The sequence below is a fragment of the Juglans regia genome, chromosome 11 (genome assembly GCF_001411555.2).
Source record: "Juglans regia cultivar Chandler chromosome 11, Walnut 2.0, whole genome shotgun sequence".
Classification (NCBI taxonomy): domain Eukaryota; kingdom Viridiplantae; phylum Streptophyta; class Magnoliopsida; order Fagales; family Juglandaceae; genus Juglans; species Juglans regia.
The window spans coordinates 5,944,729-6,015,856 of NC_049911.1; the positions used below are offsets into that span (position 1 = coordinate 5,944,729).

Here is a 71,128-nt window from a genome sequence, read left to right on the forward strand (position 1 = left end):
TGCTCAACCAATACATGAGATCTCCTCGAGTCCCTCATCTTCAAGCTGCACACAAAATCCTACGCTATGTGAAGAAGTCAGCTGGCCAAGGGTTATTTTTCCCATCATCTTCAATCTACCAGCTCACCTCATACTGTGATTCTGATTGGGCTTCATGTCCTGATACAAGGAGGTCAACCACATGTTATTGTGTGTTCCTTGGTAAGTCCCTCGTCTCATGGAAATGCAAGAAACAATCAATTGTATCTCGCAGTTCCGCTGAAGCAGAATATCGTTCCATGGCTGCTGCATCGTGTGAGCTTGTTTGGTTAAGATTTTTACTTGCTGACCTCATGATTTCTCATACTCATCCAGCCATTCTTCACTGTGACAGTAAGTCTGCCCTCTATATTGCCTCAAATCCTATTTTTCATGAGAGGACCAAACATATTGAATTAGATTGTCATCATTGTGGGGGGATGTACTAACTAAAGCTCTTCATTCTCCATCCTTTTATTCTCTTTTGCTCAAGATGGGAGTAATTGACATACACTGTCATTTTATTCTCTTATGCCCTCATTGTCACTGCATACACACCATCTACATAACAGTGGGCGGACATACTTACTAAAGCTCTTCATTCTCCATCTTTTTATTCTCTTTTGCTCAAGATGGGCGTAATTGACATACACTCTCCATCTTGTGGGGGGATGTTAGAGACCACCCGACAGTCATCACAATATTTTCCTCAAGCCAGCTCAGATCACTACTCAACAATGCACAGCTAGAAGAACAAAGAAGATTCTAGAATAAAAAAATTGTAATTCTGTTACGGATTGTCTGTACAAATTAGTTAGAAAAGATTCTTTTGTAGTTACTATAAATAGAAGGCTATGTACACTGCAATACGCATGATGAATATACAGAATTCTTTCCCAACTCTCTGCCTTGCTTGCCTTACTACATTCTGATTCTACCATAACTGTTACTAAGAAGTAAGAATGGGATTTTGTGGCCGAAGGCCAGCCATATATGGGGAACATGGCTATGTGAAGCTTCTTATGCTGATCAGCCATGGCAGCATTCAATATTGTAGTCACGATATTCTGAGTTTGTGCGATCTTATATTCTCTCTCTTCTCCTCTAGTCCAAAATTTTTTGACATTAATTGTTTTTCTAATCGTCAACTTTATGTCGGAAGACAGAAAGCACGCGCGTGTATACATCACCAGAAATTGATGATCATGATCTTCTACCACACGACATGATTCGATTAATTAAACGAATTATGAGACTCGATCTCCCGACAATGATAGGATCGAGCAGTACTTATTAGCTTTTTAGTTTGGACAATTAATTAATGTTTCAAACATTCAATTAAAATCTTACAAAGAAAATTAGGATACTCCCCATTATAAAGAACCTCAAAACTTTCACTTGCACGAGTAGAAAACATTATGGGATATTGTCTTCGAATATTGTTTTTTTTTGAAACAAATCAATGTTTCAATGAACAATATTCTTGAACAATCAATGAACAATCAATCATTTACAGTACAGTACGTAAATCAACAATATTCTTCGATCAATTGTAAAATAATAATAATAATAATAATTTTCTTACAAATGAGAATAAAGTAAAATAATATTATTTTTAATTGTTTCATAAAACAACATGGATATAATTGTTATATATTGGAATGATCTTACTCTATTACTCAAGATGATGAATTGGTTAGCCAATATTATAATAAAATCAACAGTTTCTGGGATGAATTGGAAATATATGAATCCATGCCTTCTTGTAAGTGTGGAGCAATGACGACCCTGATGGATCACACTCACCGAAGTAAGGTTATGCAGTTCCTCATGGGACTGCATGAATCATTTGACGCCGTTAGAGCACAGATCTTACTCTATGACCCTCTCCTAACGTTAAATTGAGTTTTATCTCTTATACAACAAGAGGAAAGGCGTAGATAACTTAATTCCCTTCCAGCACCGATTGCAATGGCAGTAAAAGGACCTGATCAAAGCAATCAATCCTCATCGCGTAACGATTGATTGTTTTGCACTCACTGCAACATACAGGGGCACTCATTGGAACAATGCTTCAAAGCAAATCCTAATCTCCCTGTGTGTTCCGATTGTTGCATACCAGGACATACCAGAGACAAGTGATACAAGCTAAATGGATTTCCTCCAGGTCACAGAAATAATTCCAAATTTAAATCATATGCTAATCAGTCTTCACTTGAATAGGAACAAATCGACAATGGCTCACCTATTACTCAAGAACAGTACGCCCGCCTCCTTGCCTTACTCCAAACTCCTCAAATTCCTACCATTACATCTGCTGTAAATTATGCTTGTTCAAATTCATCAGCCTTTGCAATTTTTCCTGTTTCTGGTACTCTTTGTTACAATTCTACAAACACATCACACACCATCACAAAATCCACTCACTCGTGGATAATAGACACTAGAGCTACAGATCACATGATCTGCAACCCTAATCTTTTCACCCATAATGTAACCCTCATCTCACACACGATCAAACTTCCAAATGGCACCACAACAACCGCCACACACGTTGGTGATATACATCTTTCTGACCAACTCATTCTCAAACATGTGCTTTGTGTACCTGCTTTCTCATTCAATTTACTCTCTGCCAAATCTTTGTCCACTCATTCAAATTGTTGTCTCATTTTTTCTTCTAACTCTTGTCATATTTAGGACCTTTCATCTTGGAAGACGACTGGCATGTGGACAGTGCATAATGGACTCAATCACCTCCACAATACCAGAGCAGATCCCACGACTTTACAATCTTTTTTTTCTACTTTCTGTTCCAGCTATGTTAACACTTCACATGTTTCAAAATTTGATGAATTCAGACTATGACATTACAGACTTGGACATTGTTCCATGACACAACAAGTATTGAATGATATTCACAAGTCAAGTTCAAAGTCCACTCGCAAAGCAGTACAAACTCTCATTTCCTCAATCAAATACCACAACTTCCAAACCATTCGACTTAATTTCTGTTGACATTTAGGGCCCTAATCCGATCCAAGCTCACAATGATGTCAAATACTTCCTTACAATTGTGGACCAATTCACTATATGCCCCTGGATATATTTACTCCGAAATAAATCTGAAGCTCACACATCCATTCAAAATTTCTTTACCCTTGTTGCTACTCAATTCAACACACAAATGAAAACAATCAGATCTGATAATGGTGTCGAGTTTAATATGCCCTCATTCTATGATTCCAAAGAAACATTGCATCAACTTACTTGTGTCACCACTCCCCAACAAAATGCCTTCGCTGAGCGTAAACATCGGCACATATTAAACATTGCCAAAGCATTGAAATTTCAATCAAGCCTACCTATAAAATACTGGATGGAATTCATCAACACTGCCGTCTACTTAATCAACCAAACCCCATCTCCAAACCATCAAGGCAAGTCTCCATTTGAAATGCTCTATATCAAAAAACCATTATATTCCCACCTCAAAACATTCGGATGGCTCTGTTTTGCCTCCACATTAATCTATGGCTGTTCCAAATTTGATGCTCGTGCCCAAAAGTGCTTGTTTATCAGCTATCCTTATGGAGTTAAGATATACAAACTCCTAGACACCACCACAAACCAAATATTCCTTTCCCTTGACGTTATATTTCATGAAAATATTTTCCCTCTCAAACAAGCCAACATCGAACCCCAAGACTTGCATATCTCCCCTCCGCTTAACTCACCCATGCCACTTATTGACACCTCCTATCAAACACCTCATGTGCACCTCGATTCTACACCTCTCATCGAACCCCAAGATTTCCATACCTCATGTGCACCTTGATTACTCAAATGTAGACCTGTCTGTGATCATATATATATATATATATATATATATATTTTTAGAAAAAAAAGAAGAAAAAAATAGAGATCAAAGATTTCTTAAGCTCCATGATCTCTGACGATCCATAGTTGATTGGATGACTCATGCTAATTAATTTGCTCTCATGATGATGGTTGTGCTTATGGCATACGCACATCAATGGCATACGAAATTATAATGATCTTTGTAGTGCAGAAAATCGAGGCCAGAGACAGTACTGTTTGCGAAGAGTGTTTATACAGACTCTCAACATTCATATTTTTCCTCATCTGTTACCTCGTACGAGGAAGAAGGAGAAGATACGTACAGCTCGTCCAGTCCTAAGAGTCGAATCAGGCCTCCTTGACTGATCTTGAAACTTTTTCCCTTTTGTTTGCCTATCTTCTCGTGCCTCAATGCCAGTTCTCTTTTTCTACAGCATACTTATGATTTTCTTTTGTTCTCTAGTTTACAAAGTAAATTAATATCGTACATGCTATTAATTTATCTTTCCGTTTTTCAACCCATTTTACATTGTTTTTTTTTTCCATAAAGGAAGTCTATTTATTACCGGAGAAACACGTACAAATTGTAACGGTAACGGGCACTGCCTTATGTCCTTCTTTATTTTAAACTTAAAACGAACAGAAGAAGCATCTTCAACACAGAATTCCAGAAAAACAAACAGACAAAAAAAGAAAGAGGGGGGGTTTGTTGGTGAAGTTCATGCAAACTTATTTAACTGAAACTTAAGAGGAAACTTTTACTGTACTTTGCCCACTTTCTAACCCTTGGTAGCGAACATCACGTGCCTGTGGTTCACAAGAAATTCAACGAATTTGTCAACATATCGGTACTGGAGTTGCTTGTCTCCAAAGTTGGTCATCATCTCCTTAGCTTTATCCCTATAAATCTGTCCCTCTGCATCCTTCATCACCAACCTTAGTGTCTTGGCCACAGACTCCCTGCTAAATGACCCGTCCTGCTCATTTCTAGGTACCTCCACTCCTGTCTGCATCTCCTCCAAAAGCTTGCCATTCAGTACTTGGTCCCCAAACATGGGCAACATAATAAGAGGACGTCCAAACTGGAATGCCTCTGTCACAGAACTCCAACCGCAATGTGTAAAGTAACCCCCAACTGACTCGTGACCTAATATCTTAACCTAAGGCGCCCAACCCCGCCAAACAATCCCACGACCTTTGATTCGCTCCTCAAATCCTTCAGGTATATGATCATCCGAGTCTTCTCCACCTTCCGGGAGGTTTTGCTTTCTTAGAACAAGAAAGAAGGGCAAACCCGATTGCTCTAGCCCTAGAGCCAACTCTTTGAAGTCTTCTTGACTTGGTTTGGTCTCACTTCCAAATGCTACGTAAACCACTGACCCTTTCTCTTGCTTGTCTAACCACTTGACAATGGTTCCCCAAGTGTTATCGTTGTGATCGTCATGTACAACTTGATCTTCCGCCGACGGTGGCAATAAGCCGACCGGAATAACAGGACAATTAAAAAGCTTTCCGATAAGTTTCAACCACTCACCTTCGACCTCCATGCAAGCTTTAACAGCCATGACTTCGGTTCCTAACGCCATTTTACTGAAACGAAACCAGTCGGAAATACCAGAAGCATTTTCTTCATAGAAGCCATGAATTACTTCCTTTGCCACAAAGAGCGGAAACGCTACTTTTGTTGGAAAGGTAATCCATTTGGGAGGTACGGTTAAACGCTCAAGCTCCATCCTCGTGCCCTTTGGATATATAGCATCTTCCATCACACTCGACTCTACTGGTGGTCCAAAGAAACCTAGACACGATGCACTGAAAACACTGAAGAACGCCCGTGAGATGCATAACTTAATAGCAATTGGTGGTAACCAATGGGGGGCAAAGTCATATACAATCCAATCGGGAGTGGAGGTTTCCAAAAAACGAGACAAAGGTTCCTGGAGACTGTCGAAAGCGATCTTAAGGTATGGAACTATGTGGCGCGGTACATCCATGGTGGCCTCTGCATTTTCTGGGAGGTTCTCCACGTGGGGCAAGGGCAACTTCACAAAAGTTATGAAAGCTGCTAGATCTAGTGGGATCTTTGGGAGGCGTTCAATGTTTCTAGGAGTAGAAATGAAAGAAATATGATGACCCTTTCGAGCTATGTGCTTGCTGAGCTCTAAGAACGGGATTATGTGACCGAAGGCCAGCCATGGGAACATGGCTATGTGAAGCTTCTTAGGCTGATCATCAACCATGGGGTCCAGTTTGGTGGTATTGATCTCTGAGCTCATGTTCTTATCTGTCTCTCTTTAAATACAGTCCGAAGTGTTACGGTTAATGTATTTATATTTTTTTTTAACATTTAATATTTAGATCATTCTTTACAAAAAAATATTAGATAAAAGATTATTTTTTTTCAATTCCTCTGAGTGAATTATTGCATGTGCGGGAAGCTAAATCCTCGTACCTTAGTAGGTCAGAAAAATAAAAGAGGTAGCAGAGGTAGACGTGATGTAATTGTGAGCGACAAAAAATGGTGGGGTATAATGGGCGGAGTACCTTAGGTCAGATTGGATGGAGATAATAACTGCCGTTGAGAGACGTAATATAATTAAATGACAGACCCTTTTTTTTTTTTTTTTTAAATGCTAGATTCACGGGATGTTTGGTTACCATAATTTTTTATTTATTTAATAATTAAAGAAGAATTATTTAGTGATTTTATGATTTTTTTAAATAATATTTAAGGGTATAAATATATATATATATATATATATATATATATATATCCCTTTATAAAAAATTTGTTCGTGCCAGTGAGCCGGCCAGATATCGGTTTGATTTGCCAGATATCTCATCTGGTCTATACGAATGATATAGTTCGGTTAATTTCACATTTTTATTTTACCTCTGAAGTTTTCAAACTCATATCTTTACTTTTTGACATAAATAATAAAAAGAATTTCACAGAATAAAAAAAAAATTATTTGTGATTAAAATAAAATAATCAATAAATCATTATTATAATAATATATTTATTGAATAGAAGTGCATTTTGAGGTTTTATTAGAAAATTCGAAATTAATAAATTATTTAAAACAAATCTACAACATAATTCATATAGTTATTCATCGACATCCATATATCACTATTATCTCTAAATTATAGGGAATAATTTAGAGAAAAGCTCAAAAACCCCATCCGGCCATCCTATTCCCTATTTTAAGATTTTGGTTTAGTGGATAAACAGTGGTTCCCTAAATATAGAGAACTACTATTCATCTCCTAAATCATCTTTTATTAATATTTTATTCTAATAAATAAAATACATTCATCTTCTAATCAATTATATTTTCTCTTATACTCATATTTATTATAGTTTTAAATAATTACTAAAATATAAAAATAATAATTTTAAAAATATTATCAAACCCGTAAAATAATAATTTAAATTTTTGTTTAAAATATTCATTATAGTAATAGTTTAAAACATAAGAAAAAATATTAAGTAGTTAAATTTGTAAATGGAAGTGAGAAAAAAAAAGTAATAAAGAAAGAATAGAAAAATATTATTTTAATAGAAATGAGAAAGGATAAGAATTGAGATATAGAAAATTTTTAAAAGATGGGTAAAATTTAGAAAAAAATTATAGGAAGTATCATTTTTAACTAAATTATAAGAAATTTTATAGGGAACCCAATGTGAATGCTCTAAATTCACATCCCAAAGAGCATCCTCATCCGCATCCCTATATCACTATTGCCTCTAAATTATATGGAATAATTTAGGGAAAAGCTCAAAAACCTCATCTCATCCTATTCCCTATTTTAAGATTTTGGTTTAGGGGATGAACACTGGTCCCTAAATATAGAGAACCACTATTCATCCTCTATATCATCTTTTATTAATATTTTATTCTAATAAATAAAATATATTCTTCTTCTAATCAATTATATTTTCTCTTATACTCATAATTATTATAGTTTTAAATAATAATTTTAAAAATAATTTAAATAATTACTAAAATATAAAATAATAATTTTAAAAATATTATCAAACTCGTAAAAAAATAATTTAAATTTTTGTTTAAAATATTCATTATAGTAATAGTTTAAAACATAAAAAAAATATTAAGTAATTAAATTTGTAAATGGAAGTGAGAAAAAAAAGTAATAAAGAAAGAATAGAAAAATAATATTTTAATAGAATTGAGAAAGGATAAGGATTGAGATATAGAAGATTTTTGAAAGATGGATAAATTTAGAAAAAAAATTATAGGAAGTGGCATTTTTAGCTAAATTATAGGGAATTTTATAGGGAACCCAATGTGAATGCTCTAAAGAGCATCCTCATCCGCATCCCTATATCACTATTATCTCTAAATTATAGGGAATAGTATAGGGAAAAGTTCAAAAACCCCATCTCATCCTATTCCCTATTTTAGGATTTTGGTTTAGGGGATGAACAGTAGTTCCCTAAATATAGAGAACTACTATTCATCCCCTAAATCATCTTTTATTAATATTTTATTCTAATAAATAAAATACATTCATCTTCTAATCAATTATATTTTCTCTTATACTCATATTTATTATAGTTTTAAATAATTACTAAAATATAAAAATAATAATTTTAAAAATATTATCAAACCCGTAAAATAATAATTTAAATTTTTGTTTAAAATATTTATTATAGTAATAGTTTAAAACATAAGAAAAAATATTAAGTAGTTAAATTTGTAAATGGAAGTGAGAAAAAAAAGTAATAAAGAAAGAATAAAAAAATATTATTTTAATATAATTGAGAAATGATAAAGATTGAGATATAGAATATTTTTAAAAGATGGATAAAAATTAGAAAAACATTATAGAAAGTATCATTTTTAATTAAATTATAAGAAATTTTATAAGAAAGTGAATGCTCGAACTTGTAGAATAGGACGCGACGTTGCGCACGTACGCGTACGTTAATAGATCGAAAACTAAAAAGGTAGCATGTGAAGGATTGAATGAGCTTAATTACATTATCAGTGGTACGTACGCGCGTGGTCTAGTTATCAATATTGTGTAGCCTGCAGGATGCATGCATGTCATCTCCAAGTAAGAGCATCTTTATTGGCTTGGTCAAATGAGAAGATTAGTTAAAATTTAGATAATTTGTATCAAAAAGACTCTATATTAGATTGGTCATCTCTAAAATAATTTAAATTTTTACTATACTGATTAGTCAAATATAGAGAACCACAATTGGTTCACCAAACATTAAAATAATAATTTCTCACTCTAATTAAGTTTAATCTTAATTTTTTTTATTAGCATTAAATGATATTTGAAAATATGATTTTTTAAATATTAATTTAATTAAAATATAATTATTATTAATATTAAATTAGTAGAATTATAAAATGTGATATAAATAAATTAAATAAAAAAATTATTAATTTAATAATATTTTATTATTATATAGAGAGTGAATGGTTAATTTAATATAGAGATTAAATTTAAATAAAATAGATAAATGTAAAAAAGTGTGATATTAATTAAATTTTAGAGATAAATTTAACTAATCTAATGAGAATGTTATAAGTGGAGAGAAGTAGTAATTCCGGTCATGTACGTAATATTGGCATTTCCAAATTAACCAGATTACTCGAATGTATACCGGTCTGTGATCATATTTAAAAAAATAAAATAAAATAAAATAAAAATATATATATTAAAAAAATAATAAAAAAAGAGGAAAAAAAGAGACATCAGAGTCTTCTTGAGCTCCATGACGGTTGTGCTTATGGCGTACATCAATGGCATACTAAATTATAATGAGCAGAAAATCGAGGCCAGAGACTGTTATAATGAGCAGAAAATTGAGGCCAGATACTGTTAAAATTAAAGGATGCAATTAGACAAACGATGCCCACGGTTCCACCTAATAAAGATACACGAGGCTATCCCGTCATGCATTATGTGCTGTCAATTATTCTTTGTTCATTTATTATTATTTCATTCTATTTTTGTAAGAAAAAAGCTACTTTACCTCTTAAGATGTACCATTCTACTTGACCGTTAGGTAAAAAAAAATTTAATTTTTTATTTTTAATTAGTGATTAAGGAAGTGATTTTAAGTATATTGGTATTATGGGTGATTAACGGTCCGGTCGGACCGAACGGACCGACCGTTTCGGTCCGGACCGGACCGGACCGAGACTTAGACCGGTCCGGTCCGGTCCATATTTTAGACCGGACCGAGACTTAGACCGTTTCGGTCCATCGCCGGACCGGACCGGCCCGTTTGCAGCCCTAATTGGTATATTTTTTTATTTTTTAAAAATATTTAAATATATTAAAAAAATGTAAATAGAAAAATGAAAAAAAAATTAAAAGCAAACTAGTGGTCAAGTAGAGCGGGCTACTCTGAGCGGCAAAGTAGCCCGACTCTTTTCGTCATCTATAAATAGCAGCACATAGCTTGTGTAGACACAAAATATTTGAATATAATTCAGTTATTTCAATTTCAGCTTTATATTGTCTTCATCTTCTTCGTGCTCTGTTCTTCCATTTTCATTCTTCGCACCACTATTAATATGGTATCATGAGCCACGACAGAAACCCCTCCAACCAACGATAAAATAAGTCCTCCAATCCTGAGACCAACCCTCACCACCCAACTAGTCCCTATTACATCCATCCCGGGGAAGGAGCTTCTTCTCCACTAGTTCCAGACCTTCAAACCACAGAAATATTTCTAACTTGGGCAAGGATCATGCGCCAAGCCTTGAATATCAAAAACAAATTGGGATTCATTGATGCCAAAATTCTCAAACCATCAGATGCTTCATATCCTCTCTATGCTGCTTGGGAACGTTGCAATGATATGGTGATTGCTTGGATTCAACACTATGTTGGGTTTGAACATAGAGCAAGCATCACTCATGCAACCACTGCCGCAGCTATTTGGAATTATCTCCGCAAGCGATTTTCAATCAAAACGCTCCACGAATTTTTCAACTCACTAAATCGATCTCAGCACTTACTCAAGATGATGAATTGGTTATCCAATATTATAATAAACTCAAAAGTTTCCGGAATGAATTGGAAATATATGAATTCATGCCTTCCTCTAAGTGTGGAGCAATGAAGACCCTGATGGATTACACTCACCGAAGTAAGGTTATGCAGTTCCACATGGGACTGCATGAATCATTTGACGTCGTTCGAGCACAAATCTTACTCTATGATCCTCTTCTAGCGTTAAATCGAGTTTTATCTCTTATACAACAAGAGGAAAGGCGTAGACAACTTAATTACCCTCCAGCACCGATTGCAATGGTAGCAAGAGGACCTGATCAACGCAATCAATCCTCCTCACGTAAACATCGATTGTTTTGTACTCACTGCAACATCCAGGGACACTCATTGCAACGATACTTCAAAGCAAATCCTAATCTCCATGTGTGTTCCCATTGTCGCATACCAGAACATACCAGAGACAAGTGCTACAAACTAAATGGATTTCCTCTAGGTCACATAAATAATTCCAAATTTAAATCATATGCTAATCAATCTTCACTTGAATAGGAACAAACCGGCAATGGCTCACGTAATACTCAAGAACAGTACGCCCGCATCCTTGCCTTACTCCAATCTCCTCAACTTCCAGCCGCTACATCTGCTACAAATCATGCTTGTTCAAATTCATCAACCTCTGCAATTTCCCCTGTTTCTGGTATTCTTTGTTACAATTCTACAAACACATGACACACCATCACAAAATCCACACACTCCTGGATAATAGACACTGGAGCTACAGATCATGCTTGATCTGTAGCCCCACTCTTTTCAATCATAATGTAACCCTCATCTCACACACGATCAAACTTCCGAATGGCACCACAATACCCGCCATACACGTTGGTGATATCAATCTTTCTGACCAACTCATTCTCAAACATGTGCTTTGTGTACCTGCTTTCTCATTCAATTTACTCTCTGCCAAATCTTTGTCCACTCATTCAAATTGTTGTCTTATTTTTTCTTCTAACTCGTCATATTCAGGACCTTTCATGCTGGAAGACGACTGGCACAAGGACAATGCATAATGGATTCTATCACCTCCACAATACCAGACCAGATCCCACGGCTTTACAATCTTTTTTTTCTACTTTCTGTTCCAGCTATGTTAACACTACACATGTTTCAAAATTTGATGAGTTCACACTATGGCATTACAGACTTGGACATAGTTCCATAACAAAACATGTATTGAATGATATTCAGAAGTCAAGTTCAAAGCCCACTCCCAAAGCAGCACAAATTCTCATTTCCTCAATCAAATACCACAACTTCCAAACCATTCGACTTAATTTCTGTTGACAATTGGGGCCCTAATCCGATCCAAGCTCACAATGATGTCAAATACTTCCTTACAATTGTGGACCAATTCACCATATACACCTAGATATATTTACTCTGAAATGAATCTGAAGGTCACACATCCATTCAAAATTTCTTTTCCCTTATGGCTGCTCAATTCAACACACAAATCAAAACAATCAGATCTGATAATGGTGCCGAGTTTAATATGCCCTCATTCTATGATTCCAAAGGAAAATTGCATCAACTTACATGTGTCGCCACTCCCAAAAAAAATGCCTTCACTGATTATAAATATCTGCACATATTAAACATTGCCAAATCATTGAAATTTCAATCAGACCTACCTATAAAATACTGGATGGAATTCATCAACATTGTCGTCTACTTAATCAACCAAAACCCTTCTCCAAACCTTCAAGGCAAGTCTCCATTTGAAATGCTCTATATCAAAAAACCATCATATTCCCACCTCAAAACATTCGGATGCCTTTGTTTTGCCTTCACATTAACCCATGGCCGTTCCAAATTTGATGGCCGCGCCAGAAAGTGCTTGTTTATCAACTATCCTTATGGAGTTAAGGGATACAAACTCCTCACCACCACAAACCAAATATTCCTTTCTCGTGACGTTATATTTCATGAAAATATTTTCCCTCTCAAACAATCCAACCTCGAACCCCAAGACTTGAATATCTCCCCTCCGCTTAACTCACTCACGCATCTTATTGACACCTCCCATCAAACACCTCATGTGCACCTCGATTCTACACTTCCCATCGAACCCCAAGACTTCCATACCTCCCTCCGCTTAACTCTCCCACGCCACTTATTGACACCTCCCATCAAACACCTCCTGTGCACCTCGATTCTACACCGCTCGTTGACAATCCCAACATTACACCAACTAAATTACCCTCCCTCACAAATACCTTTCCATCATTACCCTCACGACGATCCACCAAAACTTGAACCGCCCTTGCCTACCTCAAAGAATTCCATTATAATGCACTGTCTCCATCTCCGTCCTATTCCGAGTTGGAAGCTACTAGGTCCACCAACAGCATGGGTTCAAACATTCTTTTTCCTCTATCTTCTGTGTTGTCTTACAATTTTTTATCACCATCATTCAAAGCATTTACAGCTTCCATCTCTGTCCACACCGAACCAACATCACACATTCAAGCCCTCAAAAATCTCATCTGGTGTAAGGCAATGGAGTAGAAACTCACTACTCTAGAGCTCAATGAGACATGGTCCATCGTCGATTTACCTCCTGGCAAGAAGCCGATTGATTACAAATGGGTATACCAGTACAAATTCAAAGTAGACGGCTCCATTGAACGTGCTAAAGCGAGATTGGCTGGAAGGGCTTCACTCAACGTGAAAGTATTGATTTCCATGATACGTTCTCACTGGTTGCTAAGATGGTCTCTATCTGCACTCTCCTTGTTGTGGCTACCATAAAGGGGTGGGACTTACAGCAATTGGACGTAAATAATGCGTTCTTATATGCAGAACTTGACGTAGAACTATATGCGGCTTCCTCCTGGCCTTGCTTCCACACATGCAAACAAAGTATGCAAACTACACAAAAGTATTTATGGTCTCCGACAGGCATCCTGCCAATGGAACCTAAAGCTTTCATCTTCCCTTGCTGAATTTGGCTTCGTGCAGTCCAAGTCAGACTACAGTATGTTCATCAAACACACGGCATCATCATTTATAGCTTTGTTGGTCTACATTGACGACGTTATTTTGATGAGTTCAAACCATAAATCAGTCGATGAAGTCAAGCACTTCCTATCCACCAAATTCAAGATAAAAAATATGGGTTCACTCAAATATTTCCTGGTATGGAAATCGCTCGATCAAAGGCAGGAATTCAAATTTGTCAACGTAAATACACCTTGGATATCATATCCGAGACTGGCATGCTCGCCACCAAGCCCTCACCCATACCAATGGAATCGAATATCAAACTCCAAAAGGAGGAAGGAGCCTTATTTCATGATCCTACTCTGTATAGGAAATTGGTTGGTAAGTTACTTTATCTAACAAACACATGGCTTGACATCAATTATAGCTGAATCTTCTAAGTCAGTTCATGGAAGCCCCATGAATACCTCACTATGATGCTCTCATTAAGGTCATTTGGTATCTCAAAATTAAACCATGCCAAGGAATCATCTTTCCCGCCAATTCACTATTAAAAATCACAACCTACACAAATGCTAATTGGGCCAATTGCCCCGACACACGACGATCAACAATTGGCTTTTGCATGTTCATTGGTCAATCTCTCGTTGCCTAGAAATCGAAGAAGCAGAACACTATCTCGCGATACTCGGCTGAATCATAATACAGAGCTATGGCTGCCGTAGTTTGTGAACTTACATGGCTCCGATATTTTCTCAATGACCTCTGCATTACGATTGATGCTCCAGCAACCTTGTATTGTGACAACTTAGCCGCATTGCATATAGTTGCCAACCCCGTGTTCCATGAGTGAACCAAGCACATCGAACTAGATTGTCATCTAGTTTGTGACAAAATTTCAACTGGCCAAGTAGCTGTTGCACACGTCCCTTCCTCTGATCAGTTAGTTGATCTTCTCACCAAGCCCGTGCATTCTCCAACGCTCACTACATATGCTTGTCCAAGATGGGAATCTTAAACATCTACTCTCCATCTTGCGGGGGACTGTTGAGATTATAGGATGCAATTGGACATACAATGCCCATGGTTCCACTTGATAAAGATATAGCAATCACATGAGGCCATTCTGTTATGCATTATAAGCTGTCAATTATTCTTTGTTCATTTATTGTTATTTCATTCTATTTTTGTAATCGATAAATAGCAGCACATAGCTTGTACAAACACACAAAATATTCAAATATAATTCGGTTATTCCAATTTCAGCTTTTTGTTGTCTTCATCTTCTTCATGCTCTTTTCTTCAATTTTCATTCTCTGTGCCACTGTTAATAGAGACAGTACTGTTTGCAAATAGTATTTATACAAACTCTCAACATTCATATTTTCACTGATACCTCGTACAAGGAAGAAGAAGAAGATACACAGCTCGTCTAGTCCTAAGCGTTGAATCCGGCCTCCTTGCTTGATCTTGAAACTTTTTCCCTTTTGTTTGCCCTATCTTCTCACGCCTCAAAACCGGTTCTCTTTTTCTATGGTGTATTTGTTATTTTCTTTTATTCTCTAGTTTACAAAGCATATTAATATTGTACACGCTATTAATTTATCTTTCTATTTTTCAACCCATTTTCAATGTTTTTTTTTCCTTAAAGAAGGTTGATTGATTACCGGAGAAACACGTACAAACTATAACGAGCATTGCGTTACCTTCTTTATTTTAAACTTAAAACGAACAGAACAAGCATCTACAACACAAAATTCCAGAAAAACAGATAGACACAAAAAAAGAAAAAGAAGGAAGGCGAACTGTGAAGTTCATGCAAACTTTAATCCTTGGTAGCGAACATCACATGCCTGTGGTTCACAAGAAACTCAACGAATTTGTCTACATATCGGTACTGGAGTTGCTTGTCTCCAAAACTGGTCATCATCTCCTTAGCTTTATCCCTATAAATCTATCCCTCTGCATCCTTCATCACCAACCTTAGCGTCTTGGCCACAGATTCCCTGCTAAATGACCCGTCCTGCTCATTTCTAGGTACCTCTGCTCCTATCTGCATCTTTTCCAAAAGCTTGCCATTCAGTACTTGGTCCCCAAACATGGGCAACATAATAAGCGGACGTCCAAACTGGAATGCCTCTGTCACTGAACTCCAACCACAATGTGTAAAGTAACCCCCAACTGACTCGTGACCTAATATCCTAACCTTAGGCGCCCAACCCCACCAAAAAATCCCATGACCTTTGATTCGCTCCTCAAATCCTTCAGGTATCTGATCATCCGAGTCTTCTCCATCTTCCGGGAGGTTTTGCTTCCTTAGAACAAGAAAGAAGGGCAAACCCGATTGCTCTAGGCATGATTTCGGTGCCTAACGCCATTTTACTGAAACGAAAACCAGTTGGAAATACCAAGCATTTTCTTCATCGAAGCCAAGCATTACCTCCTTTGCCACAAAGAGCAAAAACACTACTTTTGTTGGAAAGCTAATCCATTTGGGAGGTACAGTTAAACGCTCAAGCTCCATCCTCGTGCCCTTTGGATATATAGCATCTTCCATCACACTTGACTCTACTGGTGGTCCAAAGAAATCTAGACACGATGCACTGAAAACACTGAAGAACGCCCGTGAGATGCATAGCTTAATAGCAATTGGTGGTGACCAATGGGGGGCAAAGTCATATACAATACAGTCCAAATCACTTTGGACTGTATTTAAAGGTTCCTGCAGGAGACTGTCGAAAGCTATCTTAAGGTATGGAACTATGTGGCCGGTGTGGTACATCCATGGTGGCCTCTGCGTTTTCTGGGAGGTTCTCTACATGGGGCAAGGGCAACTTCACAAAATTTATGAAAGATGCTAGATCTAGAGGGGTCTTTGGGAGGCGTTCAATGTTTCTAGGAGTAGAAATGAATGAAATATGATGACCCTTTCGAGCTATGTGTTTGCTGAGCTCTAAGAACGGGATTATGTGACCGAAGGCCAGCCATGGGAACATGACTATGTGAATTAGCTTCTTAGGCTGATCATCAACCATGGCATCCAGTTGGTGGTATTGATCTTGAGCTCATGATCTTATCAGTCTCCTTTTAAATACAGTCCAAAGCAATTTGACGGTGATTTCTTAATTGTTTAACCACGGGTATCCACTGCCCGAAATTCTTATACCACAGTACAGTCTCATTAATCAAAGAGTTACATAAAGCGAATTTTACATATTTTTTATACATTTTACATTGGCCATATCAATTATTTTATATAAAAACATGTAAAATAATCAATCACGTTAATAAAATAAACAATAAATATGTAAAAATGACTACAAATAAAATTTTTGTTATTTAAAGAAATGACTGTCACATTGAAACGCTAATAATTCATAAATAATTTTCTAATAAAATACTACAATTTCGGAAAATTTGACATAATATTTACATCAAATTATAAAATTATTTTTATTATAAAAAATATAATATAAAATTATATCAATTTATTAACTTAATACGTTAATCTTTATGGGGGCCTTTTCTAATGATTTATTTATAAAATTTGTGTTAGAGGAGCACTTAATTAACTTGCCAGCACTAAAAAACACGATCGTTAACCTGCAACTCTGTACCTTTTGACGTTCGGGACCAACGTTTCAAATATCATACGTTATTTCTCTACAAAACTTTTACCTGCAAGCGAGAACTAAAGGGGTTTATTAGAATATTTGTGATTATATATATATATGAATTTAATCCACACTAGTACCGTACTTGTTCAGATGAGAAAAACACGCATGTCCGACCGTTGTATTTGGAATGGAAAATACAATGTAGTCCTCTCAAACAAATTCACTATAAGAAAAATGTTCATTTGTGACGGATTATTTACAATAAAAATGACTATTTATGAGAAAAACAGATTTATTTTAATAAAAAAATAATCATTTTCACAAGAAATAGCTCGACATAAATAAACAGTTTTCTTATAATTAAAGTTATAGTTAGTGTATTTAATTTTTTTTTTTAAATATTTTAAAAAACTTACTGCTAATGTAGTTATATAATTTTTTAACATTTAACATTTAGATCATCTTTTACTTTTTAAAGGAAGCTGCTACAGTTACCAAAGTTTTTTTACCGAATGACATGTCCCTCTTGAGTGGCATGCCACTTGTATTAAAAAAAAAAAATTCAAAAACAAAAGTAAAAACATACCCAGCAATCGTCCTTGCCATCGTCCCTCTCCTCTCATTGTATTGCTATAGCCAATAGGTGCTGGCCTCACTTTCCCCCTCTATTTTCGACACGGACCTCTGGTTCTAGTCCACCATCCGTCGGCCTTGTTTTCCCTCTCTTCTGAGTGGTAGTTTTTCCTCCATCTTTTTCTGATCTATTTTTACTCAAATGTTAGGGTTTTTATCTAAAAATGTTAGGAAGAATCAAGTGCTCAAAACCATAAAATATGTTTGGAAATACAAACTCACCAGGAATTAAATAAGAAAAATGGACAATTTTCTCATTGTTGACAATCGTCGGTGTTGACCCGTATACCATACCTAATTTGCTTATAGTTTATTATTGTATTATTTGTGTATATTTGTATATATTATTTTCTTTGTATAAATACTCACAAGCATTAATTGAACTTCAAAAAGTCGGTCCAATTTTTTGTTTGTTTCTCCACTTTTTATCCTTTTTCTCTTGGGTAAGATAGTGATCCCTATTCGTTTCCTGCAGCAAATGACCCATTGCATTTGGCCTATTTCATCATTCTGATTGCATCAGACCATAGCTTCTTCTTGTCAAGAGTTACATGAAAACAATTTTTATATATTTCGTTGTGTTTAGTGATTTCTGCTTATCATAAATCTCCAATAAAAAATCTCTAAGCATTTGAGCCTTACGTATGGATGTGTTTGCACACAATGGCCTAAGCATTCAGCTCAACTATCAATGGATTCAAAAATTTATATGAGAAACTGCTCAAAGGCTATGAATTCCAGCCACAACACTACTTGTTTTAGCTAGTTTGTATGACTTTTTCCCTTTTCATGGCTTCAATACCTTTCTTAAAGTACTGTAATTGATTGGGACAAATGCCCCCTTGAGTGTATTGTTTTCAATATAAAATCCATTGTCAATAATTACAACAAAAACAAATCATACACTTTTCTTTTAAATCCCATTGATTGTATATGATTTCTTTCAATATTCAAGTTAATACCTTGATTTGAATTTGGTTGGGTATTCTTAGATAATTCAAACACTAGAGTTGCAATGGATTCCAATATGGAACATGTAGATAATGAGTATGACGAGGTAGAAGTTGATAATGAGCAAGAATGTGCTGAAATAGTCGATGAACCTAAGGTCGAAATGACATTTTCATCTATAGAAAAAGTTTTGTCTTACTATATGAAGTATGGTAAGCAAGAGGGATTTGGGGTGTGTAAACGGAATTCTAAACAGGATGATGATGGTAATATCAGATGGTTTACATTAGTATGTGTGAGGGAAGGCACAACAAAGAGTAAGGCTGACAATGTTCTCAAACCAAGACAAACGGAGAAAATAGGGTGTATGGCTAGGATTAATGTGACGATGAATGATGAAGGCGGATATACCCTGACTAAAGTAAACTTGGAGTACACACACATTTGTAGTCCTGGAAAGGCAAGACATTTCTAATGCTTTAAGAAGGTTGATGCTCATAGCTAAAAGGCTTGAAATAAATAACGAGGCAGGAATACGAATGTCAAAGAATTTCAAGTCTCTAGTTGTTGAGGCGAGGGGTTATGATAAACTATCATTTGGGTAGAAGGGGTGTCGAAACTATATTGATAAAGCAAGACAACTTCGTCGCAGGGTTGGAGGCGTTGAAGCTTTATGTAACTACTTCCAAGAAATGTAAAAACAAATTCCAGATTTTTATTTTTACATAGACGTGGACCATGATATGAGATTAAAGAATGTGTTTTGGACAAACGTCCGAAGTAGAGCTATGTATGAATCATTTGAAGATGTGATTACATACAACATACCTGACTAATGCCTACAATATGCCCTTTGCACCGTTTATGGGTGTGAACTACCATGGTCAGTCAATCATATTCGGGTGCGGATTGATATCCAATGAGGATGCACATACCTTTGAGTGGTTGTTTACGTCATGGTTGAAGTGTATGAAGGACCAACCACCAAATGCAATCATTACAGACCAAGACAAGGTAATGCAAATTGCAATTGCTAGGGTGTTTCCAACATCTAAGCATCGCTTCTGCTAGTAGCACATAATGAAAAAACTTTCTGAGAAGTTTGGATCACATGCTCGATATGATGAGATTAAGAGCATACTACAGAAATGTGTGTATGACTCTTTAAGTGAGCATGAATTTGAAGAACGTTGGCCTAATTTGCTTAATACGTATGATTTGCATGAGAATGCATGGTTGGGATCACTATATAATGACCAACATTTTTGGGTGCCGGACTACGTTAGGTCCAACCATCTTAATTGCATCTCTCGAATCAGGATGATTATCAGGACAAGTATAAATGGTTGTAATTAGCAATAATGTTTTGGTGGAAATGACTTTGTATGGAGACAATTATTGGAGTATGTTTTGGAGGAAATTATTAGAGTGCGATTTTGGTGGAAAGTATTGGAGTATGTGGTGGTGTTTTGGTCCATTAAGTTATTGTAATGTAATATTCAAACGTATTTCCTGTAATAGGCTTAGTGCAATTTCCTGTAATGCATTTTTGTATTAATGGAATTAGTGCAATATCCTGTAATGCACGATTTTGTGATGGAATGCGATTACAAGGTATCCTGTAAAAAATGAAGCTGAAACTCTCATGTGAAGATATACAAAAATTTGAAAATGTCCATTCATTCTCAAAAGAAAAATATTTACAAATCCCAAAACCAGAATGAGTTTACAAGGTATCCTGTAAAAACTGAAGCTGAGTTGAAATTGTCATGTGAAGATATACAAAAATTTGAAACTGTTCATTCATTCTCAAAAGCAAAATATCTACAAATTCACAACTAGAATAAGTTTACAAGGTATACTGTAAAAACTGAAGTTGAAATTGCCATGTGGAGATATGCACAAATCTGAAACTGTCCATTCATTCTCAAAAGCAAAATATTTACAAATTTACAACAAGAAATGCCCAAAACATAAAAATGCCCATCCATTACATGTCAATAATAAAGTACATCTCAGAACTGCCCAAAGCCCAAAGATACCAAACCAAAGTTGGGTAGAACCCAGCAAATGCAACTCCTCCCCCAGAACCAAATTCATGGGACGCATGATGTTAACACACGGTGCGTTGGCCGTGCCGATCCATTCACTGCTTCATTTATTCTACTAAGACTACTTCTAAAGGGATGCACGCTATAACAGGACCTTTGGGCTTTTCTATCACTGGTTTTCGCTCTTCTTCAAACTGCTTATTATCATCTACACATTTGGCACAACTTCAATATTTGTTATCATCAATGAAATCTACAACTTCAAGTTTGTGAATAGCTTGTTGTATTCATGTTATTCAATTAGTAGAGGAAGTTTTAGAGAGCTTGATACCCACCAAACCTCACATGGTAAGAATAGTATAAACAAACACGAAATCACGATAAAGCATAACCCAAAAGAAAAGGTAATCAAAGTCCATAATTCAAGTGCCCCTTTTTGCAAAGAACTTCATTGCCTAAATCAAAATCTCTGATATTGCTACATGTAAAATGGAGCTCAATTAATTGGGGTTCTTTTTTTTCTGCCATTTAAATATAATTACTCTGTGTTAAGATTGACGAAATTTTTTTTCTACTATAAATATATATGTATGAATATCAAATGTTCAATTTGAAAGTTTGCAGTCTTAAGAGTTCCAATCTTGAATCCACAACCTCGTTTGTTTATCTCTTACTATATATTATGTAATATGTACGTCAACTCACCTAGCTTGAGCATATTAAAAAGAAAAAAAACATACCAAATTAAATTCTCATTTTCTTCCTGAGTTTCAAACAATGTAAGCAACCCAAGCTGCAACTTTCCTATAATTTTTGTTTTTTCCAATTAAGCATATTAATTGTTACAATAATGCTAAATCAATAACCATAAATCACTACAGAAAACATTTACGACAATGGTAATTCAAACAATTAATAATTACAATTTATAACCTATCAATAATAGCAAAAAGTTAGAGGGACTGAACTTAAATCATGCCAGAAAAATTAAAATAGAAGTGAAAATTAGAGACAAGCAGCAAAGCATACTGAGTAACAACAAAGACTGTTGTTGTAAATGGAGCTCTGCTAATCGGGATGGAAGCAAGCAACGGGCTCAGGGAGATGGAGGGTTCAGGCTTAGGGAGATGGAGGGTTCAGGTGATTTAAAATTAGAGGGGGGGAGAGGGAATGAAGCAAGCATGGGTTCAGGGTGGGGGTTCATTTAGGGTGAGGGGTGAGGGGCTTTGGAAGCAAGGGGTTATGGCTCAGGTTTCGTGCGAGGGTTCGTGGTTCAGGGGATGAGATGTTGAGAGGATGTCGAAAGGGAGATGAGATGGCTCGGGCAGATGGAGGCCATGGGTGAGGGTTAGTATTTTAGGGAAATGGGTTCATATGGTTCAAAGAGATGAGGAAGGTGAGGGATCGTGTGGTTTAGGGACATGTGCTCAAGGTTTTCAAGGAGAGAGGCATCGTAGGTGGAAATGTGGGAGACGAGCGAGATGAGGGCTCGTAGCTTCCGATGAGGGAGATGAGGTAGGGTTTTTATTTTCTTGTTTTTTTTTTTTTAAATCCACCTGGCAATATCCAAGTCATTCGACGGAGGGTTTCGGTAAAAAAAAAATTTGGACCTAGCATTTTCCATTTTTCAATTCCTCTAAGTGATTGATTGTGCAGAGAGTTAAGAAAAATTCTTCAAATCAGTCACTATTCATCATCTCACACCCTACATTTTATAAAAAATACTTTTACATTCTACGGAAAATATCTCTACACCTTATAATTAATTATAAATATAATATATAACAGTGAATAGTGATTGATACATACCATTTTTGGGGAGTTTTTTCTTTTTTTAGAAGAGCATATTGCATTCATTAATAACAGATATTACAAACTTGATCTGAAACATACATCACAAGCCAACTACTACATTAATAGCTCCCCAGTACACAACCGTGACTTATATGGTCTAGTCCAAGTTGCAAATCTCTACAGACCTAAAGTATGAGAGACAGCACAACTATGTCTAAGACAGAGTTAACCAAACCCCATACTCCATCTAAGACGGAGTATAGGACACACTATACGAACAAAAGCCCTAGAGACTAAGTGTTTATTTTATTTTTATTTTTTTAAAGAAAAAAATATTACAGAAATTAAAAATATATGCGAAAATGACGGATTACATCTTATAAAGATATAATTTATAGATCCTTATTTTGAACCATGGAGGTAGTAAGTCAAATCCGCATTTCTCGGGAGTTAAATGTCTGTACTGGCTGCTAATACATTAGTAAGTCTGGAAAATAAAAGAGGTAGCCAGTGGTAGATGTAACATATTTATTAGCGACAAAAAATGGTAAGGTATGGGAGTACCTTAGGTCAGATTTGATGGAGATAATAACTGCTGGTGGGACACGTAATATAATTAATAACAGACCCTTTTTGTTTTTTGAAAATAAACATACGCTCATTTATTAATGAGTATACTAATCTCATCCATTAGAAAAAATCTCTTCCATATCAACTCTTACAAATTACTCAATAAAGCATATTTTGCTAACAAATGTGCCAATTGATTGAAATCTATCTTGATATATTGTATCTTTCAAGCAACTGGACCTCTTGTGAATAGGGGTGTAAGAACAAACCAAAATGTTGATTGAATCGGATTGGACTACATTCGAGTGTCTCCACTCGCTACAACCGCCGCCGGCGGGTTACCGTCTGGAATAATCTTCCAAGCTCTACAACCGCCTTGCACGGGTGTCTTTTGGGAACGAGTCGACGGGCTCAGCAACGCATAAGATGGATCTGAGGGGGTCGACGGGCACCCTAACCACTTAAGCGTGGGTTACTATAAACAAACTCTTACATCCACATCAAAACGGAAAAACATCAACAAAAAATACAACACAGGGCAAAATCCACCGAGGCCACCAAAAACTATCATCGAGCATGGAAATATACGCAATTTACTAATAATAAACATTTACATACAATCACTATGCAAACGTTCTTACAAAAAACCTTCACAAAGGCCCATCCTCGAAGGCCTTTACTACAAATTTTACAATTTCTTCTTGTGGACTACTCATGGAGATCTCCATTGTATAACAGTGAAAAACTACGAACCAGCTACCGGAATTTATTTTTCTACAGGTTACTTTTATCTGTTAGGGACTAAATTGACTGGGTCAAACCCTTTGGAAACCTATCACTAAGGGAAGAGATAAAGCCAAGAGATAAGGCAGAAAAGAGATAAGACAAAGAAGTTGACTCAGACTCCTAAAAGGAAAAGGTTTTACAAGACTTAGACTCCGAAAATAAAAAGGCTTCACAAGGTAAATTGAGCTCTATCACTCTAAGGAAATAACCTCTATATAAGGAGCAGCTCCTCCACAAATTTAATAGGCTCTCTCCACCAATTCTCTAGATGGACTCTCATGAGACTAAATTCTCTCATTGTATGGAGCGATATGTGAGATTATGAAACATTGTAAAACCATCATTTGATATAATGGGTTTTGCCCTCAACAACACGCGGACGTAGGTTTTTATACTGAACAACGTAAATTTTTGTGTCTCCCTTTGTTTATTTTATTTGCTTATTTATTATTTATCATATAAATGAACGCGAATCGCACCCTATCGACGTTCAAATCAACTAATGGGTCGGAAATGACTCTTTATTCCTTTCTAGTCTGTTGTGCAATTTTTGGCATTAATAGGACTAGACCGATTCAATCCGGTTTGTAACCAGTTTGGTACGGTATCGGTTCTTTAAAAGGGACAAGAACACCAAACATGGTGGATTCGGTCTAGTTTGGTTTCACAAACATTTCAAACTATCTCATCTCATCTCATCTTATCTTATCTCATCTCAACATTTAAACACCATTCAAATACAAACATTTTTCAATTTCAGATTTTCAAATTTTAACTTTTTAATCTAATCATTACAACTTTCACAAATCTCCAAACAAAACATAAAAAATAATTCAACTTTTTCAAATCACAAAATAAAAATTATATTTTAACCCTATTTTAACTTTATAATTATTTTATTCAATTCTCTCAGTTTTTAAAATTCCATACAAATCTCAACTCAAACCATTTCACTACTATTTACAAATTATCTCACTACTATTCACAAATTGCTTATCTCATCTCATATGTATAACCAAACATGGTCGTAGTCTCCTAAAGTGGCGTACTGTTAGTTGTGCGAATGAATGCAAGGAAATTGAAGCGATCAAAATAGTAGTTTGAAGCTTTAGAGTGATATTCGGTACTATTAGAAGCACATTGTTGTAATATAACATGAATTTACTGTAATAATTTCAAAGAAAAGTAAAAGACAGGGAGGAATTGAGGCAAACTTTTGTTCTCATTCAAAAGGAATAAAATTACAAATGTTGCTTTCCTACATATATAGTACTGTGACTGCCAAAATCAGCTAGCAAAAAAGAATATGCAGCCTGCTACCTAGCACATGTTTGTACTGCCCATTACAGAAAATAACAAACTTACTAAAAATACTAAAAGAGACACTATGAATAGAAACTATTTACAAGTGACAAAGACACATGTAGAGGGATCCTTTGGTAGAATGATCTCAATTGCATCAGAGGCAACATGGTGTTCATTTGGAAGCTGCACCTTCACATCAGCACCATTGGGGAGCTTATCTTGATGGTGATGTAATCGAGCGTGATCATCATGCTTCAATACCCCCCCCCCCCCCCCCTCCCCAAACAAGATGGAGAATAGATGTTGGCTATTCTCATCTTGGAGAGATGAGATTGGAGTAGATAAGAGGGGAGTGTCTTGGTGAATATGTCAGCCGATTGAGAGATGGTGGACACATGAGCTGTCCTTATACTGCTTTCTTGAATTTTATCCCTAATCAGATGACAATCAACCTCTATGTGCTTCGTCCTCTCGTGGAAGACAGGATTGGCTACTATATGAAGTGTAGCTTGGTTATCACATAGCAAACCAGCAGCTTGAGGATGATTAATGAGGAGATCGGCAAGAAGTTGACGCAGCCATGTGAACTCAGTAGTAGCAGAAGCCATTGCTCTATACTCTGCTTCTGCAGATGAACGAGAGACAACTGGTTATTTCTTTGATTTCCAAGAAATCAGTGAATTTTCAAGAATAAGAAATAACCAATTATTGAGTGTCTAGTGTCTGGACATGAGACCCAATTTGAATCACAAAAGCCTCTTAGTTGAAGAGGTGATGAAGTTGACAAAAAAATTCCTTGGCCAGGAGCTCCTTTCAGATATCTAAGTACCTTGTGTGCTGCTGCAAGATGGTAAGTAGTTGATTCTGCCATAAACTGACTCAAAATTTGAATGGGTAACTAATATATGGTCTGGTGATGGTTAAGTATAGGAGGCGGCCAATTAATCTTCTGTAGATGCTAGGATCAATCAATAAAGTGTCAGAATCCTTATTGAGCTTGTGATTTTGATCCATAAGCAGCTTAAGTGGTTTGGACCCTAGAGTGTCTAAATTAGCTAGGATATCCAAGGTATATTTCCTTTAACAAAAGTGTATGCCATGAGGGGATCGAGCAACCTCAATCCCAAGAAAGTATCTGAATGGGCCTAGGTCTTTAATCTTGAACTGTTAGTTCAAGAAGGCTTTGAGAGTAGCCATGGATTTTAAAGAGTTGCTTGCTACAACTATGTCATCAACATAGACTAATAAAGCAGTAAAAAAATTACCATCAGCCCATGTGAACAAGCTGTAATCAGATTTTGATTGAACAAAGCCAAAGAGAATGAGAGAGGCAGAAAGCTTTGAATACCACTGCCTTAAAGCATGCTTCAAGCCATAACGACTTCGAAGCAACTTGCAAACCTGACCAGGTTTTTCTTTATCATAACTAGGAGGTTTCTTCATGTAGTTTTCTTCATTAAGTTCTCCATGAAGGTATGCATTATTCACATGATGGAAATGCCACCCCTTTATAGCTACCAAAGCCAAGAGAGTTCTAACTGTCACCATCTTAGCCACGGGTGAGAATGTTTCATGGTAATCAATTCTCTCTTGCTGTGTGAATCCCTCGTCTAGCCTTTTTACTTTCAACGCTGCCATCTGATCTATATTTTGTCTTGTAAACATACTTGCAATCAATAGTGGTTTTCCCAAATGGCATGTCAGTGACCTCCAATGTGTTGTTCAACTCTAGTGCTTCAAGTTCAGCCTCCATTGCCTTACACTAGCCATGGTCTTTAACAGCTTCATTATAAGTGTGTGGATCATTGTGTGATGAAATGGTGAAAGAAAAAAAAAATGCAAGTGACAGATTGCTACAAGGAAGAGAATTGGATAGAGGGAAGGGACTACTAGAAGCCTTGGATAGAGATTAAGCATGTTGAAGTGAGGAGACTTGCTAGCAATGGAAGTCTTACAGGTATCGAGGTGCCCTTCTAATTCTGGTTCACCTTCTGAGATCAGTTTCATTGGAGGGTTGTGATGAGTTATCATAAGTCAGTGGAGAAGTGTGAGGATGATGTGATGCAAGAGGAACTGGTGAAGGAGGATAAGAGGTTTCAAACTCTACCAAGGGGGAAGAAATGGTGACTAGATCAATGGAAATGTGTGGTGAAAGATAAGACAGCATTTGGCAGAGTGCTATTGGAACCTATTGGTGGAGGTGAAATGTGATATTTTGAATGTTGGAAAGGGAAGATGTGCTCAATGTGAAATCACATCTCTAGAAATGAAAGTTGTGTTTGTATCAAGATCCAAAAGTTTGTAACATTTGACCCTAAACGGGTAACTAAGAAAATTGCACTTTCTTCCATGAGGGTCTAATTTCTTCCTACTTTGAGATAAAGTGATAGCAAAACAAAGGCAACCTAAAGTCCTCATAGGTGAGTAAGTGGGTGGATTTTTTAATAACAGTTCAAAAGGAGTTTTGTTAGACAAAGATGGACTAGGAACTCTGTTGATTATATAGGATGCAATCAAGATACAGTCATTCCAATATTTGATAGGAAGATCAGATTGGATTTTAAGTACTCGAGCTATGTTAAAGAGGTGTTGCTATTTTTTTTCTGCAATTCCATTTTGTTGAGGGGTCTCAATACAGGTTCTATGGTGTATAATACCTTTGCTATTATAAAATTCTTTCATTTGGAATTCTAGTCCATTTCCATTCTAAAGATTTTGATCTTAGAATCAAATTGTGTTTCCACAAGGTTAGAAAAGGCTTCAATGCAAACTCTGGTGTCAGATTTACTTTTGAGAAGATAAATCCAAGTGCTTCTCCAAAAATCATCAACAATGGTTAGAAAGTATTTAGATCCATCATAAGACTCAATAGAATTTGGACCCCATATATCACAGTGTACAAGCTCAAAGATTTGTTTGCTTTTATGTGTGCTAATGGGAAATGAGAGCTTGTGTTGTTTAGCACTTGGATAGATGCAACAAGGAACATTAGAAACAGTAGGCAAATGCAATTTTACAGAATCATCTGTGATTAGATTTAAAACTGAGAGGGGTGTATAACCCATTCTACAATGCCAAAGGTTTGATACATCATCAACATTGCTACTTAAAAAACTGAAACATACATGTACTTCTTTAGGGAAATAGAAAACTGATCAAACAAAGTTGTAGGAAGCACTTCAGTCACTACAAGGTGGTACAAGCCATTCCTCAGTTCACCCATGCCAATCGTGGTCCATGGCAAAAGGTCTTGAATATAACAAGAGTGTGAAAAGAAAATGAAACAATGAGAAATGGAGTTAGCTAACTATTTGGCAGAAATCAAATTGAAACTGGAAGAATGGACACATAAAACATTGTTCAAGGTCAGTGTATTGGTGATTTTCACTGTACCAATGTGGGTGACAGGAGTTGTGTGTCGATTGGGAAGTTTAACCATGTAGGAGACTTGTGATGTAATGGAAGTGAAGAATGAGGTGTTTCAGATAATGTGATCTGTAGCACCTATGTCAATTATCGAAGGTGAGAGAGCATATGATTTTTTAGAGGAGGAAGTTAAGCAAATGTGCATACCAGACATGGTGGGTGGAGAATTGAAATCTGTCTAAACTTGGTTGGCTGAATGGCTGGCAATGGGGGCCTCCCTTAACTGCAGTAGTGAAATGAGCTGTTGATATTGGTGTTTAGTAAAAGACATCTTCCCCTCAGTATTTTCTTCTTGCTCTAGCGATGACATATTACCAGAAAAACCTATTTGATTGCCCTTATTATGAAGTTTGTGTCCATGTGGGTATCCATGTAGTTTGCAGCATTTATCAATCATGTGCCCTGACATATTGCAGTGGCTACAAATAGGAGCCTATGCATTGCCTGCTTTGAAGCAGTTTTCTTAAAAATGACCTTGAATGTGGTTGTGAGTGCAGTAAGGTCTCTCACGTTTCTGTGGGAATGATGGCCTTGTGGCAAGTTTGAAGGATGAATATCTTTTCTTAATGGCAAGAGCTATTAACTTAGGGGAAGGCAGACCAGAGAGCACAATATGTTGCCTCTCTTGTTGTTAGATAATGGAGAAGACTTTGTTCATAGCAGGTAAGGGGTTCAAGATCTTTATTTGGTCTCGGGTATTATTGTAGGAGTCATTGAGACCCATCAAAAACTAGATAACACAATCATGTTGATACCTATCTAAAAGGATGTTGAGTTTTCCACAAGTGCAATCATGTATGGTTTCATAAATTATCAGTTAATCCCACAAAGATTTTTAACTTGCCATAATAAGCACTTACATAATCTTGGTCATGTTGCGGAGTAGCTAAGGCTATCTTCAGTTGAAAAATTTGTGATCCATTTTGGTGAGTGAATCTATCCTTCAACTCTTCCCAAATTTGCTTGGCATCAACAACTAGAGCAATACTTGACCGTAAATTTTGGCTAATGAAGTTTTGTATCCAAGATACAACAACATCATTGCATCTTTTCCAAGCATCAAGAAGAGGGTCAGCAGGATCCTTAGGTTTGAGTAATGACCCATTGATGAAGCCAAGTTTGTTCTTGGCTCGTAGGGCTCTACACATGACTCTTGACCAAGTTGTGTAGTTATATGTAGTGAGAAGATCTGGGACTAAAGGAATGGATGGGTTGTTATCATGGTCAAGAAACATATATATATATATATTTGTGTGATATATATATATATATATATATATGAGAGGTGTCGGCAGCCATGAAAAGTTCTTTTATTCATAACATTGCTTTGATGCTATGTAAGAATTTTTCTTACAGAGAAAAGTAAAAAGCAGATAGGAATTGAGACAAACTTTTGTTCTCATTGAAGAAGAATAAAATTACAAATGTTGCTTTCCTACATATATATATATATATATATATATATATATATTATATATATATAGTACTGTGACTCTGCCAAAAACAGCTAGCGGAAAAGAATATGCAGCCTGCTGCCTAGCACACGTCTGTACTGTCCACTTAAAGAAAATAACAAACTTACTAATTAAAATACTAGAAGACACTATGAATAGAAACTATTTACAAGTGACAAATACACATGCAGAGTGATCCTTTGGTAAAATGATCTCAGCTGCATCAGAGGCAACATGGTGTTTATTATTTTCTTCGTTCACTGGTTTACAAAGATATTATTTATCTTTCTATTTTTCAACCCATTTTACTTTTTTTTTTCCTTAAAGAAAACCTATTGATTAGCAGAGAACCACATGCAAACTGTAATTTTTCCTTCTTCTCGGCTGAAAATCTATAGAAGAAACTTTCTGAACATGATATATATAGAGTGGCCAGGCTAAATCTTGTATAACGAGCACTGCATTAATTAGCTTCTTTATTTTGAACTTAAAACCAACGTACAGTAGCAGCATCTTCAACTCAATATTCCAGAAAAATCAGAAAAAAAAATAAAAAATAAAAATAAAAAGGCAAATTTTACTGTACTTTATTCACTTTCTAATGACCCTTGGCATTAGCGATCACCACAAGCCTGTCCATGGTTCTCAAGAAGCTCAACGAATTTGTCTACATATCGGTCCTGGAGTTGCTTGTCTCCAAAAGTTGTCATCATCTCCTTGGCTTTATCCCTGTAAATCTGTCCCTCTACATCCTTCATCACCAACCTTAACGTTTTGGCCACAGACTCCCTGCTAAACGACCCGTCTTGCTCATTTCTGGGTACCTCTGCTCCTGTCTGCATCTCCTCTAAAAGTTTACCATTCAGTATTTGGTCCCCAAAAATGGGGAACATAATAAGTGGACGTCCAAACTGGAATGCCTCTGTCACTGAACTCCAACCACAATGTGTAAAGTAACCCCCAACTGAATCGTGACCTAATATCTTAACCTGAGGCGCCCAACCCTTCCAAAGAACCCCACGATCTCTGGTTCGTTCCTCAAATCCTTCAGGAATCTGATCATCCAAGTCTTCTCCATTTTCTTGGCTATTTTGCTTTCTTAGAACAAGAAAGAAAGGCAAACCCGATTGCTCCAGCCCTAGAGCCAACTCTTTGAAGTCTTCTGGACTTGGTTTGGTCTCACTTCCAAATGCTACGTAAACCACTGACCCTTTATCTTGCTTGTCTAACCACTCGACAATGGTTCCCCAAGTGCTATCCTTGTTATCGTCATGTCCGCCTTGATCTTCCACCGACGGTGGTAATAAGCCCACTGGAATTATAGGTAAATTATAAAGTTTTCCGATAAGTTTCAACCACTCACCTTCGACCTCCATGCAAGCTTTAACAGCAATGAATTCGGTGCCTAACACCGTTTTACTGTAACGAAACCAATCGGAAATACCAGAAGCATTTTCTTCATAGAAGCCAAGGACTAGTTGCTTTGCCATAAATAGCGGAAACGCTACTTTCGTTGGAAAGGGAACCCATTTGGGAGGTACAGTTAAACGCTCGGGCTCCATCCTCGTGCCCTTTGGATAAATAGCATCTTCCATCACACTCGACTCTGCTGGGGGTCCTAAGAAACCTAGACATGATGCACTGAAAACACTGAAGAACGCCCGTGAGATGCATAACTTAACTGCAATTGGTGGTAACCAATGGGGGGCAAAGTCATATACAATCCAATCGGGAGTGGAGGTTTCTAAGAAACGAGATAAAGGTTCCTGGAGACCATCGTAAGCTATCTTAAGATATGGAATTATGTGATGTGGTACGTCCATGGTGGCCTCTGCGTTTTCTGGGAGGTTCTCTACACGGGACAAGGGCAACTTGACAAAAGTTATGAAAGATGCTAGATCTAGAGGGATTTTTGGGAGGCGTTCAATATTTCTAGGAGTAGAAATGAATGAAATATGATGACCCTTTCGAGCTATGTGCTTGCTAAGCTCTAAGAACGGGATTATGTGACCGAAGGCCAGCCATGGGAACATGGCTATGTGAAGCTTCTTAGGCAGATCATCAGCCATGGCGTCCATTTTGGCGGTATTCTCTGTGTTCATTATCTTATCTCTCTCCCTTTAAATACAGTCCAAAATGATTTGATGGTGATTTCTAAATTCTTTTTGTAATCGTCGTCACACTTGTAGAAAGTAGAAACGCTATCCACCACCAGAAAATCCTATACAACACACACACACAGTCGTCAAAAAAAGGAACCACTCTCGCACCGCATTGCTAATAATTCGGGAAATGATATTTCTAGTGTTAAAGTTATAAGTTTTGTGTATTTATATTGGGAAAAAATAGATAAATTCAAGATTAATTACATAAAAAAAAATTAATGATAAATTTTATTTTTTTAAATGAAATACGTGGAATTTATTCAACCTAAAAGCGTATCAAGGATTAGTTTTAAGAAAAATGACAAGGTCTCGTTTAGTTTTACAATCATTCTCATTTCAACTCATCTCATCTAATTTCATTTAATTATTATAATTTTTTTTAAATTTTTACACAAAATAAAATAAAAATAAATAAACCTTTTCAAATTTTAAAATAAAAATAATATTAAAAAAATATATTCTAATAAAATTTTATTCAACTTTTAACTTTTATTTCAACTCATCTCATTTTATTTGTGAAAATAAACGAGTCTCATGAGTTTGCTCTATCAAAATTATCGTTTGAGTATTTTATTTTATTTATTATTTTTTTAATAATTAAAAAAATAATTATTAGTGAAGTTAATTTGAAAAGTAAACTCACGGGATTGCCCATTTATTTCTAGAACAATGATATACACAACATATTATACAACATATTATATAAATTAATAATGTTATAAAATGAGGATATTTTTATAAAATAATGTTACTTTTATAAGATATTTTATAAAAATATTCTTTGTTTAAAATATAATTGTATAAAATGTTGTAAAAGATGTTGTGTAAATTATTTTTTAATATGAGTATTTAGAATATTTTAATATATATTCTATAACCTTAAATTGCAAACTCTGTACCTTTGTTCGGCGGTTCGAATATTTAGAATATTTTAATATATATATATGTAAATAATAAGGTAAAAATTAAAAAATATATATTATAAAATTAAAAAAAAATTATTTAAACATAATTTTTTCATATAACTTTTCGTTTTAATTTTTAAAATTTATCTTTTATGTTTTGTTAAAAAATTTAAAAAAAATTGTAATGATTAAATAAAAAATTTAAAATTTAAAATTAAATAATATTTAATATTTAAATAATATTTAAAAATAGTTGGGCAAGGCAACTTACTAAAATAAAGTTATCAAAATAAAGTTGTGTTTAGATGTTGAAATGAGTTGAATTGAGTTGAGATGAGATGATAAAATATTATTAAAATATTATTTTTTAATATTATTATTATTATTTTGATATTTAAAAAAAAAATTATTTATTATATTTTATATTAAGATTTAAAAAAATTATAATAATAAATTGAGATAAGTTAAAGAGAAATTTAATACCCAAATCATACTTAAAATAGTCCCGATGAATAAAGTTATTCGAGAACTTCAAAACTTTTTGAGATTCGTATATAATGTGGGCGCAGCCGGGATTAGGACGTCGACGCACTTAGGTTCAAAAGAAGTGTCAGATGGACACGTAACATATATAAACTATAGTTATTAGCGACAAAAACTGGTGGGTTAGGTTTGATCAGATTGGAATGGGGATTTTGTTTTGTTCTATTGAAGAAATCTTACCATAGCCATTTTCTTCACTTAGAATCAGATTTTCTATCATTTTTCTATAATTAATAGAGATATAAACCTAATCCATTAATTTCATTATATTTAACATTAATATCCATATTTTTTTATTTTGGAATTTTTATGGGATTGGAGCCGCAATCTAAGGGTGATAGATGTATATGCAGGGTGGAGTTACCCCTTCCCTGCATATGCGGAGGTTGTGTTTCCACCCCCGCATCCCGCCCTCGAGAGGTAAGGGTGGGCATTCCATCCAACTCGTCCCCCACACTGGGGTATTGATAACCCATTGGACCTAAAAATGATTTTTGAGTCTAAAAATATTTTTTTAGATCTAAATTATTATATAATTAAAATTGTAAATTAAAATTTATATATATAACAATAACTTAAAACTGATAACATAGTTTTAACTTTTATTTTATCATTTTTAAATTTGTTAAAGTTGTTTATAAGAGTGTTAGACTTGTTTACAAAATTGTACATGTATTGTATTGATTTCTTAGGCCAACCTTTATATAGAAGATCAAGATAATACATATACAATATTGTGAATAAATCTAACAAATTATATTATATATTCAGAAAATATAAATATCAACCTACTGTGCATATCAGCCACCGCACACTCTCTATTGAGTGAAAAGAAAAAAAAAAAAAATTTAGCTGTGGTGTGCTGCGGCTTCCAGCTGATGCGCAGCACAGCCCTTATATATTTATATATTATAAGTGGGGGCAGGGTTGGGCCCTGCATGTCCCCCGCCCTCACTAGGGGGCAGAATGCAGGCCACCTCGACATCTGGCAGGCAGGGGGTTTGCCTCGCCCATCCTGAAGCGGGGCAGTGGAGTGTGGGGCCACACTGCCTACTACTGCACTCTCTCTTTCTTTACTTTTTTTTTTAAATAAAAAAAGAAATCTATTACAATTTTAATAATAAAAAAAAAGTACATGTTTCATAAATTTTTTTTAAAAAAAATTATATCAAGTCTTAGAATAAGTGACTTGCAAGTAAGAAATCTCTACAACAAAACAAACTTTTGCAAAGGAAAAATGGAAGAAAATTGGCTCGTTGCACGTGCAGCGGAGACTGGGTGGATATTTCAGCGAGAACTACAATAGGCCCCTTCCTAAATCTTCGCCTTATCTTCGGCCCTACTACCCGGACCATGGAAACTCATATTCTTCATACTCATTTAACTTGCAGCCTTTCAAACTCGTGTTTGGGCAAATGGGTAAAACAAAGCCCGAAATCTCCATGTACAAGCTTCGAGACACTATGAATGGCAGGTGAAATCTCATTACAACTCCGATTACCCAATCTTGATGCTGAAGGTTAGGAGACAAATAGAATTAGTTCTGAGTGATAATTTACAGAACGAAAAGGGCGGACCCAAGAACATAAGTTAAGTTGTTTCCACACGCTATCATGAAGCTTGGAGTTTAGCAACCATAAGTGGCCACCAGCAAGGAGCAAGGTCAGAACAGCCCACCCGTGTGGATGGTAAATGACCAAAAATATACCTGCCAAGCTATTTGCTCAAGGGGGACATCAGCCTATTTTCTTCTGTATCATGCTTTGATGTAGCATCCCCACCCATCAATTCCTGAAATCCCTCCACCTTCACTGGTGGGGTTCTAACAATGCCCATGTTCCTGCAAGCAAACAAGAAATTCACAGAAATTCAGCCAAGAATCTCCTGTACTGAAGGCCATTAGCGGAAAAACAGTCTTCTTTAGAGTTTTTCTTACTGAGTCTGGATTTGGGGCATTTGAAGGGAAGGGATCTGTCTAAGTTGACTGCCTGGTTGAGCATGGAGATTTGGCATTGCAGCAATTTGTTGTGGCCGGAACTGTATCTGGCCATGCCTGGCACTGATAGAGTTGAAGGTATTACCATCCAATGGTAATTCTGCTGGGTTTTCAATCTTAACTTGAACCATTGGTTTGTCTTTCTCCATATCCATAACAGGGCGAGGAGTGGATGGTTGGCGTCTTCGCATTCTATCCAGCTGCTGCTGCTGTTGAAAAGACAGATTCTGGGGATGAACAATTTGCTGCATCTGTGTATGCATTTGTCTAGGCATCTATAGGTTCACCAGAAATTGAAATTAAATCAGCATATTAATTATGTCCCACTGTTCTTAACAAAGTTCGAAGCTGAAAATCTAGTAAGGCTCTGAAACTCTAAACCCTACAGGAGAGTTCAAAGCTGACTCTAAATCCAGCCCGCCAAACTTAGTTCATGCAAATGGCTTGTGTTAGAAAACATTGAAGGTAGCACAGGTGCAAAAATATTTAAAAGCACCATTTCTTTCCAGGATCCCTAGGATAAAGAAAAAGAGGGGCAGCAATCTGGTAAAGATCGTCAAGCACTTTTCCCTTTTTCCCAGTTAAGGGGATCTTTTTGTATTCTTCCTGTACTATGAAACACCCTTTAGGAGTATTACTAAAATCTTATCTTATCAAAAAAATTTGAACCAACTAGCTGAATTTTGGACTCCCATAAACAACTCCAAAACTAAACAACGCACAGAAGCAGCATGCAACTAAAATTAAGAGTAATGGAATGTCAGTGTACAAACTTGCTGGGGAAGTAGAACGGAACTATGGTGCTGTGACTGCAATTGCGGCTGGATTCCCTGATGTTGTTGCGGAGTTTGTTGTACAAAATTCCTGGAGCCATCCTTTACCAGCTCTGCTAAAGACCCTACATTACTGGTGTGTGTGAGTGAGATAGAGAGAATTAGTAAATTCATGTTGCCATTCATATTACAAATGAAAAAGACAAGGCCTGCATATTTGAAACAAATTACACTTAAACAAGGGAAAGATGAATATGGGTTTTTTGTGAATATTGATTTGAGTCAAGCTTATGGAAAGCTTAAGCTACATCTTGGCTTATACCCCAAAAGTATAAGACAAGGTTACAATTGGAGCCCTTTAGGACACTATAGACCACAAAAACTTCTTCCTCCCAGACAACAATGAGATCTCATTCTCACTACCCTCTGATACTAAATCTGAAGTATTACATGTTCAATAAAATGACGAACCATTTAAAACCATTTGATTTGTCTAATCGGGCCTTCATAAAACCATGAAATCATTTATGAAGCATGTGAGGCCTTCTCAAAACACTTCATCCCTTTGCAACTAAATTCGTATACAAGTTTCTGCAAAGGTGATTGCCGAGAAAGTATGTTGGATAGATATGTAAAAAGGACATAAAATTGCCTCTTCATAATGTATATACCATATGTTGGGCATGCATGCACACACACGCAAGCGCAACCCCACAAAAATGCACGCACACACACAACTCCAGTCTCCTTATCTATAATGTTTGCCCCAAAAAAAATATTGTTTATAAGCAAGCAAAAAAAAACAAGGATAATATTCTGGTAGCAAAAAATTTTTAACCTTACCCCCCTCTCCCTGGAAAAAAAAAAAAAAACGCATACACAAACACGAACATGTACACACATTTGAATGGGCACACATGCACAAGTTAATGAACAGGTTTAGTGTTTGTATTACCAACATTAAAATTCAGCAAAAATGAAAGAGAATGTTCTGATAGCAAAATTTGTAAGGGATTTCAACTTTACCTATATCCCAATGTTTTAAGGAACATCTTAAGTAGTTCAGTAGCTGAACACTGCTTTCTGTAACTATCAGCAAGGACCTTCAATATCCGGCCTAATTTACATATATGAGAGCTCAGCATCTGAGAGAAGACTTCCATTGGAACTTCCGAGGAACCACCAAACCCCACACTTGTCAACATGTTTGCTATTACCTTTTCAGACATTTGTGATGCTTGCTCTGGACCAAGACATTTCCTGTTCCCTTCCAACCCTAGTTTTCCACGATATAAGCTTCCTCCTTGTCCCATACTAAGGGACTCAGGCCTGATACCAAGCCTCTCAATCATCACAGGACTCCTGGTCATAACTTGAGGCAAGGTATCTAGAACTCCATAGAACTCCACTTTCCGGTTTTCATCCACTCTCTCTGCAGGGGGGAGTGCACTGTCAGGTACACAGTTCAATGTAAACATCACCTCGGGGAAAAAAGGTGTATCATCTTCAATTGAATTACTTCCATTTAAGACAGAATTCGGATGCATGTTTGATGCATTTTCCAACAAGTGATCATCCATAAATGCTAAACGCCTTTTCTTATGCTTCTCAAGAAGTCTCAAATAAGAAGACATTGCTTCAGGTGTACGTTTGTCAAATTCATGGTTTGCAGATGACAACCTATATGGTTTGCTACCTCTATACTTCTCAATGAACTGGTTATACCATGTTTCAGGCAGTTCTTCATTCCTAAATCTCTGTGATACATTGTCAATCTCAGATTCACCATATCTTGATCCAACGCTGAAACTGACCCTTGATTGAATCTGCAAAATTAAGTGATATGTTGACCAGCTAATGCAAATTTTTTTGATAAGAGGGGCTATACCATTTATAAGTAAATCTTCTTCACAGAATAAGTACAGTATAATATGACTCATTACTAATTAACAATCAAACTATGACTCATTACTAATATCAAATATTACTATCTATCACTCGAGTCAAGCCTAAAGCTTATCTTCAAATAAACAACACTGCATCCACATTAGGAGAAGACTAGGAATATGAGTGTTCTAGGTGAGCTGACCTGATAAAATATTTTACAACAAACACACGAACACATTGATATGAATATAAAAGGAGGTTGATAGATTGAGAAGGAACCATACAGTATCAATCTTTACACAGAAATCAGACAGGAGTGATATATAGTAGCCCCATTGAGGTGTATCGAGGTTTACTTAGAAACAAAACAGGAAAGATATATTATCCCTATTGAAGCGAGGAAATATGGCTCTCAGCAAGTGTGTACTTTGTACTTTTGATAAAATTGTTTGACCAGAATTTTTTTTATATAAGTAAGAATAAAACTTTTGAATGAACAAGAGTGATAGCCCAAGTACACAAGAAGTATACACGGAAAACCCCTAGCAACCATTAGGAGCTATATATGGATGCAAAGAAATTATGAAAACTAGGCCCATTACAATCGATAACAGAAGCCCAAGAAAACAAGGTGTCAAAGAAGAATCTCTTCAACTTGTCCAAGGAAGGCAAGGTGATCAGTTACTGATCAAAGCCCCATTACAATCAATATAAGAGAAGCCCAAGAAAATAAGCCCAATCAATATATATTGGGGATGTAGCTCAGATGGTAGAGCGCTCGCTTAGCATGCGAGAGGTACAGGGATCGATAGCCCGCATCTCCATTTAGGTTTTAATGGCCTCAATATATATGATTTTCTTTCTTCTATATCAACCTAGATAGGTCTTATCTCTTGTATAACTTTTTGTGTACTTGGGCTATACCTATCCTTATTAATATTACCGTTTACTTATCAAAAAAAGAAAAAGGTGTCAAAGACGGAAATGGACTATGAGTAACAGAAAATCAATTTAGCTTCATATCAAGGTGAGAAGTTACTGATCAAAAGCTCTGAGAACATGAAAAGCAGCCTCCAAGAGGCCTTACGAGGAAAAAGATAAGAGGCATCAGAAAAGCAACATGGCTAGAAGTTGGTCAAGGTGAGACCAGATTATAGGAAAACCAAATAAGAATGTAAGCCTACAAGCAATGAAAGTGAGAAGGTACGCCATTGTGAAATGCAACATAATTAATCTTCTTAGCGGCGCACTCGTACTAGCAGAAGTTCAAGAGTGATGCATACTGAGGCAGGACTGAAATTGGCGTTTTCCTATGGGAAAAATAAAGCTCTAGCCAAAGTAGGATAGCTAACCAAATTTCCTGTAGCCACCCTAAACATCTATTGAAGCTTGAAAAGTTCACCAAACCAAATGCGTAAAAAAGAGGAAGCAGCTCTGGAGCACGCAAACTACGCTTCGAAGGAAAAGTTTCTAGTCCACTTATCAAGCATAACATACGAAATACACGTAACATCCTTATGTGGAGCAAAGACTCGTAAAACAAATACGAACCACAAGGTCACATCTGCATTCCCCTAACATGTTAGAACTCGCATTCCCAACCCCTATTAGTTACTATAAATTTCTCACATTCGTCAAATTTTCAAGTGGTATTTTTTTTCTACGTTATTTTCATGTGGAATTCAATGCACCAAAAATTTTGGAAAAAACAAGCAAACAAGTAATGATAAAAGAGGATGAAATTGAGGTACCGAACCTTGGACGACGCCGTATTGGACGAAACACCACCTTCCCGCTGTTGTGCCCCGTCTTGTGCAGAGTTCTCCAACGTGAAGTAAACGTCATCACCGCGCAATCTCAAATCTGCAACAACAGCTTCAATTACAAACCACAACTCGAATCCACAGCAAAAAAAAAAAAAAAAAGCACGCTGAGAATCTAATTGGAGACTCACAACTCGGATTGAGCTTCGAAACTGCAATAGAAGAAGACGCTAGAGACGAAGAAGACGACGGATTGGAGCGGAAGAAGAGAGAGATGCTGGCTTTGTCGAAGAGGAGCGCTCGAACCCGGAGTTGGAGATGGATATGAGCCCTAGAATTGGACTCGTCGGTCCGCATGAAGGCTTCCCATGAGGAAGGCGAGGCGAGGAAATCGACGAAGTCGGCGTATTTGGAGTCGCCCAGCCACGAGCGCCACACCCGGCAGGTCTCAAGCTTTCTGGCCAGTTCGTAGCCCCGACCCTCCTCCCCCATTAGAGCCATTGTTCTGTATGAGGGTAAGAACGACGACGTGCTTGCTTGATGCTAAGGTGCTTCGCGTTTTGCCGTTTTCGATATTAAGGGGCAAGATTTCTCTGCGGGAAGGAGCACAGTTTCATATTTCTTCCTCTACTCTACTTTCATATCCCATGGACCATGGTGTTCTAATTTTCAGACATTTTAAGTGTTTTTGTTTGTTTTTTTTTTTTTTAGAGGTGTTGACTTGTATTTATTTTTATCTAGTAAATGTATATATTTTCATTTAAAATGTGTTAAATTAATAATTATGATTGAAAATAATAAAATCTATGATAATAATTATTATTATAAATTTTAATAACTTTCATATTTCTTAAAGGATTTTAAGCATTTTTATTTTTATTGTATCATTTTGCGAGAACGATACAATAATTGTTGGCTTTACTTTACTATTTATTTTTTATTTTTTGTTATGTGAAAATTGTTCTACAATGTTAGGACCTTCCTCGTTGACTCCCTCTTTTTATATGTTATATTTAATAATAATAATAATAATAATATTATCTTGTCTAAAAGAATTTGATATTGGATTTATTTAATTGAAAAGAGAATATTTAAATAAAAATATTCAAAGTTTTGGGTATGCATTGAAAATAAATAAATCATCTACCAAAAAAAAGAAAATAAATAAATCAGATGAAATTGAAAAAATAAATAATAACTAAAAGAATTTGATATTGGATTTATTTAATTGAAAAGAGAATATTTAAATAAAAATATTCAAAGTTTTGGGTAAACATTGAAAATAAATAAATCTTCTATAAAACAAAATAAATAAATAAATAATAACGAGTAGTATAACGCGCCGGGTAGGGGTCGAACCTACGACTTTCTGCTTAGGAAACAGACGCTCTATCCACTGAGCTACAGGCGCTTCTCTGGTTCCAAAATCTCTGTCAATATATAAACAAATAAAGAAGATCAGCATTTCTCATTACTAAAATAGACTTCCATTGCAACTGTCTTCTAGAGATTATGATCGTTTTTTAAGCCTTTTGGGTCAACCTGATATGTTTTTGTTTTCAGTTATGAATGAAGTTGGAGGTTTCTCGTCCAAATGAATACCAATTAATTAGTGTATAAAATGTAGAGAGTAGGCAAGAGAACCATTTTTAGTGTAGAGGATTTGGTTCAGTCAGGCCTTATCTGTAGCACTTAAACCATATGGACAGACCTTTTGTTTTTTCATAACATGTGGATTTGGGGCTTACGATTAGTCCAAAACGCTTGAATTTGTCCCAATGCATCAATAATCATACGTGTTTGCTAAATGTTAGTAAGCAATTCTTCTTGGTTTTTGTGTTTTTAGTATGTTGTGGAATGTAAGGGTGTGCAACCGGATCGATTTTTTTCCGGTCCGTTTCAAAACCAGGAAATTCGAGTGCATCCAAGCGGTTATCTGCTTAGACTATACTCGGGTAGGTGAGATGAATCCGAATCCGAATCCGATTACGGATCTAGTTTCTGCGACCCTATTATGATTAATCGGGTCATTTGAAAAAAAATCGATCAATGATTTCTGCTTTTATCCTTCTCTTGTAGAGTTCGGAGCTTCTCTCTCAAATCTCTCGACCTCACGAGTTACAAAACACTTTCTCAATTTAGGTTAAGAGAACAGCTGCTAGTCTTTGATTCAATTGGCTTCTCCACCAAAAGGCCAACTGGCCTAATGGGTTGCGAGCTCAAGGTGTATTTGCAGGAGAAACTACATGGTAAGTCCAATCTTTGTGTGCTCATTGAAGGTAGCTGGAAATGGCAAGCTCGCAACTGTGCAAGTGCTTCACTCAATCTATGTCTTGGTGACAACAATGTAAAACTAGAACACTTTAAGTTTTAAAGTCTTTTTTAAAAAAAAAAAAAATTAAAAACCTGGATTAAATCTAGTTATAACCGGGATATTCAGGTTGTAAGTCAAAAATGGAAAAAAAAAATTCAGATATCTGGTTACATTCTAGATATCCGGTTACAATCAGGATTGAATCCAATTATCTTTCAGGATTAAATCCGGATTAATCCGGACAGATAACCGCCCAATTTTTAAAATTCGGATCCAGATCCAAATCCAGTTGCACGCCCATAATGGAACGTTAATTCATCATCTTTGCCGTTGGGCATACCTTGAGTTAACTAACCCATTACTTCACTCTTTCTTTTGTTATGCATTAACATCTTTTCTGTAATTTTTTAATTTAAATACTTTCTACAATTTAAAAATAAATAAATTTAATTTAGCAAAAACTCTGCAAATTAATAGTTAGGGCTTCAATTTTAAACATGGTATAAAATATTTTAATAAATTATTAAAAAAAATATTGACTATTTCCCTCCAAAACCCTCCCTCTCTCATCTCTCTGTCATGAGTTGGTGGAATTTGGAGCACCAAAACCTGTCTGAAATTGGTTTAAGTGAAAGCTCCAGAGATACATAAAATGCTCTTTCTATTAGTTCGAGGGTCCACTCTCTAGAAAACAGTACAAAAAGCCAGCATTAAGGGGACCCTAAAGATCTGGTCTTGTGCTACTTTGTTTATCGAGCCAAGTGGTTTAACGACGTCAAAGAGAATTCAGTTAAACGCACTATATATATATATATATATATATATATTCAAGACCTCTTTAAAAGTCACACTTAACGGGTTTAGGGGTTTAGTTCACCCACTAAATTGATTACTCTAATACTCTTCGGTCTTCATCTCCACTGAGTTCACATTTTATAGCACTTGGGTAAATGATTAGGATAGCTAGCACAAAAAAAGGGTTAGCCATGATAACTAATTCTCACCTTTTTCTTCCATGATTGTGACTACTTACAATGACGACCTTCTTGATTTTAGGTCTCATATATATATGGACACTCTTTCTCAAGTGCCTAGAAGTTTTGGTCAGCATGTTTCCATCACCATACTGTACTTTTTGGTTAATTATGATTGGAAAAATATTTTAACTATAAATATATTATATAAAAATAATTTATAAATTAATATGATTTTATAGATTCGGTTAGAACTATTTTATAATCTAATGTATTACATCAAGTCACGTCAATTTATACGTTTACTGTTATGTAATCCCTTTATATTTATAGCAATTCTCTCATAATTAAGGATCGAATAAAAACTTCATGGTATCAAGTTTCAAGAATGGGCTCAACTCTTGTGCGGCCCCGTTTGGATACATGAAGTATTTCATTTCATCTCATTTTATCATTATAATTTTTTTAAATTCTCATACGAAATATAATAAATAATTCAACTTTTTCAAATATCAAAATAATAATAATATTAAAAAATAATATGTTAACAATATTTTATTCAATTTTCAACTTATCTTAACTCATCTCATCTCAACTCACTATTCAAACGGCACCGTCTAGTTGCCAAATTATTTACTTGTTTGGAAAAGAACTGTAATGTTTTTTCATCTTATATTTTATTAGACAAATGCTTTGGTTACAAAAAAGTCGTAAAAAAAGTAAATTTACAAACTACCAAGACTTGGTATGGTACGTTATATTGTAATGTTATTTTTATTATAAAATAAATATAATATATCATGTAAAGTCATGTCAATTTATAAATTTACTTTATATGAATCTCTTTGTAGTTGTAATACTTCTCATTTTATTATCTTACATTACACATGCTTATGTTGTATCTTATAATAATTTAATGTCTTCCACTTAAATGACTAATAGTTATCAAGAAGTCTCAGAATATAAAAACGCAATTCGATCTCACATATCTTATCATAGGATGTCACATGCTAATTAAAATTAATATTTATGTAAATAATTTTAATTACATAAAATATTGATGTGGTAGAACAAGATCAGTACCATATCATTAATTCATACTCTTAAATGTATATAAAAGATAATTTAGATAGATAAATGAATCCATATTTCTCACCGCCAAAAGTATCTTCCACTCATTTGTCACACGTAGCTTTGTAGTACTTGAATGAGGATGCACGTTAGCTAAGCTAAGCTAAGCCAACACAACACTCTCACTTGCTTGGAGGTCTTTTATCATTGTCTTATAGTCCAATGCAAGACATTAAACTCTGCGTAAGAAGGAAGCATCCTTTGTAATTGCCACTTTTATTCCGTCGAGAAGTGCACACTTTTAAGTTGTTAATAGGAATGCAATGCTTCTTTGTCTTTTCTTCCTTCATTATTACTACAAAGAACCCATGTTGGTGCTTTTCTTGTAACCATGCGGCTCATTAATTATGATCCAATATGATCATCAATTGACGACACCATAACATAATTTTGTCTTTAAATTGAAGTAAAATTAGAAAAAAATAATAATAAAAAAAAGGCGTAAATAAAAGTAAGTCCTTTGTAATTCTATATATAAATTCTAAATAGAAAAATTTTGTACAAATCTTTTGTAAAAAAACAAGTTCTACAACTATAAAAAATAAAAACTCTATAGGCAACCAGCTAGGGGAACTAGGGGGCACCGCGTCCCACGTGGCAAAACATTTTGTTTTTTCCTACCCCTCCCCCCAACACCTTATTTTCTCTTCTTTGGAAAGTTTCTTTCTTGTTACCCCACCGGTAAGCATCTTCTCTTTCTCTCTCTCTCTCTCTCCACAACTCCATCATAGGAGCACAATGCCCAAATCAAAAAATCATTATAGAAAAAATACAACTCTCATCATAGATGCACACAACCACAATAGAGAACCATCACAGCAAATTTGCAACTCTCCCACAAATATTAAATTCACAACTCCTACCACAGAGGCACACGACCACAATAGAGAACCATCACAGCAAATTCACACCTCCCCAATAGAGGCACACAGCCACAACAGAAGCACGCATAACAAGTTCACAATTTCCAAATCCAACAACTCCCATTAGTGCAAGGTTGTGTTTCGAACGGAGGAACGAAAGGGAAAAAGAGTAGCCTGGGTGGGGAGAGAGTTAGAGAGAGAGAGAGAGAGTGAAATAGGGAGACCATGAGAGGAATGACTCATTATCGCAATGCCAAACGTGAGGGCACAACAAGACGGTGACGTTGGTTGGAATGAGGAAATGCAACTTAGATCTTTTAAACCCAAAAATGGGTTTGAGTATTACGGGATTGAGAGAGGAAGGAGATCAGTGAAGCTTACAAATGGCCTTAAGTTAGACGGAAGCATGACGGAGGGGCTGGACAGTGCGACTTGCAAGTGCAAAGAGGGATAGAGAAACGGAATGAGAGAGAGAGAGAGAGAGAGGATCTCTTCTTCTTCTGAAATCTGAATTTTCCCTCTTTCTTGTTTCTTTTTTTTTTTTTTTTTAATATATCAGTTGATGTCGATTCCCCCACAGTTTCGCCACTCGGTTGCTTGTAGCAGAGTTGAAAAAAGAATAGAAATTTTATCTTTTGATATGGGATCTACTATTTTACTAAGAGACTAGATTTATCTATTTAAAATTTATAGAAATGATATATATATTTAAGAAAAAATTCTATAACTACGATACTATCACACTTTTATCTTATTAAGTAAGATATGATATATTTATTACTATTAAATGATTATTTATTAAATTTTTTTTATCATTTAATAGTGACGAATGAATCACATCTTACATAAAAAAAAATAAAAAATAAAAAAAATGAGAATATGATAATTACTCTTTAATAAATCATTATAATATTTGCGTGGCCACCGGGGTGCGTACGGACATTGGAGCCGTCCGTCCAAACCCATTGAAAAACAACAAAAACGATAATTAAGATACGTACATAGTCATGAGCATCACATAAAAAGACGTTCCTTCTCAGTTCCGAAACTGCCCTTATGAGCTTCAATACTTTACATCAATTGCCCCTCCCTCCATATAGGCTGCGCTTATGAACGTTAGTCACGGCAAAAATCACGAATCCTAAGAACCAACGGCCAAGATTGAATCTACTAATACACTTCTCCAAAAATAAAAACAAAACAAAACAAAATCTGCATACATATATATTTGAATAATTCTACTTCATTTGTTGAAACTTCAAATATGAGTCATATCATATATTTTTTAAGTCAAATTGTGATAGGAAAATCCAAAACTTCGAGTCAAAGAAGGGAGAATTCTTTTTATTGGTTATTATTTATTTTTTCATACTTTATATTTTATAAAAAATACTTCATATTCTATAAAAAAAAATTATCAAATATGAAATATGAGAATGAATAACGACTGATATATAACAAAATTCGTTAAAAAAAAATTATTTTTCATATGTCTCTCAAATTTATCAACTACTTTCAAATTGAATATATCGTTGTTATTCATCTTAAAATTATAAATATTATTTATCTTTATTTTTAAATAAAAATTAATTACAATTTGATCAATGCCATTCAACTACGTCATTTATGAAGAGAACACGTAAACCAAGCATTTATGTTGAATATTAATAACATGAGGGTGATATTTTTGTGTAAAAAGATGAAGAGAGAGCTATCCTCCATACAAGAAGTCCGTATAAATATGGCATTATATTTCGGTCTTCAGCCAACTGGTTTTCGCTTCCTCTGAACCTTCAAAGAATAACCAACTCCCAAAAGATATATACCATTTTTAACTGACTTTTGTCAGTGTCTTCCTCTTTTTCCCTCCCCCTCCTCTGCATCGTCTTGTCCCTACGCTGCATCTCTTCGACTCCCCAAATGTAGAAAAGGTTGTTCTTTTGTTTGTTTGGTTTCTTATGTTTTGTTTTTTATGAGGCTCTATCTTTCTCAGGCTCTTTCTTCCTCAGGTTCTTTCTTCCTCTGGCTTATTGGATAATCTGAGAAGACCTCGATATTTTAACCATGTCCGTCGAAGGTGAAAGCTTTTGAATACATCGAAATAGCGTTTAATTTTATTTTTATTTCTGTTTTTTGTTTCTTGGGAACCAAACAAAAGAGCCTGGGGGTCTCCATTGCTGAAGTTGTTGTTTCCTGTAATGGATTACGCAGAGAGCAGAGGAGAAACAGGGGAAACCCCAGATATACAAACGCCAGAACCTCATATTTCTACCAAGAAGCAGGAAGTTTCCGACGATGACGAGTCTTCCCCGAGAGGTGTGCTGGAAATCCCTGTTTTGGGTGCCACGGAATCGGACCACACCGGGAGCAGCAGTTTCAGCTCGTGTATCTCTCCCACGCAGAAACCGGCGCCGACTCCTCAGCTCCGAGAGAGCCACGGTGGGTCGCAGTGGAAGTCCGTGATCGAGGCCTTGAAGAGGAAATCCATGAGGTTCTCCATCATTCCCTTGCTGTCTGCGAGCCACGAGTTTTCCGCGAAAAATCTGAGCAGGAAGTTGGGTTGGATTCGGAGCGCCGAGGACGGGATTGACAACGATGGGATTCCCAGACCCAAGCCGTCTTGGAGGAGCTTTGATTATGCCGAGCTAGCAGCCGCTACGGATAATTTCAGTTCCGGTAATCATAATCATTTCCTTTTCCTCTGTTTTTTTTAAATAATCTTTTCTTTAGAAATATAAACATCTGAACCCTCCCAATCATCTTTGATTATCCCCATCAAAATGATATTTACATACAACCGTTCTACCAAACCAAAGGCCACCGGAGGTGCCCAGAAAAAGGCCCGACCACCGGTGGTCCATTTGGCCTACTAACAATGCACACGTCATGTTTATTATCTGCAGCGAATACATACATACATAACATCGACATGTCATGATTCATGTGACTCATGTTATGTTTTTACTTGCTAGAAAACGAACAAAATTCAGTTTATTTTATTGCAAAAAATACTGCTAATGAAACTGTACAGTGAGCTCAGGCGTACTTGTTTGTTGGATTTATCCACCTCCGAGATTGATCGAGATAAACTCCGAAAACCATAAAAACCTGTACAGTAAAATCATTCTAATATTGAATTGAATTGAAATGAATTTAATTTTTTATAAATAATAATGAGTTATGTTAATGAAATGATTTTTATAGAATTTATCTAAAATGAGATATATTTAAAAAATAAAAAGATTATGAGTCACCTGTAAAAAATTTTTAAGTTAAAATGAATTTAATAATTTAAAAATCAAATATTTAAGTGTAAATTTAACTTAAAACTAAATTGAAATGAATTGGTTTATCTAATTCTAAATTTCAAACGGCCTAATTGGATGCACTTTATTTTCCTGGCTTTATTTTTTGAGTCTAGTCAGACTAGTCTACTCACCACAGAAACTATCAGCTAGAATATTATTAGTTTAAAGTTGTGATTGGTCGCAAGATTTGACTTATAATTTATTTTAATTCAAAATTTTTTTACTCACGAGTCTTATAATTTTTTTTAATTTAATATATTTTTATATATAGAATTTATAATTTTTTTAAATTTCTTATCAAAAATATTAAATTTATCTTAAGATTTAAATATATTTTAAACTTAATTTATATAATTTTTTTTATTATCTAATTTACTATTATTTATAAAAAAATTAAATTCAAATAAGTTTAGATAAAGATCTAAACGCAGCCTAAATATCGACTGAGGAATTGGGATCGGCCGCTATTTACCGAGACAGCCCTAGAAACATTTCTGTAGGGGGCGACCTTTTTGACCAAAGTTTATAAATAGAGGGAGGAAAAGATGAAACATATTGTGGGTCCTGACTGCTTGACCTGATATGTGCCTAACCTAGGAAAACCTAGCCATGCCGGTGTATTGGGTTGCCCGTGGGTCCAACCCTCCAAGATCTGTTGCGCCATTTCTGGCACAATGAATTGAGGAGGTTGGGAAATGCATGCTGCTTAGATGTGTTTGCGCTTTCAAACAGCTCGAGAAGGCATTTGCTTTATCAGACCAGTTCAATGCCAAGCGCTTTCATCAAAGAGGATGTTGATTGTTTTTACCTGACATGTATGCTTGTATAGTTTTCTTGAATTTTGCACGTAAGAGTATTTTCATTAGATTAGTTAAAGTTACATGATAGTTTTGATGAATATAAGATAAATTTAATTTTTAACTATTTCATTCACATAAATCTTCACATTAGAATAGTTATTTTTTTATTATATAATAATAAAATAATATAAGATAAATTTAGCTTTAGTTATTCACATTAAATCTTCACATTAGATTATATATTTATTCACTATATAGTAATGAATAACTAATAATTTCAAAAATATTTAATTTTTTTAATTATTAATTTTTTTAATTTTATCATATTTTACTATTCTAGTTATTATATATTAATTAATAATCATGTTCTTATTAAATTAATATATCACTAAGTCAAATTAATATATTAATTGTGATAAAATATGTGATAGAAAGAAAGTAAGAGAGAAATAATTAATAAAATATATATTTGATGTATGTACAGTAATCTTTAAATTTAGAAAAATTTTTAAAAGTCACTGTACCCAAATTCTAGAATTTGAACATATTTTACTCTTTAATAACTAAATATTTCATTAAATTTAACTTTTAACTAATTTAATGAGAGTGCTCAGTTGAATTTGTTGGGTTTAGCTAAAAAAACTATTCTGATTTGTGTATTTGTGAGTAATGTTGGACTTGAAGATTAATTTCCGTTGGCTTTTTTTCGATTTTTGAACCTTCATTCAACTTTATGCGCCGAACTATTGGTTTGATGGCTGCAGCCATGGTTGTTGAGGAGCTTTTGTCGGACTGGGACCTCTATTGCTACCCTTTTCAGACCTTATCTTTGTGGGTTATCATCAATAGTATCAGACCTAGCACTAGCAGTCATAATGTAATTCATCTTAAATTAATTACATAGATCTTAGGTAATTTATTTGAAGTATTTAACTTATGAAATCATTTTTAATAGGCTGATTAACTTTTAATAGTTACTTGTTATTAGATTCGTTAATGTTCTAAGTTTTGCATAAAACTTTGATAGAGAACATGATTGGGAAAGGCGGGCATGCTGAGGTATACAAAGGATGCTTATCTGATGGTCAAGTTGTAGCAGTAAAAAGGCTAACAAAGAAAAAGAAGGAAGAGGAGGATAGAATTAGTGATTTCTTGTCAGAGCTTGGGATTATTGCTCACATAAACCATCCCAATGCTGCTCGATTGCTTGGTTTTGGGATAGATGGGGGTCTGCACCTCGTCCTTCAGTTCTCCCCGCATGGCAGCCTTGCTTCTGTGCTATTTGGTGCTGTCTCAATCTCTCTTCTTTTATTGTTATTTCTCTGTTTATTTCTCCTGGTATGATTGTTTGAAGTTCCCACAATGAACATATACAGCAGTTTGTATCTTACAAATTTACTCATTCTGCCAAATCAGCTACATCTCTGCTTCGCCAATCAGTACTAGAGAGTTTTTATGAGATCGGAATTTAGGTAGTTTGGCAGTAGCGGATGTTTGAGGTGAATTGTTTGGTGTTCTAGTTCTTGACTAGGCGTCTTATCTTGTATACGTCTTGTGTACTTGGGCTATATCTATATCCCATTATATTATTTACAGAATTACTTTTACTTCCCAAAAGAAAAGAAAAAAAAAGTGTTTAACCAATGATCATAGATTTATTGGGCTGATGAAGAGGCATTCAGCATTTCAGGTTCATCTGAGTGTCTGGAGTGGAAGATAAGGTTTAAGGTGGCTATAGGGGTAGCGGAAGGATTGGATTATCTTCATCACAATTGCCATAGACGCATTATTCACAGAGACATCAAAGCCTCTAATATATTGCTCACCCAAGATTACGATGCTCAGGTATTTTTGCTACTCAAAAGAAGAGTATTGAGCTTGACATATATGTATATAGTAAGTTGAGTTTTGTGATTCATCTATAACATGCAGATTTCTGATTTCGGACTCGCAAAGTGGCTGCCAGAAAAATGGGCTCACCATGTTGTCTTTCCAATCGAAGGCACATTCGGGTTAACCACGATGCATCTTCAATGATTTATTAGTAGAATTTCTGATTTCAAAAGGTTAAAAGTCATCTGGGCTTATGAATCTTTATGTAAATTTCAGGTACCTGGCCCCAGAGTATTTTATGCATGGGATTGTTGATGAGAAAACTGATGTCTTTGCATTCGGGGTACTATTACTGGAGCTCATTACTGGTCGACGTGCCGTTGATTCAAGTCGACAAAGCCTTGCCATATGGGTATCATTCCATTTTGTGCTACAACTTGTAGATTCTGAACAATGTTTTATGCAGATTTTGATCTGGACATTGAATGTTGCTTATAGCTCCTATGTTTTACAGATCATGAAATATTTCTTTCAAATGCAAGATGAATGACAATTTGGTTCTTCTTCTGTTATGCATAGGCAAAGCCGCTGCTGGACACTAATAATGTCAAGGAATTAGCAGATCCACGATTAGGAGATGCTTACGATCCCAGCGAGATGAAACGTGCCATGTACGCGGCTTCAATGTGCATCCACCACTTATCCTCCATGCGTCCGCAGATGAACGGAGTATGAGTTTTGCTACCTTGCCTTTTCAGTTTCAGGTTAAATTAATCGCCTTGTGAAAAAGCTATAAGGTGTAAGAGTAAATAGTGACTGATGCATAAAGTGTGGGGCGTGAGAGTAAATGGTGGTTGATGCATAGCATTGCTCAATTAATGAACTTGTGTCATAAAGAAGTTGCACAATTGATCACGAATGCAATGCAAAAATGTGTGCAATGCAGGTTGTGCAGATACTCAAGGCAGAAGAAGATGGACCACTTGAACCAAAAACAAAATCAGTGGCAGCAAGATCACTCGTTTTTAATGCTTGTGACCTGGAAGATTATACTTCCACCACTTATCTCAACGACCTCAATCGCCACAGGCAACTTGTGATGATGGAGTAATTCCTAAGCCATCTGTTCTGCAGTGTTTTTACTTGTTCCTACTGTGTAAGTTGGGAAAAAGAAAAAATGGTATGGCCCTGCTGCAGTTGTTTTGTTCCTTCCTGAAAAACACTACAGATCAGAATGGTGAAGCGGCGTTCAAATTTCCATAATCACTGGAAAGAAAACTCGCCCAACCAGACACAGATAATTGTGTACTACGTTGTATTGTGTCTGTACTGCTGCAATTATCAAAATTGGAAACCCCATTTATATGTAAGTTTCCATGTGTTTGGTATAATATACTGCACAAGAATAAACATTTAAATACGTAAAATCCTCGCACCAAATTTCTCTGAGAAAATTAGCTGGGATTCTTCAAGTCTCGATGATCTTTTCTTATAGTTTATATTTTTGGGTGATTTTTTTTTTTTTTTTTATAAATTAATTTATTTTTAGTAAAAAGTTAATTGAATATGTCTCAGATGAGTTCTGAGTGCATAAACAAACCCCACCATATAAACATTGTCAAATCTTAGAGAGAGAACGAAAGGGTTCTGTAGACAGAGATAACACGCTAATGGCGCCAGAAATTGTTCTTCAATTGGCGCTCCTAACCCTAGCGTTAGCAATGTTCTTCGCGATCCACAGGCTCCCCAAAGGGGCCCTAACCAAGCTCAGAACCAAGCACCGAGCAACCCTCCTGTCCAACCGCCACTTCGTCCAAGGGTCCCATCTCCTGGATCGGGCGCGATCCACACCCCACCGGATCCAATCCTTGACCCACGCCAAGTCAGCTCTGCTCGAAGCCGAGAAGGCCGTCTCGCTCTCACCGAAGGACCCGGCGCCTCACATCCTCAAAGCCATGGCTCTGGACCTCCTCGGCCACAAGACCTCCGCGCTGAGATCGCTGGACCTGGCCTTGTCCTCCCCGCGCGTGAGGTCAATCGTCGGGAAGGAGCGCGGGGACGCGCTGGTGAAGAGGGCAGAGTTGAAGCTGGGGATGAATCGGAAGCGACGAGTCGACTCGGCGGTGGAGGACCTGGTGGAGGCGGGGAGGGTGAGCGGGGATAGCAACACGAGGGCGTATTGTTTGCTGGGAGAGTGTTACGAGTGGAAAGGAAGGAAAGAGGAGGCCAGAGAGGCATTCGAGAACGCCTTAAGGGTCCAGCCTGATTCGGTCGCGGCTCGCCATGCCTTGGATCGGTTGAGGTTGTAGTCTCTACTCTGTCTGCAAATTGGAAGATTTTGCTTTCCTTGACAATGCTAATAGAAGTTAATGAAGACGCAATTACGAGGTTTTCTGAACTCTTTTTTTTTTATTTTATTTATTTATTTATAATTTTCTTGCTTGTGTGTGTCAAATCTAGCAAAGCCTTGGTGTAGATAGAAATGAATGTAAATAAGATGGAGTTTTACAATACTAAGAGAGAGATGAACTATGCTGATTTTCTTGCTTCAAATGCCACCTTCAATAATATGAACTTCAGCATTAACATACTGAGAATTATATTAAAAACAGTTAGGGTAGATTTGGATAGTAGGTTGAGATAAGAGGAGGTAAAATAAAAATAAAAATTTGAATAAAATATTATTAGAATATTATTTTAAAAAAAAAATTGAATTATTTATTATATTTTGTATAAAAATTTGAAGAAATTATAATGATCACTCCAACCTTAAATATAAATTACAAGACTTTGGAAATAAGAGTTAGCATTATGTTTGGATAGTGAGTTGAGTTGTGATGATAGTTGAAAGTTGAATAAAATATTATTAGAATATAACTTTTTAATCTAATTTTTATTTTTGAATTTGAAAAAGTTGAATTATTTATTATATTTTGTTTGAAAGTTTGGAAAAATTATAATGATTAGATGAGATGAGTTCAGATGAACTCTTAATCCAAACAACCCTAAGAGTAATATTACTCATCATTCTTTTTACTTTCATCCTCTCATTATTCTATTATATTTTATTTGTGGGTCTATCATTTAATATTACATCAAGAAATGTTGAGAGGATGATAATAAAAATATAATAAATAGATTTTTCTTATTGTTAAAGAAAGTAAAATTTAAACATGTTATCCATGGATACTAGAAAAACTAAAATATTTCTATCTTCTTTTTAAAAACCCAAACCAAAAACGACCTCAAAGGGGGGTAGGAACTTCGGCTCCTCCCTCCCTCCCTCCCTACTCTCAGATGCAATTTTCTCTTAAGTGTTTAATTTTCCAATCGATGTTTTGGTTTTATTTTTGTTTTTCTGATTAAAGCATGGAGAAGTGGCGCTTGATGTTTTTCGGTGACCAACGACCACCACGTGCCCCACTGTAGGGTCCCTAAGCCACTGATCTTATCGAAGGTTTCGCCAAAAGGAGCGGCACGTGATCCACACGTGCGGGTCAAAGTTCGCACGTGGCCTCCACTCGCCACCACACAGTAGGCTCTGTTCGCGGCGTTTCTGGGGTCAACGATCTCGGTAGCTTCAAGATCGACAGTCCAGCACACTCCTAGCGTGGAGTGTGTCCTTCACGTGCCATTACAGCCTTCTTGCTCAGTGTTTTTTCAGTTTTCAGTATATTTCAAGTTTATGTTTTGTTGTATTTCTGTTTTTTCGATTTTTCCTATATTTCTTTGTTCTGTTGCTTGTGGTAGGTAAAAATAAAAAGAAATAGACTATTGGACTTGTTGTCCATAGCAAGAGAACCCTCTCCTTCTTTGGAGGATGGGGGATGGTTTTCTCTCTCCTCATTTCGAGAATGGAGGTTGCTTATCTTATTTTTATAGAGTGTTCTATTCTCAAACAAATTAGGATTGAAATATCTGTTCTTACAAAGTCTTATATCTCATAAGATTTTGTCATTAGAGAGCTTATAGAAGTTAAGATAATGTTCGTTACAAAGAAATTTGTGTGAAGTGAAGCCTCAAACAAATGAGTAATTTGGCTTGTAATCTGTATTTTTTTCTGTATTTATCAGTCATAGTTGTAACCTCAATTTCATTGAATGAAATTAAGTCTATTTGTCATAAAAGAAATAGATAAATAAAATTTCAACGGAAGGAGCATTGGAGGGGTAGATTTACACTTTGTTCTAATACTCCCTTTGAGCTAAACTCCTCATCAATAAGTAAATTCGGGATATATAATATTTAGGTAAACGAGATAAAGTGTAGAGTGAATGTTGAAATCTAATACCATGCGAAAATAACATTTATCCCAAAATTTTGAGAGATTGATTGCAGTCTGACAAGCAGCAACGATTCAAGTAAAAAAAAAAAAAACAGCAACGATTAAAACAAACGAAGCAAATAAATAATTGGGCCAGGCTAGAAAAGACGATCAACCGTGAACACTTGCCTACCAGCACGAGCTTATAACATCAACATTATAAAGTTAAAGTGGGCCCATTTACTCCATAAGTTAATCTCGGTCTTTACCTTCTCTCGGGTTATATATTCGCGAAATATGTTTACACCAGTTTTTTTTTTTTTTTTTTTTTTCACGTTAATGTGGTAAAATCTTAGCTTAATAAAAAGTTTAATTCAAAGGTTCAACCCATGAGAGAACTGGCTGACACATTAGCGTATAAAATCACATTTATGAAAAATGTTACAAACATAAAGAGATCACATAAAAGTAAATTCACAACAAATTTACATGTTTTCAAATGATCTATTAAATCTATTTTAAAATAAAAATAACTTTACAACCTAACATATTGTATCAAACCACATCAATATATAAGTTTATTTTTATATAATATTTTTTTTGACTAAAGTATTTAGCAAAAGCATATCGTCATGGCTAATAAAGATCAGATCGACCGGTAGAATCTCTAATCGCTTTTGTCTTGCTCACGCAGCTCTACGGCACGAGTTTGCAGCCCCTTGAGTTAAATGCAACTGGATGAGATAATTTTCCCTATGCCCTTTGTAAATCCCATATTTAGCCAAAATAATTACTTTTTGTACTGAGATGTATGCTAATTTGGTTAGCTACAAAACTATGTTGAGAAGTACGATTTTATTTTTACAAAAGAAATGAGATAGAGGCAAAATGAGTTTTTTAATGGGATCCAATATTAGAAGGTTTTTTGGGGAACAAAAACCTTTTTTTTTTTTTTTTTTTTTTTTTATCATTTTGGGAAGCAAAATGAGTTTTTTTTTTTTTTTTTAATGACATACATTGAATCTTAACTTAACAAGAGAATGCACAAGATTTCATTTTTAATTTTTCTTTTTATTAAATGCAATCTCTAGAAATAATAGTTTGGATTGACATTGTAAGAAAATTCAGCAAATACAAATCGGTGTATAAGCAAAAGGTCAAAACATCAGTAGTTTTTTATGATAGCTGATGTAGAAGCCTTTCACATGAGAATTGTGTTGAGTATGTCAATGAAGAGAGTTGCAATTAATTAATTTATTTTTTCTTTTTTGTAAGAAAGTGACACTTGGTATATTTTTTCAAAAGTTAAAAAGAAATAAAAGAATACTTGCTAGCTTAACCTTCTATATAGTAGGCCATTCATAGATAGACCCACTAGGACTAAGACAAAAGAAGATCGATCATGGATGTAGTTCGAGTCCTCCACAAGAATTACAGACCCCCTTCATTTCGTCATTATTATTAAAACCAGCTTCAGTTGTTTCTACTCTCAGAACTCTCACTACCTACTAGACCAAAACTATAGCCAACAATTAGTTAGTTCAAAGTGCAGGTAGAGGAATTGAACCACACCATTCAATACTTTTGAGCCGTGAAGGAATTGCTGCTTCCTCGCCATGGTAATAATACATTCTCTGCGTCTAAATTCCTAAACGCTCCCTAAATTTTTAGTTCCACAAGAACAAAGTCTTTTTGGTCCCACAAAATTTAAGAAAAATCTGACTAGCTAGTAAACTATTTCATTTAAACCCAGTTAAAATATAAATAGAAAAATTTGTATTTACGTACATGAAATGCCACTGACAAAAGCAGCCGTGCTAGTCATCGTCAGAGGAGAGCTTCTGCTTCTTCCACTTATAGGCGGCTTCCAGTATCTTAAGATTTGTGGTCTGATTTTCTTCGGGGAATAGATAGTCAATGTATTCCTCATACCTGCCACATCAAATTTGTTAGCATTCACAAAAAATGAAAGGCTAAAAATGGAATCAAACATAATATAATCAAAACTGCAGCCCGCACCGGTTGATTTGAGAAATTTTATGGACCAACTTGAAAAAAAATAATAATCAAATGTCTATTCTTGATTGCAATTGTGCGCTTTCAGACCATATTAAGAATTCTGATTCAGCACCACTGTAAATATCAACCGAGGTATGCGATGACTCCGAAAATCGGCTATTGTGGATGGTAAACTTGTCAATAAAAAGTGGGCTCCTGTCTCATGCATAAAACTTTATCCCGTATGTCCTAATTTTAGTAATTGAATCCTAACCTAAAGTTCACTAAGCATGTCAAAATGATATGGTCAGTGTTCAACTCTTTGCGTGCTGCTGCCCGTCGGTGACTTTTTATGACACTTTCACATCAAAATCTTATGAAAAAAGACAAGTAAATTTAGTTATACATACCCAGCAGGACCGTCCTCGGCTACAATAGGCCTCCTCTTTTTGAGCTTCTTTGGCAGCTTAGCCTGGACTAAACCAACATCACCAAGCTCACCAAAACTGCTCTCCATGGTCAACCACTCCTCTAACAGCATTGCTCTCTCTTCTTTTAGCTCAGGTGCAGATGTTCTTAAGTAGTTGATAGCCTTCTCAAAAACCCCTGATTCATTTGGGGGAAGGGGATGGAAGAAAATAAAATTTTAATGTTTGTTTTATTTGGTAATAATTGAGAAAACTAAACAATAGGATTTTGCGAGAAATTGCTTACTTCTAGCATGCTGAATGCATTGTTTCTTTTGTTCATAGCGATTTTCTTGGATGCTATCTTCTGCCAAATCCAAGTCCCCAGCATCCTCCTCCATAGCAGATGCCTCAAATTTTGCATAGCTTATCCACACCTTTAGGTGCTTTGTTCTGTCTAGAAGTCTCTCATAGAGCTCTCTGGTCCTTTCGAACTCACCCTCAGATATTTCAAAATCAATATACGTCTGTCATGAAATGAATCAATGTATTATTACCCATAGTCTCAAAAGCAAGATTACCAAAAAGCATTAAAATTTTCTTAAAATCAAGTTAATCTTCTATATTAGAGATCAAAAGAGCGTTCACCACATCCAGAGAAAATTGTTATATCAAATGGAAAAACAATTCAAATAAGACAATAAGATGAAATTTATGAGTCAAAAAATAAAAAAGATTCAAAAGAAAGAACTTTACCGATTTTATGCAATTAAAAAAAGGTATAAACAAGAAGAAGGTGCCTTTATATTGGCCTTTTTCTCCTTATTTCGTGCAAAGCAATTTTAAGAATCAAGAAACAATAATAGACTACAGAAAACAGTAAAGAAGAATAATAGACTTTTTTTAACCATATTTTAGCTTTTGACTAAAATGAGGAATGCCTAAACATGTACCTTCCACAATAACTCCGGCATATCCAGTGCTGGTTGGGCAATTGCAAGCTCAAAAATAGCCCTAGCTCGCTCAGTCTCAGACAAAGATCTCTCCAACTCCGCGTACTTGCTCCATGCATAACAGTTTTCTGGTGACCACTCTAAATACTTCTCATAGATTTTACGGCAACGATCTATATTTCCAAGCTGCAGCTCTATCTCAATATACTTCTTGAATATCTATTTTTCAAAAAAGCACGGTTGCAATTGTTAGACTGTACTCCCTTACTTTTAGAGTATAAAAAAAGACTTGGTATCAATCTGTAAATTACCTTATCTTTAGGAGCTTTCCCGATTGCATTTCCTAGGACTTGTCGTGCAGCCTTGAGATTCCGCTGCCGGATCTCAAACTGGGCAGCTAGAAGCCATATTTTTGCAAAAGAGAACTTCTCATGAGGAATCAACTTAAGACACTCACTGGAAGAATTAATGGCAAAAGAACAAGGCAACATATTAGTATGTCATTTAATTGGCATGAACAGTTGTCTAAGAAATTTACTGTAGGTGTAATGAGATTTCAATTTTCCATGGTCATTAACAACCAATTAAGTGTATAGCATAAAAATTTCCTGGAAAATTGAAAAATTAAAAATCACCTCTCACAGTGTTAATCAACCATAAAATAATTACTTGCAAAACATATATGCCACCGTACTCAAAATGTATGGTAACATTTTCTTTTCTATGAACATTTGAACATTCATCCATATAAAGGACAATATTTTCCCTAGGTATCAAGAGTGGAGAGAAAATCAGAAATAGTTTCTTCATATTTAGCCCCAGTATCTAGCCTACAAAGTATTTTTTTTTATCAGTAAAATAACAATATCTAGCCTACAAAGTATGGGAAGAAGAAACAAAGAAATAATTGTCTTGTTCCCATTTCTTTTATCTAACTTTTGTCTTGGTAAGTACCAGTACAGCTTTATTAAGACGAAAGAGGAAGTGACCAGAAATCATGGCATGTGGTTGGCAAGTGTTTAAAATATGAATTGACTTGGAATGAGTCCTCTCCTCTTGTGAGGGTGGGGTAGTTTTTCTCTCTTGGTTCCAAGTGAACAAAGAGTTTTGTCTCTTGGGCAGAATGTCTGAAGAGTCGCAGAGAATGAACAATGAAATCTCTAGTCTCTGTGAGGGGCTTAGGTTGACTGATGAAGAACGACAGGAAGTAGTAGTGAGGGATGAGGAGGTACTGTTGTCGGTTTCCAAAAGCAAAAAATGCTTGGTTGCACACATTGCTGCAGATAAAGAGGTTAACAAAGGCGCCTTCATATCAACAATGTCAAAGAAGTGGCATACTGGGGCGGATAATGTTTAAAGAAGTGGGATGGAACAAATTTCTGATTTGAGTTTCAAGAAGAAAAAGAAAAGAATCATGTCATGCAGGGATATCCATGGTCTTTTGATAAATTCCTTGTGTGTTTAAAGGACCGTGATGGTGAGTCTACTCCAAAGGACATTCAGTTCGATTGTGAACCATTCTGGCTTGAACTTCATGATATGCCATTCACGGGAATGAACAAAAGTACGAGGGGAAAAACTTGGAGAAACTGCAGGGAAAGTGATTATGGTTGATATGGACGGGAGTGGCACAGGGGGGGAAAATTCTTACGTGTGAAAGTTTTGGTAGATATTACAAAACCTTTGGCTAGAGGTTGAGTTCTCAACATTGGAGATAAAAGGTTTTGGATAACTTTCAAGTACAAGAGGCTGCCAAATTTCTGTTTTCATTGTGGTGAAATCAAACACACTAATCGAAGGTGCGACTGACATGGGGAGAACTCAGGGTGAAGATTACCAGATTTAGTATGGCCGTTGGTTGAGGGCTAGTAACCAGAAAGCTCCCACTGGTTACCATAGAAAGGAAGAGGATGATCGACTAAAGGATCTCACCAGAAGAGTCCGGCAAGGTAGTTCCAGCGAAGGGCTCTCAGGCAGTGATAAACAATTCAAACAGGAAGGTGGACAATTCTCAGTTAGTTGAAACTGATAAAAGCAACTCCATGATTTCAGGAAGCAGGGTGGAAATCAGCTCCTCTTCTTCTGCCACACATGTGGTTCATTCTATGCCTAATAGCAGCCAGGTTGGTCTTTCATTTATTTATTTTAATGATAAAAGTTGTTAGTAAGGGAAGCACTAAGACTTCTTCTAACTGGAAAAGGAGAGCTAGAGAAGGTATTTCACAGAAGGTTGCTGGGTTGAATGAATCCCCCATGAACCTTGACATGTTTGATTCTTTTAAGAAAAGAAATTTTGAGGTTGAAGCTGATAAGTTGACTACTAAAAGAGCTAAAATACAAAATTATGTGGTAGGTAAACAACATTATGAGCTGGCTAAGCAGCCCTGCCAATCATCATGAATCTCATTTGCTGGAACTGCAGAGGGCTTCAGAACCCACGGACAGTTCGTGAGCTTCATCTTTTGGTGAAGGAAAAGTTCCCAACTGTGGTTTTTTTAATTGAAACCATGTGTAATAGAAAGAAAGTTGAAAGCATTCGAAATAGGCTGGGGTATGATCACAGTATGGGTAAAAGTGGTGGTTTAGCAGCTCTGTGGAAAAAGGATATACTTGCTGAGTTTTTCTCTTACTCTCAGAGCCATATCTCTTTGACTATCACTAATTTTGAGGATGGTAAGAAATGGATGCTGACAGGCTTCTATGGCAATCCAGTGGCAGCTAAAAGAGAGGGCAGTTGGCAATTGCTGAGACTTCTTAAACCCAATCAGCAGTTGCCTTGGTTATGTATGGGGGACTTTAATGAAATTATTTCCCAGGATGAGAAGTCAGGTGCTGCTACTAGACCTTATAAACAGATGGAATCATTCAGAGAAGCTCTTGAGGATTGTGATTTAAGTGACCTAGGTTTTATAGGCACCAAATTTACATGGTGTAACAATAGGGAAGGAAGGAAATTCACTAAAGAAGGATTAGATAGAGTGCTGGGAAACAGTAACTGGAACTTGCTAATTGGCCTCACAGAGATACATGTTCTTCGTGTTATAAGTTCTGATCACTGCCCTCTCTTTGTTTCTTGTCTGAGAGATGAAAGGGAGTTCCATCAACAGAGGAAATTTTTTAGATATGGAGCTAGTTGGTCTAACAAAGAAGATTGCAAAAATCTTATTAAGATATATATATATATATATAAATATCAGTAGCACAAACTTGGATATGTTCTTCCTGTTCTAAGTTCTGTTCTAAGTTTGTGCTTAGAAAGTAGCACAAACTTGGATCACAATCCAACATAAGAGGGTATTAAGAAAGAAAGGCTTGAGCTCCAGCACCGATCTCTCGCAATCCACGAAAACAATAATTCCTTTCTCTTCAAGATGCCACAATAACACAACAGGTCATTCTCTATCAAAATAAACTACACTGGAGAACATTTGAATTTAGCTTTGAAATCTATAAATAAACTATACGTGAAAGCTTGCAAAGAGAACTACATCAAAATAATATCAACATAGCAACCTCTTGTGCAGGCCAAATCAGAAGTACTGACTCTTAAAACTTTCAGTTTGATGTGATGCACAGAAGTTCATACAAGTAAAGAAGCAACAAGATACGCCAAAAGAAGAAGAAGAAGAAGATGAAAAGAACAGGAAAAAAAACATCCGATCAAAACAACAAATATGTAAGTTCTAATTCACTAGGTTTCTAAGTCAAAACAAAGCATTACTTTTAAAGAGTCTTTATTTTCTTTTCTTTTTTTCCTTTTCGCAGATGATACTCTGTTTTTTTGTGAAGCGAATAGGAGTCATGTCCAAACTTTACGTGCATTATTACTTTGTTTTGAAGCAGTGTCAGGGCTTAAGGTGAACCTTAGCAAGTTTGAGATGGTTCCGGTGGGTGTGGTTCCTAATATACGCAGTCTAGCAAGTCTTCTAGATTGCAGGGTGTCCTCTTTCCCAATGAAATATTTAGGCCTTCCACTGAGTGCTACTTTCAAGAGTAGAGCAATATGGGATAGGGTGGTAGAGAAGATAGAGAAAAGGTTGGCTGGATGGAAAAGGGGGTCGTCTCACTCTTATCAAGAGCACCCTCACTAACCTTCCCACTTATTTTTTATCTCTCTTTCCTACGCCTGCAAGGGTGGTGAATAGGATTGAAAAACTCTTTAAGACTTTTTTATGGGGAGGCATAGGGGAGGAGAAGAAATTTCTTTTGGTTAATTGGAAGACAGTATGTGCTCCATTTGTGAATGCGAGGTTGGGTGTTTGTAATTTGAGAACTTTTAATAAAGCGTTATTAGGGAAATGGCTTTGGAGATATCATTTGGAAGGGAGATCTTTGTGGAAAGAAACTATAGATGCTAGATATTATGGTGTTGCTTGGGGTAGTTGGTGTTTCCAAAGAAGTGAGAGGAGGGCATGGAGTGGAGCTATGAAAGTTTATAAGGAAGGAGTAGACAAGTTTTGTAAATCATATTCGTTTTGTCGCAGGTGAGGGCAACCGAATCAATTTTTTGCGGGACGTGTGGTGTGGAGATCATGCATTGGAAAGAGTGTTTTCAGCTTTATAATATCGTATTGCAGTTAATAACGAGGCTTCAGTGGCGGATGTGCGGTTATTTGCTCATGGTTCGCATCAGTGGAATATTCTGTTTAATAGGGATATTCATTATTGGGAATTATCTATGGTTTCAAACTTTTTCAGCTTGCTACACTCCTTAGGGTCTACTATGGCATAGCATGATAGCTTGAAATGGAGGTTTCAGGATCACAAGAAATGCACAGTAAATGCGTATTACAAAATCTTGATTACACAGGATCACACCTCATTCCTTTGGAGGAACATTTGGAGGTCTTGAGTGCCCTTTAGAGTTGCTTTCTTTGTTTGGAATGCCGCCCTTGGGAAGATCTTGACCACGGACAACTTGAGGAAGAGAGGATGTGTTGTGTTGGATTGGTGTTACATATGTAAAAAGAATGAAGAATCGGTAGATCATCTTTTACTACATTGTAACATAGCGAGAGCGTTGTGGGATGAGATTTTTCGAAGGGTTGGTGTGGCTTGGATAATGCCTAGGAGGGGGGTGGATTTGATGGATTGTTAGAAAAAATTGCAGGACAGTCATCAAGTGGCAAGCAATCTGGATAATGATTCTGTTGTGTATCATGTGGTGTATTTGGACTGAAATGAATAAGCGTTGTTTTGAAGACAAGGAATAAACAATGGTGGAGCTGAAAAAAAAATTTCTACATACTTTATTGCTTTGGTTTTCAGCTATTGTATTAAATGGGGATGATATTCATGAATTCTTATCCTTAGTTCATCGCTCTTATAATGTATTTAGGTGTTCTATTGTATACTTCTTGTGTACTAGGTACATGCCTATTTCATTCACATCAATAAAGTTTATCTCTTACTTATCAAAAAATAAAAAAATAAACATACCGATACACTTCTCTCGTTCGTTCCATGTCTCCGGCATCAAGCTCTTCGTACAGGGCATAATTAATCCTAACATTACACATTCAAAAAATAATCAACCATCAACACATAACAAAACAAAACTAAGAAAGCTAAAAGTTTTCGAAATCCAAATTCTCCAACCACGAAAATGCACCTACCACAAATAAATGTACCGCTGCCAGTATCGCTTTTCCTCGGCGGGAGGAACGTTCGCAATGGCCCTTTCATAAACCTCCCTAATCCTTTCCTTATTTCCCACGCTCTCTTCCAACCGAATGTAATCAAACCAAGAGTCGTAATTCAGCGGATTCTTCCTCACCTCTTCCTCATACTGAAACCTCCGTTTCCCTACAATCGCATCTTCAATCCCCTCTCTATCCCCATACTGCTTTTCAAACGCCACAAACTTCCTATACAAGTCCTCAGCTCGCCCTTTCGGTATATGGTCGAGCGCAAACTTGTAGATACACCTCGCACGCTCTGTCTCCTTGCACCGCTCCTCGAACTCGGCAAATGCAACGAACAACTGCTCAGCCTCCTCATCGTCAGCAAGCTTCTCTACCGCCCTCTCGTACACGTTCCTCGACCTAGCAACCTCGCCATTCTTCATCTCAAACTTGGCAAACCGAATCCAAGCACCGACCTTGGGGTGGCATTGAACAAACCGCTCAAAAATCTGCCTAGCGCGCTCGACCTCGTTGTAGCGTAGCTCGAACTTGATGTACGAGAGCCAGCCCTGCTGGTCCGGCATCCAATTCATCCATCTCTCAAAGACCTGCCTCGCGCCAGCGACATTGCCGAGCATCTCTTCCATGTGAATGTACTTGTACCACAACTGGTCCACTCTCGGCAAAAGCGCCACCGCACGGTCCCATACGTTGCGGGCGTGGTTGATGAACTTGTTCTTCATCTCTACCTCGGCGTACTTGAGCCACAGCGTGTGGTTCCGGTAATCGACCTCGAGAGCGCGTTCCCATACGGAACGTGCGCGATTGAAGTCCTTCTGCGACTCCTCCCACTGCGCGTACTTGATCCAGACGCTGATGTTCCATCGGACCCGGCGGATGAGGTCCTCGAACTCTTTGCGCTTGCGGAGGCGGTAGTCCGCAAGTTCGGCGGCATCGGTAATTTTCTGCTTCGGCGGTCGGATCTCGGCTTCTTGGCGCTCCCTGGCCTCCCGGAGGATCTGCTCGGCGGTGATTTGGATAGGAGCCGGTGTTTTGTTCTTAACTCGAGTCGGCCGCGGGAGCTTAACCTCCGTATCCTTTCGCGTTAGGTAGCCAAGACTGGGATCGGCATCTTTCGCCGCCATCGTCGACTGATTGGGAAGAAAGAGCGTATTGATTCTGGATATCTAATCTAGGATGCCCCCAAACTCTCCGTAACCTAAAAATGAATTTCATTCAACAGCGTTACCCAAACCCACGTACAAATTTAAAATGAGGATTTTCTTTTATCTTTTTTTTTTTAACTGTAAAATGAGGATATTGATATTTAGAAGAGTAATTTTATTTGTTTTATAAAAGAAAAATTTTAGAGAAAAGTTTCATATTCTGTTTATTCATTTAAAAATATATCATTTTATCTTTTTATATACGTAATAAAAATAATTTTAAATATATTTATAAGTAAAATGAAATAAAAAAATAAAATTATATATTTTTAAATAGATGTATAGAATGCAAGGCTTATGAATAGTACGACTCTTTATAAAATTATCTCTTATTTATGACGTAATTGTATAAAATTCCCTCCTTATTTTTATCTTTTTTAAAACACCCTAAAATTTTTGAAAATTTTTGGACCAACTTAACCGAAACATAATATATATCTTCTTAAATATAAAGTCACCTATCCAAAGGTGGATACAGGATAGTATATTTTGTTTGATGAATAAAATTACATTTTTATCCTTGAGTCTGACGAAGAATGTTTTTTACTTTTGTTTTGTGTGACTCTTTTATCTTCTCATTTAGATAAAATTACTTGTCCTTAAATATTTTCATTTAGATAATTGATATCTCTTATTTTATTTTTCATCTTTTCTTTAATGCCTATTTTACCTTAATTAATTTGCATTATCTCTTAAATAAAAATATATTTATGTATGTAGATTTTTTAAGACCAAATTTTAAATCAATTTGGTAATCCCTTATGCTATGACTGAATTTTAAATCAATTTTAAATTCAAAACATTAAACCTTCGAGATTATCTTCATATGTGCAAGCAATATAGACCTAGGCAAGAGCCTTGTTGTAAAGTAAAACTATACATGATGCCAAATAAGCATTTATTGACAACTCGCGAGAATTGGCATTTGGCTCATAAAGATTAAATGAAATTTCGGATTTTGTTGTACATCAATTACTATTTGTTTATATATTTCATACTCGACAGTTTTTTTTATTATTATAAAAAGTAATACTATACACCACACCACCATCTTACTTTCATCTTACGTAGTAAGATGTATCATATTTAACATCATTGAATGTTAAAGAATCTTGAGAAATGTTACATGTAATTGTGGAGTACGCAAGCGCTTTGCAGTCGTTTTGAAAAGAAATGAGATCTACTATTAAAAAATTATTTTTTTTTCATGTGAATCCCTTATTTATTCACTTTTTTTAAAATGATTGCGTGGCGCTTGCGCAATCACGATTGCAACTATCATTTCTCAAGAATCTTATAAGATGTGTGAGTGTAGAATAGTAAATAGTCACTTATGAAAAAAATTATTCATTTGAATTTAATGCACTCTTTAATGACTGTTGATATTCATTATCCAGCAATTTAGATGTCAAATAAGTATATGAAGAACTATCTGGTTTCAACTGATTATGATGGTGTAGTGAAGGTGCGTATATCTCTACATGTCTCTCTGTGAATTGACTAGGGATCTTTTTCTATTAATACTAGTTCATGTTCGTTCTCTTATTTCCTCTGTTAATTCTAGTTTCCACCGTTAATAATATTCAGACACACTCTATGGAAAATGGATATATATGTAAAATTACAGGCTAAGATTATGTTCAAGATGGGTATGGGAGGTCTCTTAATTTCTTTTAGACATATCTTGAATTGGGTTATGCTAGCAATTAGATGCATGTATGCAATCGTTCATTGATGATGATTAATTACTAAAGTAAGATTTAAATAATGAGATGAGTTGGTTTTAGATTAAAGTTGAAAGTTGAATAAAATATTATTAGAATATTTTTTTTAATATTATTATTGTTTTAAAATTTGAAAAAATTGAATTATTTATTATATTTTATATAAAAATTTGTAAAAATTATAATGATAAAATGAGATGAGTTGGTTTTAGATTAAAGTTGAAAGTTGAATTATTTATTATATTTTATTTAAAAATTTGTAAAAATTATAATGATAAAATGATATGAGATGAATTGAGATAGTTTTGATATCCAAACTGAGCCAAATGATGCATGGTGTTTTAACTTGGCATATACCTTGATTTTGACATTTACGTTTGGATATTTAGATAAGATAAAATAATTTTAGATGAATTAAATAAAATATTATTATTATTTTAAAATTAAAAAAATTAAATTAATTATTATATTTTATATAAAAATTTAATAAAATAAATTAAGAGTATTTCTACCCACAAACAGATTTAAGGACTTGTTTATTTTTTAGATGAGATGAATTGATATTAAAATTAAAAAAATTGAATTAAATATTATTAAAATATATTTTTTAATATTATTTTTATTTTAAAATTTAAAAAAATTAAAATATTTATTTTATTTTATGTAAAAATTTTTAAAAAATTATAATAATAAAATCAAATGAGATATTTCTTACAAACCAACTAGCCCTAAATTTCCTTGTTGCTCATGACATGATTTGCTTGGATTGAGTTAGGTTTCGTTTGGAAGTTGAACTCATCTCAATTCATCATTACAATTTTTTTAAATTTTAACATAAAATATAATAAATAATTTAATTTTTTCAAATCTCAAAATAATAATAATAATAAATAATAATATTCTAATAATATTTTATCATCTCAACTCAACTTAACTAAATTCATTTTAACATCCAAACCCAACCTTACAGTTATGGGATGCGAGTACCGGACAAGGGGGTTTCTCAGTTCAAAGAGCATGAAAAGAAGGCGTGGTCTGTTGACTTTTCTCGATTATATCCCACAAAACTGACCAGTGGAACAGATGATTGTACGTTCAGTGAAACTGTGGAGCGTTTAGTGAGGCATAATTGCTCTATCTGTTCTTTTACAGCCATAACGTCAACTATCAGTACTGGATTCTAGTCTGACCAAAAGAAAAGTAGATGGCTCCCCCCCTATATGCTTTTATCGAGTCCAGCCTAAGATTCTACTCTGACCAACAAGAACAAGAATATGGGAGCAACAACAACTCAAAAAGGATCATAAAAATAAAGCAAGCATATATGGAAGAAAATACTTTAAAAAACTTTTGCAGTTACATGGATGCCCCGTTCAAAAGTATTCATCCCAGTAGTACCGTAACTTCTAACGAGACTGAACCAAAGTTACTTACAAAATCCAGATTCCTAATGGAAACTTGGAACTTTTAAAGCCTTCAGACAAAAAACCTCCTGCCTTTGCTCGCCCCAGGTTCAGAGGTGAATTAGAGTGAAACTGTGAAAAAGGGTCAGATCGATGTGAGTCAGCTTAGGACAGTGCCCACAACAAGAGCTTCCGGTAATGTTAGCCGACTTATTTGGTGGCACCGTTGGCAATGAAGTGAGAACTTCCGGGTCACATATCAGTAGGGCTGGTGCTGGTGAGGCCATAAGAAGAACTCAGCTGGTGGTGGAAACATATTAGTAGTTGAAGCAGTAATGTTTGAAGAGCCAGGAGAGTCAGAAGTACTGGTGTTATTAGGTTGAAGGTGCTGGAAAAAGTGGTGATGATACAGTGCAGCCGCTGCATCAATCGGAATACCAGATGGAATGGCATGAAGTGGCTGAATTGAAGTGAAATTGATACTGTTGCTGCCACTGCCTGTTGGGGGTGGTTGCTGGGTATGGTTTAGTGATGGTTTTTGTTCAGATTCTAGTGAGAGTTTCAGGCGTTTAGCCGCCCCGCCAATGGGTAGAGAACTCTTGGAAATCGCTTCCACATCATACCTGTTCATCTCAAAATTGGTCACAGCATTTGCACCTCTAAACTTTATTGCTGCAATATCATATGCCTCTGCAGCCTCCTCTTCAGTGGCTGCCACCATTCAACCACAAACAATGTCAAGTCACCCATTTTTCATGTATCTTTCACCGAACAGTTCTTGCTATGAATAGGAAAAATTTAACAAGAATCGATGACAGAAAAATGATTGACCAAATTTCATTTACAAATACAAGGTGAGTTTGAATAAACCAGGGAATCATCACTTCCATTCTAGTAGCAATATCACTGAAGCCACCCAAATATATTTGCTTACCAAAGGTTCCAAGGTACAGGTCTTTGTTTCCGGCAACACGGCCAATTCTCGCTTGCCAACGACCCTGTTGATGATGCCTGGAGTACCAAAATAATACATGTGACTCCATTGTACAGATGATGAACAGAAAGGAAAGCATTGATCGAAGAACAAAAATCTCAAAAACTCCAAAACAGAAACAGGAATGATAATGGTAATATAATCACAGGCAAAAGAGCTTCAATTGCATATAAATATCCAGACCTTGTCACACCCCTATATATGGAGGCTCCCCTTGAAAAACCGCTACTTTTCCTGAAAGGAACACAGGAAATCAGATCAATTAACTTCTTAATTAATAAAAAAAAAATCAATAAATAACACAGATGGCACAAAGCTTAATTACCTCCTCAGAGATGCAATGAATTCCTGCTTGGTCACAACTTTCATCTCTTCCAGTTCTTTGGAGTAATTCGAAACCTGAAAAAGGGAAACCCAGAATTAATTGCTGGGTACTGATTCAAGTTCCATGATAAAGGTCAAGTAGTTTTTTATTTTTTTTGTGAGTTGAGTGAGGATGTTTTCAAACTCCAGACCTCCACTTTGGAGGCCGGAAATTATGCCAATCACACGTAGTTTTTCATGCAGAAACAAAGACATCATAGCATAAAATAAGTTAAGAGCATTAGAAATGTGAATATCTTACGGGAAAGTTTGTGGTTGCATTGGGGCCCCAGTATTTCAGGGCCGCTAAATCATAAGCTCTAGCTGCCTTCTCTTCCTTGTCATATCCACCTGATAATATACATCAAGTAGATATATAATATAATTAAATTAAACAATAAATATTACAGAAATTTCTTATTCCAGAATTACATAAA

The 71,128-nt window shown here is 35.8% G+C and overlaps 7 protein-coding genes, 1 non-coding gene and 2 pseudogenes across 14 annotated transcripts in view; 3 read left to right on the top strand and 7 right to left on the bottom strand.

Moving 5' to 3' along the window:
- The window catches only part of LOC118349875 (uncharacterized mitochondrial protein AtMg00810-like), a 1,206-nt gene extending 739 nt beyond the window's left edge, over window positions 1-467 (top strand). The window contains exon 1 of the mRNA XM_035695804.1: window positions 1-467. This exon is cut by the window's left edge and continues 739 nt beyond it. Within this exon, the coding sequence (XP_035551697.1) occupies window positions 1-467 (467 nt within the window).
- A 4,008-nt stretch (window positions 468-4,475) lies between these two features.
- On the bottom strand, window positions 4,476-6,149 carry LOC108990645 (annotated as a pseudogene).
- Window positions 6,150-15,718: 9,569 nt separating this feature from the next.
- LOC108990648 lies at window positions 15,719-16,928 on the bottom strand (annotated as a pseudogene).
- Window positions 16,929-30,924: 13,996 nt separating this feature from the next.
- Window positions 30,925-32,623, bottom strand: LOC108990657 (putative UDP-rhamnose:rhamnosyltransferase 1). The gene has a single exon (XM_018964680.2). It carries the CDS (start codon window positions 32,580-32,582, stop codon window positions 31,095-31,097), a length of 1,488 nt encoding a protein of 495 aa, XP_018820225.1. The 5' UTR covers window positions 32,583-32,623; the 3' UTR covers window positions 30,925-31,094.
- Window positions 32,624-35,229: 2,606 nt separating this feature from the next.
- LOC108990653 lies at window positions 35,230-41,124 on the bottom strand. 3 transcript variants are annotated; one of them, XM_035682628.1, is made up of 7 exons: window positions 40,704-41,122; window positions 40,506-40,612; window positions 37,889-38,688; window positions 36,863-36,995; window positions 36,030-36,364; window positions 35,802-35,933; window positions 35,230-35,606 (listed from the first exon to the last, which is right to left on the bottom strand). In XM_035682628.1, the coding sequence occupies exons 1-6, from the start codon at window positions 41,011-41,013 to the stop codon at window positions 35,810-35,812; spliced, it is 1,809 nt and encodes a 602-aa protein (XP_035538521.1). In that variant the 5' UTR covers window positions 41,014-41,122; the 3' UTR covers window positions 35,230-35,606; window positions 35,802-35,809. The 3 variants fall into 3 exon arrangements, with proteins under 3 accessions (XP_035538521.1, XP_035538522.1, XP_035538520.1); XM_035682629.1 differs by having other exon boundaries at window positions 35,230-35,933; window positions 36,030-36,298; window positions 40,704-41,124; XM_035682627.1 differs by having other exon boundaries at window positions 35,230-35,933; window positions 40,704-41,121.
- A 726-nt stretch (window positions 41,125-41,850) lies between these two features.
- TRNAR-CCU lies at window positions 41,851-41,923 on the bottom strand. Its single transcript has one exon. It is a non-coding gene; the product is annotated as a tRNA-Arg (tRNA).
- Window positions 41,924-47,554: 5,631 nt separating this feature from the next.
- Window positions 47,555-53,162, top strand: LOC108990654 (receptor-like cytosolic serine/threonine-protein kinase RBK1). Its single transcript, XM_018964673.2, has 9 exons — window positions 47,555-47,725; window positions 47,804-47,871; window positions 48,006-48,470; window positions 50,930-51,187; window positions 51,593-51,747; window positions 51,835-51,914; window positions 52,012-52,147; window positions 52,315-52,464; window positions 52,682-53,162. Exons 2-9 carry the CDS (start codon window positions 47,859-47,861, stop codon window positions 52,844-52,846), a joined length of 1,422 nt encoding a protein of 473 aa, XP_018820218.1. The 5' UTR covers window positions 47,555-47,725; window positions 47,804-47,858; the 3' UTR covers window positions 52,847-53,162.
- Window positions 53,163-53,300: 138 nt separating this feature from the next.
- LOC108990655 lies at window positions 53,301-55,788 on the top strand. 4 transcript variants are annotated; one of them, XM_018964674.2, is made up of 2 exons: window positions 53,301-54,037; window positions 55,165-55,788. In XM_018964674.2, the coding sequence occupies exons 1-2, from the start codon at window positions 53,406-53,408 to the stop codon at window positions 55,271-55,273; spliced, it is 741 nt and encodes a 246-aa protein (XP_018820219.2). In that variant the 5' UTR covers window positions 53,301-53,405; the 3' UTR covers window positions 55,274-55,788. The 4 variants fall into 4 exon arrangements, 2 of the variants coding, with proteins under 2 accessions (XP_018820219.2, XP_018820221.2); XM_018964676.2 differs by having other exon boundaries at window positions 55,104-55,267; XR_001996031.2 differs by having other exon boundaries at window positions 53,302-54,123; window positions 55,104-55,211.
- Window positions 55,789-57,420: 1,632 nt separating this feature from the next.
- Window positions 57,421-66,217, bottom strand: LOC108990652 (crooked neck-like protein 1). Its single transcript, XM_018964671.2, has 7 exons — window positions 64,973-66,217; window positions 64,797-64,862; window positions 59,669-59,813; window positions 59,358-59,576; window positions 58,712-58,931; window positions 58,408-58,603; window positions 57,421-57,931 (listed from the first exon to the last, which is right to left on the bottom strand). The coding sequence occupies exons 1-7, from the start codon at window positions 66,124-66,126 to the stop codon at window positions 57,817-57,819; spliced, it is 2,115 nt and encodes a 704-aa protein (XP_018820216.1). The 5' UTR covers window positions 66,127-66,217; the 3' UTR covers window positions 57,421-57,816.
- A 3,018-nt stretch (window positions 66,218-69,235) lies between these two features.
- LOC108990656 (AP2-like ethylene-responsive transcription factor AIL6) overlaps window positions 69,236-71,128 on the bottom strand; it is a 5,694-nt gene continuing 3,801 nt past the window's right edge. For both annotated transcript variants that reach the window (XM_018964679.2, XM_018964678.2), the window contains exons 6-10: window positions 70,954-71,042; window positions 70,654-70,727; window positions 70,512-70,562; window positions 70,269-70,345; window positions 69,236-70,045 (exon numbers count right to left, since the gene is read on the bottom strand). In XM_018964679.2, the coding sequence (XP_018820224.2) occupies window positions 69,594-70,045; window positions 70,269-70,345; window positions 70,512-70,562; window positions 70,654-70,727; window positions 70,954-71,042 (743 nt within the window). In that variant the 3' untranslated portion in view covers window positions 69,236-69,593. The remainder of the gene's footprint in view (window positions 70,046-70,268; window positions 70,346-70,511; window positions 70,563-70,653; window positions 70,728-70,953; window positions 71,043-71,128) is intronic.

What these genes read in the sequence shown, in the direction of transcription:
- LOC108990657 (XM_018964680.2), bottom strand. Translation starts at nt 32,582, where the DNA reads ATGAACACAGAGAATACCGCCAAAATGGACGCCATGGCTGATGATCTG.
- LOC108990653 (XM_035682628.1), bottom strand. Translation starts at nt 41,013, where the DNA reads ATGGCTCTAATGGGGGAGGAGGGTCGGGGCTACGAACTGGCCAGAAAG. An exon ending in CCAATACGGCGTCGTCCAAG is followed by an intron (nt 38,689 to 40,505) that starts GTTCGGTACCTC and finishes TTAATTTTGCAG; the next exon opens with ATTCAATCAAGGGTCAGTTT. An exon ending in CCGTTCTACTTCCCCAGCAA is followed by an intron (nt 36,365 to 36,862) that starts GTTTGTACACTG and finishes GTGAACCTATAG; the next exon opens with ATGCCTAGACAAATGCATAC.
- LOC108990654 (XM_018964673.2), top strand. An exon ending in TACGGATAATTTCAGTTCCG is followed by an intron (nt 48,471 to 50,929) that starts GTAATCATAATC and finishes AAACTTTGATAG; the next exon opens with AGAACATGATTGGGAAAGGC. An exon ending in CCTTGCTTCTGTGCTATTTG is followed by an intron (nt 51,188 to 51,592) that starts GTGCTGTCTCAA and finishes TCAGCATTTCAG; the next exon opens with GTTCATCTGAGTGTCTGGAG.
- LOC108990655 (XM_018964674.2), top strand. Translation starts at nt 53,406, where the DNA reads ATGGCGCCAGAAATTGTTCTTCAATTGGCGCTCCTAACCCTAGCGTTA. An exon ending in CATGCCTTGGATCGGTTGAG is followed by an intron (nt 54,038 to 55,164) that starts GTTGTAGTCTCT and finishes GCCCCACTGTAG; the next exon opens with GGTCCCTAAGCCACTGATCT.
- LOC108990652 (XM_018964671.2), bottom strand. Translation starts at nt 66,126, where the DNA reads ATGGCGGCGAAAGATGCCGATCCCAGTCTTGGCTACCTAACGCGAAAG. An exon ending in GGAAAGCTCCTAAAGATAAG is followed by an intron (nt 59,577 to 59,668) that starts GTAATTTACAGA and finishes TTTGAAAAATAG; the next exon opens with ATATTCAAGAAGTATATTGA. An exon ending in GCCGAGGACGGTCCTGCTGG is followed by an intron (nt 57,932 to 58,407) that starts GTATGTATAACT and finishes TTGATGTGGCAG; the next exon opens with GTATGAGGAATACATTGACT.